The sequence below is a fragment of the Rhinatrema bivittatum genome, chromosome 1 (genome assembly GCF_901001135.1).
Source record: "Rhinatrema bivittatum chromosome 1, aRhiBiv1.1, whole genome shotgun sequence".
Classification (NCBI taxonomy): domain Eukaryota; kingdom Metazoa; phylum Chordata; class Amphibia; order Gymnophiona; family Rhinatrematidae; genus Rhinatrema; species Rhinatrema bivittatum.
In genome coordinates this window covers 509,292,569-509,364,657 of record NC_042615.1, presented here as the reverse complement: position 1 = coordinate 509,364,657, position 72,089 = coordinate 509,292,569, and the positions used below count along the sequence as shown (strand labels likewise).

At 44.8% G+C, this 72,089-nt stretch overlaps 1 protein-coding gene across 2 annotated transcripts; it reads left to right on the top strand.

Annotated features, from left to right (window-relative positions):
- Positions 1 to 22,703: 22,703 nt before the first annotated feature.
- Positions 22,704 to 71,498, top strand: LOC115096618 (myoD family inhibitor domain-containing protein-like). 2 transcript variants are annotated; one of them, XM_029611518.1, is made up of 4 exons: positions 22,704 to 23,161; positions 55,950 to 56,061; positions 66,166 to 66,423; positions 68,639 to 71,498. In XM_029611518.1, the coding sequence occupies exons 2-4, from the start codon at positions 55,950 to 55,952 to the stop codon at positions 68,893 to 68,895; spliced, it is 627 nt and encodes a 208-aa protein (XP_029467378.1). In that variant the 5' UTR covers positions 22,704 to 23,161; the 3' UTR covers positions 68,896 to 71,498. The 2 variants fall into 2 exon arrangements, with proteins under 2 accessions (XP_029467378.1, XP_029467367.1); XM_029611507.1 differs by lacking the exon at positions 68,639 to 71,498 and adding an exon at positions 67,973 to 68,620.
- The last annotated feature ends 591 nt before the right edge of the window (positions 71,499 to 72,089 follow it).

Genomic DNA, 72,089 nt, shown 5'->3' with positions numbered 1-72,089 from the left:
ATTTTACTCCACGCTTTATAGTAAGGATACAACGATTACTCAGGAGGCTATAGAGCGTTATCTTATGCCAATATCATTGCCCGCTTTAACTAACCTCCAACAACAATTCTTAGACACACCAATATCTGCGGTAGAAGTCCAGACCGCAATAAAAGACCTAAAAGCGGGTAAATCCCCTGGGCTTGACGGGTTTACGGGGGGTTATTATATACAATGTCAAGCACAGCTGGTAGAGCCACTGGTGGAGTTTTTTAATAGCTTAAAGGAGGACGCTCATTTACCTATTCACTCTAATGTTGCGGGAATAACTGTTCTGGCGAAACCAGGCAGGGATCCAACGCAGTGTGGATCATACCGTCCTATTTCTCTATTAAACATTGATCTCAAGCTTTTTGCTAAAGTTTTAGCAAATAGATTAAATACCATCCTCCCGCAATTGGTCCATAAAGATCAGGTTGGCTTCATTCCACAGCAAATGGCAGCAGACAATGTGAGAAACGTAACTGACATTCTTTGGTGGGCTAAAAGTGAGGAGGTACCCTTGGTTCTGCTAGCTGTGGATGCTGAAAAGGCCTTTGACCTTGTTCATTGGGATTTTTTATTCGCCACTCTAGCAAAGATGCAATTTGGGTCTAGATTTCTGGGTTGGATAAGGTGTCTCTACCATAATCCAGTAGCCAGAATTAAAGTTAATGGAGGTTATGGGGACTCTTTCCCGGTGCAAAGAGGAACGCGACAGGGATGTCCTTTACCCCCCCTCCTATTTGCTCTTTTTCACGAACCCTTTACTGCTAGAATTCGTACATCAGATCAAATAGAGGGTATCAACATTGGCTCTTCAAGCCTTAAATTGTCCTTATTTGCAGACAATATCCTACTGACCCTCACAAACCCCCTTCATTCTCTACAAGGGGTCACGGAAGAAATTAGAGCTTTTAGTAGCATCTCCAGTTTTAAAATTAACCTTGATAAAACTGAGTTGTTGAACGTATCCGCGGATCCGTCAATAATTCAGGCTGTTCAATGGCACTATCCATTTAAAATAGCATGCAAATCCCTCAAATACCTTGGTGTACATATTGGACCAGATGTTCGGCAGTTATTCCACCTTAATTATTTTCCTCTTGTAGCAGCGGTGAAACGCGATCTGCAAAAATGGAATCGGGAGAACTTCTCCTGGCTTGGCCGAGTGGCTATAGTGAAAATGAATGTTTTACCCCGTTTTTAATATTTATTTAATACATTGCCCATATATATTAGCAATGCCATATTGCGGTCCTGGCAAAAAACACTCTTTGACTTTATCTGGCGGAGAGGGCCACCTCGGGTCGCCAGAAGGGTCCTTTATCAGCCTAAGAATAGGGGAGGATTGGGGGGTGCCTAATTTGGAGCATTACTATGCAGCTGCTCAATTAACTGCTGTTACCGATATCCACCAGACTCTATGTAAAGCAATGGGTGCAATTTGAGGAATATCTATTGGGAGGGGTTCCTCTGACAGTGATCTTATGGCAATCACGGGATATCTGGCCTTCATTGGGAAACAGACGCTGGCCTTAGAAACCACTTTAAAAATATGGGCCAAATGGAAGGTACAGCTAGTGAGCGCTAAAACTTATTATCATTCCACAGCCCTGTATCATAATACTCATTTTCCAGCGGGTCAGAGTAATAGATATTTCTGCAATTGGCATCAGAAAGGTATCTGCCAGGTGGAACACTTACTTAAAAGGGGCTCTCTTATGTCCTGGCCAGATCTACAGCTCATGTATCAGTTACCCCATCAGGACATTTTAGCCGGTTGCCAGGTCATCCACTTTTTGAGGATTCCTTCCATCTCTGCTTCCCTAGCGTTGGGTAAAACACTTATAGAACATCTCTGTGAGGATGCTGATAGAAAGAAAGGGATGATTTCTAAACTGTATGACTTGTTACTAGGCAATGAAAATCAACCCTTTAATCATGTATTGAAATGGGAATGAGATTTGGACATGGTTATCAGTCCCGATGATTGGACACTAATTTATACTGCTGCCCGTAGCTGTTCTTTGTCGGCTACCCTGCAGAAGAACTGTTACAAGCTTATAACCAGGTGGTATCTCACACCACACACTCTACATCTCAGATACGCTCATGTGAGTGATACCTGCTTGAGAGCATGCTGACAATCAGGAACTTTTCTACATACGTGGTGGCTTTGTGCTAAAATTCAACCGCTTTGGAAGCAGGTGGTGCAGTGGACAGAACAAACCTTAGGATTACGCAGCTTGATGGACCCGGGCTTTATGCTGCTTCACCACCCCCACATTCCTCTGGAGAAACCACACAAAGCTTTTTGTCAACAAGTCTTTATTGCTACAAGGATCGTTATTGCCAGCTTTTGAAAGCTAAGAAACCTAAGCGCCTTTCTCTGCACTGCCTGTCATATTCGGGCATCTTAGCCAGGATTGCCCACTAACTTGTGCCAGCGCTGTTTGGTGGCTCAGGGAGAATTGCCTTCCTCTGTTTTTACTAAGCCTGGCTCTTCCCAGCCGGATATAGGCCTGGGTACAGACGACTCAGGTGGGGCGCCTGATTTTGGAACTCCCCTAACTGGTTCCAGGGGATGGTAGTTCAGTGAGTACCCCTCAAGTATCTCCTGGTTTGGATTTTTCTATCTTTTCATGGGTAGAGTTTTTCCAGGATTGCAATCCTTTCTCCAGGCGTAATCTTCAGCCCTCTCTAATACTCCCAGGGCGGAGTTGCAAGTAGGAGCCTTGCCAAGACCTTCTGTTAAATGCCGGAGTACTGCTATGGAGGTCCAGATGGCACAGATGATAATGCTGATCCTGACTCCCTTGAGGATGGTGAAATTCCTCCAGGATTAGAATTGTAAGGAACTATGCTACAGTTCTTTCATAAAGATGAACTACCAGCTCTGATTTCCCAGACCTTGAAAATGCTTAGAGTTCCTGGGGTAGATGCTGTGACTGAGCCAAAGAAAAATCCCATTTTGGTTTCCTTGTTTGCTTCTCTCCCAGGAAGTTGATGACTCAGGGGTGAACTCCAGGGCAGTTATGGAGCCAGCTGCTGCTTTTTGGCAGCTGTGGGCTGTGATTTGGACTGCTGTTCAGCCAGAGGAGTGGCTTCCATAGTAGCGGCCAGGTGTCAGTTATGGCTGAGACATTGGTCAGCCGATGCGACCTCCAAGGCTAACCTTGCCAAATTGCCCTTTAAAGGTTCACTATTATTTGGGATGAGTTGGAAAAACTGGCCAGTAAGTGGGGCAAATCTCCAGTTCCTCATTTGCCAGAGGTTAAGAAGCAGATACCACACTCTTTTACCATGAGAATTCATACTAGAGGATCCATGCATTTTCGTCCCTGTAGAGGAACAACCCTTCAGAGAATTCAACCTTTTGGTAGGTCTCAGTCCTTTTGTCCCACAGCCAAGAAGGGGTGCAGGTTCGGGTAGTGGAACCTCCCAATGAAGGTTTGCCGACCCACCCCCGGGAACAGGAGAAAGGGGGATGCCTCTCTCTCTTCTATCAGAGGTGGGTTGAGATTTCATAGGATCAATGGGTCCTAGAGGTGATTCGAGAAGGATATGTGCTGGAATTTTGTAGTGTTCCTCGGGGCATGTTCATGGTGTCTCACTGCCACTCACTACAGAAGAATTAGGCAGTGGAAACTACATCAGCAAGGCTCCTCAGTCTGAGGGCTGTGGTTCCAGTGCCCACATCTCAAGAAAATACGGGTCAATATTCCATTTATTTCATTGTGCCCAAGAAGGAGGGCTCCTTTCGTCCCATCCTGGATCTGAAAGGTGTCAACCGTCATTTGCAGGTGACACATTTTCACATGGAAACATTGTGCTCGGTAATAATGGCCATTCAGTCTGGGGAATTTCTGACCTTCTTTGATCTGTCCAAGGCATATCTTCATAGTCCCATCCGACTAGAACATCAGTGCTTTCTACGGTTTGCAGTTCTGGGATGCCATTATCAGTTTTAGGCCCTGCCTTTTGGTCTGTAAACCGCCCCATGGACCTTTTCTAAGGTAATGGCGGTAGTGGCGGTAGAATTGAGAAAAGCTGCAGAGTGACCCGCAAGGTGATCTCTCTGTTGCAAGAGCTCACTAGGTGGTGAACCTAGCCAAGAGCAGTCTTCATCCTGCTCAGTCGTTGGAATACCTTGGAGTTCAGTTCGACACGAGGCAAGGCAAGGTTTTCCTGCCAGAAGTGCGTATTCAGAAGTTGATGACACAGCTCTGTCTGTTATTGAACACTGCGCCTGACTGTATGGTTCTACCTTCAAGTACTTAGTTTAATGGCCGTGACCCTGGAAGTGGTCCCGAGGGCAAGAGCGCATATGCGTCATCTTCAGCACTCCCTGCTGTCTCAGTGGAATCTGCAGTCTCAGGCTATTCGACTTGGCTCCTCCTGCATTGGAAGTCTCCTCCCAACTGCAGTGGTGGCTGCAGGCGGATCATCTAAGGAAGGGAGTTTCCCTAGCATCACCAGACTGGCTAGTACTGACAGCCGATGCGAGCCTCCTTGGTTGAGGAGCTCACTGTCAGGAGCTGGCGGCACAAGGGCGCTGGAATACAGAAGAGTCTCTCTGGAGCATCAATTGACTGGAGGCCAGGGCGATCCAGTTGACATGTTTGCAGTTTAGGATAAGGCTGCAGGGTTGATAGGTCCGGATAATGTCAGACAATGCAACGTCTGAGGCTTACATCAATCGGCAGGGAGGAACCAAGAGCCAGCAAGTGTCACAGGAAATAGATCAGCTTATGGAATGGGCAGAAATGCATCTCCAAATGATCTCAGCCTCACACATAGCAGGAAAAGACAATGTAAAAGCAGACTTTGTCATCTGGGAGAGTCTGGACCCAAGAGAATGGGCTTTGTCAATTAAGACGTTTCAGCTGATTCTGGATCGCTGGGGTCCCCTGTTCCTAGACCTTCTGGTGACTTCTAGCAATGCGAAAGTTCCGCGATTCTACAGTCGAGGAGAGATCTGACGTCATTAGGGATCGATGCCTTAGTGCAGGAGTGGCCAGAAGACAGGTTGCTGAATGCCTTTCCTCCATGGCCCATGTTGGGCAGATTGATCCGAAGGATTGAGCACCACAGAGGGATGGTGCTCTTGGTTGTTCCAGATTGGCCCAGGAGGCTGTGGTATGCGGATTTGCGGTGGCTCCTCGGGAACTCACCTCTTTGACTTCCGGCATACAGGAACCTGCTAAGTCAGGGTCTGGTTCTTCGCAAAGATCCGACTCTGTTTTGTCTTGTGGTATGGCCCTTGAGAGGGCTCGATTGCTGAAACGTAGATAGTCGGTGGCAGTGATTTCCACTTTGCTTAGAGCTAGAAAGTTCTCCACTTTCTTGGCCTATGTGCAAGTTTGTGGAGGCAAAAATACGGGATTAGTAGCCAAATGTCCAATCTTGATTCTTTATTAAACAGAAACACAAATCTTTAGTCAAGCAAGTTTGGCAAGTGTTTGAAGCTTGGTATGAAGATCAAGGTACTCTTCCTCATTCGGACAAGATCCCACTCATTTTGGAATTTTTGCAGGATGCCTTGAATAAAGGTTTGGCCCTTAATTCCTTAAAGGTACAAGTAGTAGCTCTCGCCTGTTTCAGGGGCCAAGTGGTTCTTGTCGGCTTATCCTGATGTGGCTTGTTTCTTGAAAGGAGTGAAACATCTTCCTCCTCCATTGCGGTTTCCAGTACCCTAATAGAGTCTAAATTTGGTCTTGGATTTCTTAGGGGTTTCTCCATTTAAACCAATGTGTAACCTGTCCTTGTGGTTATTGACCTTGAAAATAGTTCTGCATGGAGAGTTTCCGAGCTGCAGGCCTTGTCTTGCCGGGAGCCCTTCCTCCAGGTGACTCCAGTGGCAATACAGCTGTGTACTCTTCCTTCTATTTACCGAAGGTGGTCACTGAATTTCACTTGAATCAGTCCATCTCCCTGCCGTCTCTGGACAGAGAGAGACGTAGAGGAGTATCGTCTGTTGCGACTTTGGATGTCAAGAGACATATCATCCGGTATCTGGAGGTTACTGAGTCTTTACGGAAGGCAGATCGCTTGTTTGTTCTTGATGGCGGTACTAAGCAAGGAGAGCAGGCCTCGCAAGGCTACAATAACCAGCTGGATTAAGGAGGCTATTGGATGCTGGGAATCCGTTACCTAGTCAGGTTAGGCGCTCATTCCACTAGGGCTCAGGTAGTGTTATGGGCAGAAGTTAGATTGTTGTCTCCCATCAATATTTGCCGAGCTGCAACATGGTCCTCCTTACACACCTTTTCCAAGTATTATCATCTGGATGTGTAGGCCCGGGAGTACGCAGCCTTTGCACGTGTGGTTTTGACAGGTACATCCCACTTGTTCTGGATTCATCTGACTGGACACTAAAAAATGAGAAATTACTACTTACCTGATAATTTCCTTTTGTTTAGGACAGTCAGATGAATCCAGCTTCCCTCCCTTGACTGCCAAATGATTGCATATTGATCCTCCTGTGTGCCTATGTATTACAGGGATTTCTGGTAACTGTTACTCCAGTCCCTAGACTAGTATTATTACATTCTTGTCTGAGTGCAGAGTTTCCTGTTGGCTGAGTATTGAAATGGTTATCTATTTTTAATCAAGTTTTTTGCTAGTCTGTCCACAGATGCTTTTGAAGAAAATACTGGCATGCTGATGTCACTGCAGGGGTATATATACTGTGATGTCAGTTTGCTCGTCTCCATCTACTGGTAGAGGTGCATAATTCACTTGTTCTGGATTCATCTGACTGTCCTAAAGAAAAGGAAATTATCAGGTAAGTACTAATTTCTCAATGGAGGTGGTCCAGAAGGGGTGAATAAACGTGGATAAAGGTGAACTGGTAGATGTAGTATATTTGGATTTTCAGAAGGCATTTGACAAAGTCCCTCATGAGAGGCTTTTGAGAAAACTAAAAAGTCGTGGGATAGGAGGCAATGCGCTTTTGTGGATTGCAAATTGTTTAAAAGACAGGAATCAGACAGTAGGATTAAATGGTCTGTTTTCACAGTGGAAAAAGGTAAAAGGTGAAATGCCTCACGGATCTGTACTTGGACTGGTGCTTAATCTGGAAAGAGGTACGACAAGTGAATTGATCAAATTTGCAGATGACACAAAATTATTCAGAATAGATCACTAGCAGATTGTGATAAATTGCAGGAGGACCTTGCAAGGCTGGAAGATTGGGTTTCCATATGGCAGATTAAATTTAACGTGGAGAAGCGCAAACTGATACATATAGGAAAAAATAACCAATCTTAGGTTCCATTTTAGAAGTTACCACCCAGGAAAAAAAACTGGGCGTCATAGTTGATATTACACTGAAATCACGAGCTCAGTGTGCTGCAGTGGACAAAAAAACAAACAGAATGTTAGGAATTGTTAGAAAGGGAATGGCAAATAAAACAGAGGATGGCACAATGCCTCTGTATCTCTCTATGGCAAGAACATAAGAACATGCCATACTGGGTCAGACCAAGGGTCCATCAAGCCCAGCATCCTGTTTCCAACAGTGGCCAATCCAGCCTATAAGAACCTGGCAAGTACCCAAAAACTGTCTATTCCATTTTACTGTTGCTAGTAATAGCAGTAGCTATTTTCCAAGTCAACTTAATTAATAGTAGGTAATGGATTTCTTCTCCAAGAACTTATCCAATTCTTTTTTAAACACAGCTACACTAACTGCACTAACTGTTGCATGTGCCAGCCGCGGCAGTCCCGCGGCTCAGCCCTCTTAGCCTCGGCTGCCCAATCCAGTGTCTGGTTTCACTTCCCTCGCAGCGGTAGGCTGCCGGCTCCGTCCTCAGGCCGTCCCTGGCGCTCCTGGTACTACAAAAAAGGTAGATGCCCAAGTCTTTTTACAGCTGTAAATTTTAAACACGTCTCTACTCCAATAAAGATTTGAAAAAGACTTGAGCATCTACCCTTTTTTGTTTTCCTAACGGCTTTTCTAGATCGCCTACCTTCATGTTTTTTGGCTCCTGGTACTATGACGGACTCCTGTGCTCTGCAGTGGGCCCCTCCGTGTGGTCCACGGAGAGACGCCGCCATCCAGCGCCGCGCCTCTCCCTAGGCGCATGCGTGTGCACCTCTGTGTCTTTTAAAGGGCCCGCGGCGGGAACTTGGCCGTGGCCCCAGATGATGACGTCACTGAAGCTCCGGTACTTAAGGCCAGGCTCGGCTCCTGTTAGTCGCCTTTGCATCAGGTCTTTATGCTGGTCGTATACTTCGTTGCCTCCTGGTGATTCTTCCATGTTCCTGGTTCCTGGTTCCTGATCCCTGCGAGTTCCTGTTCCTGATTACCTTCTTCGTTCCTGCGTTCCTGTTTCCCAGTTTTCCTTTCGACTGACCACTCGGACCCGACCAGTGCTTTGCCTACTACGCTATTGATCTTCTCCTGGACCCGACCTCTGCTTTGCCTGACCATGCCATTGATCTTCTCCTGGACCCGACCTCTGCTTTGCCTGACTACGCTACTGATCTTCTCCAGGACTCGATCTCTGCTTTGCCTGACTACGCCATTGATCTTCTCCTAGCCCAGACCTCTGCTTTGCCTTGCAACTGCTCCTGGATTGCTGCCTGCCCTGACTTCAGCTTGTTCCACAACTCTCCTCTAGTCTTGGTCCTGGATGTGGCCTGTTCTTGCTCGGGCACCCCCTGTCAGACTTTGGTTCCTTTGGCGCCCGGGTCTCCGGGACTCCACCTCGTCCAGCACAGACTCCTTAGTTCTACAATTGCTGTCTCTGGGCCGACCTCCTCGTCTTCTCCTCGACGACAGCATACGGAGGCCTACCTAACTCCAGCTGGCCCCGGTACCCAAAGGCTCAACCCGCGGTAACGAGGACTGGTATTGGCGAAGCTCCAGCCGGCCTCCGTCCGTCAACCCACTCCACCTGCTGACAATAGGGACCCATAGGATCCTTCCTACGGGTAGCGTCAACCCCACCTCAGCCCAAGGGTCCACCTCCCGTGCAACACTAACCTCATCCCTTGGCAACAAATTCCAGAGTTTAATTGTGCGTTGAGTGAAAAAGAACTTTCTCCGATTAGTTTTAAATGTGCCACATGCTAACTTCATGGAGTGCCCCCTAGTCTTTCTGTTATCCGAAAGAGTAAATAACCGATTCACATTTACCCGTTCTAGACCTCTCATGATTTTAAACCCCTCCATCATATCCCTCCTCAGCCATCTCTTCTCCAAGCTGAAAAGTCCTAACCTCTTTAGTCTTTCCTCATAGGGGAGCTGTTCCTTCCACGTCCCCCCACCTTACCCTCCCTTCCCCTATCTAACCCACCCCCCAGCCCTACCTAAATCCCCCCACCTTTGTTGTATAAGTTACGACTACTTGAGGCAGGCGTAACATGCGCACGCCGCCTCGCCATCCCCGGCATAAGCCGCAGTGCCGGGGGACTCAGGACCGCCCTCCCAACCCGACCCCGAACCATCGCCACGCCCCCAGACCCATCTCGGACCGCCCCTGACCCTGGACATGCCCCGGACACCCCCCCAGACTGCTGACACGCCCCCGGGCACGCCCCCTCCCGCACCTTTTACAAAGCCCCGGGACTTATGCGCGTCTATCCGAGTAAAAAACCGATTCACATCTACCCGTTCTAGACCTCACATGATTTTAACACCTCTATCATATGCCCCCCCCAACCCTCAGCCATCTCTTCTGCAAGCTGAAAAGTCCTAACCTCTTTAGTCTTTCCTCATAGGGGAGCTGTTCCATTCCCTTTTATCATTTTGGTTGCCCTTCTCTGTACCTTCTCCATTGCAATTATATCTTTTTTGAGATGCGGCAACCAGAATTGTACACAGTATTCAAGGTGTGGTCTCACCAAGGAGCGATACAGAGGCATTATGACATTTTCCGTTTTATTCACCATTCCCTTTCTAATAATTCCCAACATTCTGTTTGGTTTTTTGACTGCCGCAGCACACTGAACCGACGATTTCAATGTGTTATCCACTATGACGCCTAGATCTCTTTCTTGGGTAGTAGCACCTAATATGGAACCTAACATTGTGTAACTATAGCATGGGTAATTTTTCCCTATATGCATCACCTTGCATTTGTCCACATTAAATTTCATCTGCCATTTTGATGCCCAATTTTCCAGCCTCACAAGGTCTTCCTGCAATTTATCACAATCTGCTTGTGAATTAACTACTCTGAACAATTTTGTATCATCTACAAATTTGATTACCTCACTTGTCGTATTTCTTTCCAGATCATTTATAAATATATTGAAAAGTAAGGGTCCCAATGCAGATCCCTGAGGTACTCCACTGCCCACTCCCTTCCACTGAGAAAATTGTCCATTTAATCCTATTCTCTGTTTCCTGTCTTTTAGCCAGGTTGTAATCCACGAAAGGACATCGCCACCTATCCCATGACTATTTATTTTTCCTAGAAGCCTCTCATGAGGAACATCTCAGATTTATTAAGATTTGTTGCCGTCCCTCCAGATGCAGCCGAAAGGCAAAACACGGATACCGTGTCTGGGGATCTATTGAGATTTAAAAATTATGCCGTTTTGAAAACTGTGGAGTTGCCATAATAAATAACTAATTGTTTTATTCAAACAACTCTGTGGACTCTGAACTACTCTGCTCACTTCCCTTGGTTAACAAACTCCTCCCATCTGTGCATCAAATATTCTTTAAAGGCCTGGTCATAATATAGACAGACTGCTGGAAACCACCAAATGTACATTTCATCTGCCATTTGAATTTCCTCTAGGTCCATCCAAACTGGTACATGATCAAAAATTTCAAGAGGGTCTACAGCCACACTGCCTGGGCAGCACTAGCTAATGCAGGTGAATTTGAAAATTATGGACCCTAGATATTTATTTATTTATTTATGTATTTATTTGCTGAGTTTTATATACCGTCATTCGGTAAAGCCATCATAATGGTTTACAAAGTTCAGATTACAATGCTTTTAACAATTGAATAAAAGATATAACAGGAGGCATATTAAACAAACAGAGAGACATCCAATTGCAAAGATGATAATTGGCACATGCACTATGGGTTGCAAGGGGTGCACAAAGGGGAGAACCCCTTTGGCGCGCCCCTTTGGCGCAAGACGCATGGTGGTGAGGCGCTTTTCAACTGCCGACAGAGCTCTCAGTGACGTTGGGGGGGGCGTGGTCTGCCAATCGGGTTCCTCTCAGTCACTCTTCTCACTATTTCCCTCTCAATACTCTCTCTCAATAGGTTGAAGAACTCTCCAAAAGGTCCAATTGTTGACACATATAAGAGAGAGATCCCCTTACCTGCCATAGATGAGGATTTTGAGTTCACATTAGTGTAACCCTTTTTACCTCCGGGTCACCTTCTCAGCCCTGGGGAGCTATTGTCAGCTCATCCCAAGATGGGGAAATAAAACATCTCTTGGGCTGTGGACTAGGGGCAGGATAACCCACAGGGCCAAACCAGGCAGAGGACACACTCACAACCTGATAAATAAACTCACTGTCCACACCAGTGATTGTGCTCCAAAAAATAAAATGGTTTACTGAAATAACTCAGTAGAGGAAAATCACAATAATATTCAAAGCCACAGTTCTGAACTAGTTCCTCAGAGCCAAAAACAAGGAAAAATAACATCCAGATGCAGGCAAAAATAGTTTTACAGACCCCTTCAGTAAGGGAGAAAATCCTCTTCACTACTCCTCCATCACTCGATCTATCCAGACCTCAAAATACAGTCTCTTGGCCCAGCTGCTGATACAGATACTCACAGGTATCCAGAACAGCTCTAGGAAGATTCACATACCCCTGGTAGAATTTGTAAGATGTGCAGCATTTTAAGAAAACATGAGTGATCAAACAAAACACAAATTTTACTTTTATTATGTTTCAAATTAAACTATTATGCATCACAGAATTGTACAATCATTAAACAAACCATAGCAATAAGGGAAATAATAAAATGGTCTTGTTCAAAAGTTTGCATACCCTTAGTTTTTAATATTGTGTATTGCCCCCTTTTGCATCAGTGTCAATTTGCAGTTTTTTGTGATAGTTGTGAATGAGGCCCTTTATTTTCTCATGTGGCAAGGCTGCCCATTCCTCTTTGCAAAAAGCCTCCAGATCCTGTAAATTCTTTGGTTGTCTAGCAAGAACTGCATGTTTGAGTTCTCTCCAAAGTGGCTCAATGATGTTGAGATCAGAAGATTGTGATGGGCCACTCCAGAACCTTCACTTTCTTCTGCAGCCATTGAAGGGCAACTTGGCCTTATGTTTTGGATCATTGTCATGTTGGAAAGTCCAAGTGCAACCCATGCACAGCTTCCTGGCTGATGAATGAAAATTCCCCTCCAATATTTTCTGATAAGATGCTTCCTTCATCCTGCCATAAATTTTGACTAAATTACTTGTGCCACTGTAGCTTACACCCTCAAAACAGCAGAGATCCATTTCTATGTTTCACAGTAGGGATGGTGTGCTTCTCTCCATAGGCTTTGTTGATTCCTCTCCAAATATAGCGTTTAAAGTTGTGACCATAAAGTTCAATTTTGGTTTCATCATTCCAAATGATTTTGTTCCAGAAGTTTTGAGACTTCTCCTGGTGCTGTTTGGCATATTGTAAGCAGGCTGTTTTCTGGCATTGGAGCAGCAATGGCTTTTTTCTGGCAACTCTACCATGCAGCCCATTTTTGTTCAAGTATCTCCTTATTGTACCTGCTGAAACACCCACACTACTTTGTTTCAAAGAAGCCAGTATTTCAGTAGAAGTGCTTGTGGGTTTTTCTTTGCATCCTGACAGTTTTCCTGGCAGTTGTGTCTGAAATCTTTCTTGGTTTATCTGACCTTGGCTTGGTATTAACAGAACCCATAATTTTCCACTTCTTGATCAGAGTTTGAATAGTAATGAATGGTATTTTCAAATCTTTGGATATCTTTTTATATCCTTTTCCTGATTTATAAAGTTGAACTTCTTTTGCTCGCAAATCCTTTGACAGTTCTTTTGCTTTCCCCATGCTTCAGAAAACACCAAAGTCAGTGCAGCACTGGATGAAATGCACAAGGGTTTCTCAAGAGCTAAGAACCTCATTGATTGTTTGTACACAGACATAAAGTACAATGAAACAAGGTGTAGGTGTGGATACTTACCCTTCATTGCCATCTCAACCTGTTTGGATCAACTTGAGTGTATATTCAGCCCAAATATTCAAGGGTATGTAAACTTTTGAACAGGACCATTTTATTATTTTCTTTATTGCTGTGGTTTGTTTAATGATTGTGCTATTCTCTGATGCATAATAGTTTAATTTGAAGCACATTAAAAAAACACATGTGCTTTGTCTGATCACTCATGTTTTCTTAAAATGCTACACATCTTACAAATTCTGCCAGGGGTAGATAAACTTGTGAGCACAACAGTAAAATCAAAATATAGTACAAATACAGCCTATTTCAAAATCATGTGTAACATCTCATTCCTTAAGAGGACAAATAACGATTAAATGCCAGCTTGAAAAGATATATATTTTAAGGCCTTTTTAAAGGATTTACAGCATTCAATAATCTGAAGCTGCTCAGGGAGCGAGTTCCAAAGTAATAATCCTGCAATTGAGAAGGCTCTCTCTCTCTCTCTCTCATAATATCCAAATGCACCAACTTTATAGAAGGTACTTCGAGCCAGTTCTTCATAGCTGATCTTAACAACCAAGGAGGTTTATATTCCAAGGAGGTTTATTTACCCACAAAACTGGGTTGATCCAGCAGTCAGAGGCCCCCATATATTATTTCAAAACCCTAACTGTACTGTTCTGTCATTCTTTGGTCAAATCTAATATTAGTTCCATTGCTCTGTAACATATTATCATAGTAAATGCTGGCAGATAAAGACCAACTGGCCCATCCAATCTGTCCAGAATCAGACTCATTCTTTCTGGTGTTCTACCATTCTGAGTGGCACTACGGTACTTTACAGAGAAAGATTATACAACCAAAATGCTTCCAAATTGAATGTAGTCAAACTTTACTAATTCTAGGTCACTGAGAATGAAAATGATGCTTAAAATTGTTGATTGGCTTTCATTTTCAAGCTATGCTACTGGGTCAGTATATATGACCTTTGCCTTGGGAATTGTAGAGGATAAGTGAGTTAAGAAGGGAAAGGATCTCACATTAAACCAGAAATGATTAATATACATCTTTGACTGAATCTATGAATAGATCTATGACTGGGTTTGGACAGTACTTGCTTTTTGTATGTTGTGCAGTATAATACTTGACTGTTGCCTATAAGACCGGATCCCTCCTGCTGCAGTTTATAAAACACAGTCCATGTATCATTATACCGCCACCATTGCTCTACAAGCTATTAATTAAATAATTAACATATGAACTATCTGAAATTTGTGTGGACTTCAAAATTTATTGCCAAGTCTTATCTTTTTGCGCTATATTTGAATTCAGCATATCAACATGAGTAATAAATGGTACATTTTATCTCTGAAGCAGATCACTTCTAAAAATGTGTGTACCAGTGCAATTATTAGTATTTGTTCCAAACTGAAAAGACTTTAAGCAGCAGTACTAATAGTCTAGACTATTTCATTTTCTTTTGATTTTATTCCTAGGTCTCTTTTTTTTCCCTACATCTTTCCCTCTCTGGCTCTGATACCCAATCTCCCTAAGAGCTTGCAAATATTGACCAAGGCCCGCTGGGACAGGAGTAAAAGCTGTGAAGATGTCTCATGTGGGAGCAATTATTCAGTGGGATCCATTATAGCTGACGGCGCCGTGGTTGTAGTTCATAAATCTTACTGGCACCATCGTGCTGATGGGGCACAGCTCGTAAGTGCAGCATCCCCCAGGGGTCATCCCTCAGAAACCTCGCAGGCAACATGTGGTAACCCACTGTTTCCCAACCCAGTCCTGGAGGTACACCCTAACCAGCCTGGTTTTCAGGGCAACCACAATGAATTGCATGCGATACATTTTCATACATTGGAGAGCCAAGGTATGCAAATCTGTCTCATGCATATTCATTATGGATATCCTGAAAACCTGGCTAGTGAGGTGTGCCTCCAGGATAGGGTTGAGAACCAGTGAGGTAGGTGGCATGTCTAGTAAGTAAAGCGCACACAGCATTGTTTGTTGATGCTCATAACACATACACACATACAAAACACTGTGACATACGTTGAGCTCTAGCATAAATAGCACTGAGCAATACTCCCAGCATCTGTGACAGGTTTTCCAGGTCACTGATCTGACAAAAGGAGGATGTCTCTGGAAAACTAGTCACAAATGTAGTATGTTAGTCCAACAAAAGGGTATCACATACAGCTTGTTGATTGATCCTTATTTCTATGTGTGGAACTAGTAACCTGAGACGTATATGTGAGCTGCATGTCACAGTGCAGAGACATACACAGTCAGCACCCAAAAAGATCATTGTTACACAGAGATATTTTAATCACTAGAGACAGGCACTGGGCAGCAGCTGGAATTCCATCAGGATAAAGCTGCTCCACCCTGTCCATCCTTTCCTTATCAGTTCTTATCACTCACTGCCTTCCTGACACTGTTTGCATTGCAGGTCTGTACTGTGCTGGGTTATTTTTATGAAACTTCTTTCCTAATTCCTGGCAGGGTACAGAAATGCATTCATTTAGCTAGGATAAAGGAGGAATGGGAGAGAAGGGCATCTCGTTTGCAGGAGGCTGACATGTCCTCTCTTGGAGGTCTCTGGGTGCTGCATCCATCCCTGACACCCCACCCTAAGCTAGCTTGTTGTCCTTGTGCTGGAATGGACAGTCTCCAGGGTGGATGTAAGGGTATTAGGCACCCTAGGGGATCTTGTAGCCTTGTATCCCTGGCCCCACTTTACCCCTCATGGCCCTCTCCACACACAATTAAAAATAATATCTTTATAATAATTTTACATGAAAAGTGACATTCAAACTACAATCTTCTGAGGTCAAAGTATCATTTACAACAGCATGTATATTATATTTACATGCACTACTGTGGTGCCAACCAGAAAACACTGCAAAAAAGACAATTGGAACCCCTATGGTATTCGCCCTTTCGTGAAGCATATTGTTGGTGGACTTGGCCCTCAGAAATCCATGAGTAAACTGAATTACAATTAGAATGTGGTATATCTCCCGTACCAAAACAGCACTAACTGCCAGCACTCAAATAGTAACAACCCTTCCTTTGAAAAGGCAACATTGAAAATATTACACCAGGCCTTATAGCGCCAGTACCCCTCCTATAGAGGAAAACAGAACAAGCCAGGATGCTATAGATCCCTACTCAGAAACTACATGCCAGCAGAATACCTCACTTCAGTCACACAAGCTAAACACAAACAGGCCCTCACCAAATACAGATTAAAGAAGCAATAAATTATAAATGTGGATCTTCATTTTATTTTATTTTTCCAGAGAATGTATCAGTATTTATTAGGGCAAGAACAAAAATTGTATTTATCTGGAAAAAATATTTTTCCAGTGATTTCTCTCATCTTTGTTCTTGTATTACTGATAAAGTCCCAGGAACATTAAAATAAAAACTGAAAATGAAGGTACCCAAGTATAAATAGAAACATGCAGACAAAAACTGAACTGGAAACCATAACAGCCAGACTCTGTATACACTGCAACAGTACAAAAATAGAAACATTAACATTCCTCATAAACATCAAAAAATAAAATCAAGAAATATAAAACATCAATCATATTAGTAAAACCATACTAAAAAAAGAATAAATATTTCAAAACAGCTGATGAATAGAACAACATCCAATAATTAAAAACTCATATAAACATTATTTAATGTTTCCCAAACAGCAATACAAATTTCAAAACATCAGACACATGAAATATAACCCAATAATTAAAACTATTAAAATACAAAAATTCCCATACCTGGGAACTTTTGATTTCCAGTCAACCTGAGATTGTCATAGATTAGTGGAGGAAAGTGTGGCATACAAACTTCCTCCTCTCTCTCTCTCAGTCTAATATACACACATTCTCTAGCACACACATGCTCATTCTCTCACATACATACTCACACACATGCTATTTTTCTGTATCTCACACACAAATATGCACATATGCTTTCTCTCTCTCTCTCTCTCTCTCACACACACACACACACTCTCACTCTTTTCCTCTCCCTCACACACACAAGCTCTCTCTCACAAGCACATGCTTCCTCTCTCATAAATGCTCTCTTCTCTCATACACACACACACTTAAGCTTTCTTTCTTTCACTCCCTCTCATACACAATGGCTCCCTCTCTCTCTCACATAAACTCCCTCTCTCTCACACACATACAGGCTTCCTCTTTCTCTTATTCAAATACGCTCCCTCTCTCTGTCATTCTTCTCTGCTCACACTGGGCCTCTCCCTCTCTTTTTCAGCTGTCAGCAAGATGGACTTTGCCAGCAGCCCCAAGAACCACTTCCACTCTTCAACTGCTGGTGCAATGATACTAATAAAAAGAAAATTTCAAAAAAGCTGACAAATAGAATAACATCCAATAATTTAAAACTCATATAAATTTTCCAAAGACCAATAAAATATTTCAAACACCATCCAATATTTAAAGCTTAAAACGGATAAAAAATCCCTGGTTGTTCATACCTGGGATTTTTTGATTTGCAGATGCCCTGAGATTGTCATGGATTAGTAGGGGAGAAGTGAGAGGTTGATCCTCACAATCTCTCTCCCTCACATATGCACACATGCTCAATCATAGAACATGCTCTCACACACACAGATACAAACCTGCTCTCTCAGACACAGCAACACACACACACACACACACAGTCATGCTCTTTTACACACATAGACAAGCTCTTTCACACACAAGCAGGCCAATACTATAAGAATCGTGGAAGAGCGGGTGCTCCGTTCTGTATCGGCCTGATAGACATGATCTCACAGACACACAGACACACACAGAAATGCTCTTTCATGCAGATATGCTCGCAAACACAAACATGCTCTCGCAGATACACACAGACATGCTCACACACAAACACATGCTCTCACATACACACACATAGACATGCTCTTTCATGCAAGACATGCTCGCAAACACACACATGCTCTCACAGACGCACACACACATGCTGTCACTGACACAGACGTTCTCTCACCCACACAGACACATGCTCTCACAGATACACACAGACATGCTCACACACAAACACATGCTCTCACGTACACATGCTCTTTCATGCAGACATGCTCACAAACACACACATGCTCTCACAGACACACACACACATGCTGTCACTGACACAGATGCTCTCTCACCCACACAGACACATGCTCTCGCAGATACACACTGACATGCTCTCTCACACAGACATGCTTTCACTGTCACAGACACACACACGTGCTCTCACAGACAGACAGACGTGATCTCATTCACTTCCTCCCCCCTCCCCAGTAGAAGTACAAGTCCAGCAGCAGCCTCCTTTTTCAGCACCCTCTTTCTTGAGGTTGCGGGCGCTGATGTTGCTTTGTTTATTGAGGGGAGAAGGGGGCGCTGTTTCTTTTCCTCCTGTGCTCAAACACCCCATGAACCTGGGACCAATGCTGCCTCTTTCTGCGATGGCCCAGGAATGCGCCTGTGTGAAGGTGCGGGTGGTATTGCTGCTTCCCCTCTGCTTAAATGCCGCGCGAACCTGGGACCAGTGCTGCCTCTTCCTGCAACAGCCCGGGGGATGCGCTGTTCTTTTTCTTGCATGGCCTCTTGTTCTTCCCGCTCTTGCAGACCCATCACTTCCTCTTCCAGGCCACGTGGGCGGGAAGAAGGAGAAGTCATGCCGTCACTGTCCCCAGACCGGTGGCACCCTAGGCAGCCGCATAGTCTGCCTAGTTCTTCCACCGGCCCTGTGCCTCAGCTCCGGTGCCCGGCTCTGTCACCGACCCTGTGTGTGTAACATAGAAACAGAGAAATTACAGCAGAAAAGGACCGATGGTCCATCCAATCTGCCCAGCAAGCTTTCTATGGTAGTATTTGTCGTGCCATGCAGGTTACCCCCACGTATCAGTCAGTGCTGCTTGATATGCTTTGCTTATGGACTTGGCCTTAGAAGCAGTCTGGAATTTGTTTCTAGAGGATGTGGTTAGTGCAGTTAGTGTAGCTGGGTTCAAAAAAGGTTTGGATAAGTTCTTGGAGGAGAAGTCCATTAATGGCTATTAATCAAGTTTACTTAGGGAATAGCCACTGCTATTAATTGCATCAGTAGCATGGGATCTTCTTAGTGTTTGGGTAATTGCCAGGTTCTTGTGGCCTGGTTTTGGCCTCTGTTGGATACAGGATGCTGGGCTTGATGGACCCTTGGTCTGACCCAGCATGGCAATTTCTTGTGTTCTTATCTGCGCATTAGTGCCCCAGACTGTAAAAAAGTGATGGCTCGTGTTGGTTGTTTCTGAATCCAAATTCCTCTGCCTTCCACCCCCCTCCCCCCCACCCCCCACGAAGCAGAGAGCGATGTTGCAGTTGCATCAAAAGCATCAAGGCTTAATGGTTAAGGATAGTAATCCCGTGCTTCTATTAAGAGTAGTAACTGCTGCGCTGTGATGGTTACCCCCATGCTTATCAGTTTCCCAGACTGTAAAAATCAGGGCCCTCGTTGGTTGCTGTTTGAATCCAATTCCCCTTTTCCCCTGCCATTGAAGCAGAGAGCAATGTTGGAGTTGGATCAGAAGTATCAAGGCTTATTGGTTAAGGGTGGTAGCCGCCACACCAGCAAGCTACCTCCATGCATGCTTTCTTCGTTTCCTTTAGGACTTGCCTGTAGAAGGAGTCCTGTGCCTTTTACTCCATGTCTGTGCATCAGTATCCCGGACCATGGAAGCCGGGGCCCTCCGTTGTCGTTTGAATCCAGTTCATCCCTTCCCCCTGCCGTCCAAGCGGGGAGCAATGCTGCAGTTCACTAAAGCCTCAAAGTGTATTGGGAAAGTCACTTTATCTTCCTGTTCTTCAGTCCTAATTGCCAGCTCTGTCGCTGACTCTCTGTGTGACCTCAAGGTGAGTTACTTTGGGTTGGTTTAGTAAAGCTTTTTCCAATTTTATGTCTATGTGGGAAAAAAATAAATCAAGACTTCTGTTTTTGTGTGCCTCAGCTCTCAGTCCTGTCACTTAGTGTGACCTCAGTTGAATCCCTTCATCTCCCCACTATCAGCTCTAATCCTCGTCTCTGTCAGCGACCTCGAGGAAAGTCACTTTCTCTTCCTATTCTTCAGTTGTGTTTGTGTGATCTCAGGAGAGTCTCTTTATCTACCTATTCTTCAGATGTGTGTATGTGTGATCTCATGAGAGTCTCTTTACCTGTACTTCAGTTCTGTGTGTGTGTGTGATCTCATGAGAGTCTCTTTATCTACCTATTCTTCAGATGTGTGTATGTGTGATCTCATGAGAGTCTCTTTATCTACCTGTTCTTCAGCTGTGTGTGTGTGTGATCTCATGAGAGTCTCTTTACCTGTACTTCAGCTCCGTGTGTGTGTGTGATCTCAGGAGAGTCTCTTTATCTACCTATTCTTCAGATGTGTGTGTGTATGTGTGATCTCATGAGAGTCTCTTTATCTACCTATTCTTCAGATGTGTGTATGTGTGATCTCATGAGAGTCTCTTTACCTGTACTTCAGCTCTGTGTGTGTGTGTGTGATCTCATGAGAGTCTCTTTATCTACCTATTCTTCAGATGTGTGTATGTGTGATCTCATGAGAGTCTCTTTACCTGTACTTCAGTTCTGTGTGTGTGTGTGATCTCATGAGAGTCTCTTTATCTACCTGTTCTTCAGCTCTGTGTGTGTGTGATCTCATGAGAGTCTCTTTACCTGTACTTCAGCTCCGTGTGTGTGTGTGATCTCAGGAGAGTCTCTTTATCTACCTATTCTTCAGATGTGTGTATGTGTGATCTCATGAGAGTCTCTTTACCTGTACTTCAGCTCTGTGTGTGTGTGTGTGATCTCATGAGAGTCTCTTTATCTACCTGTTCTTCAGATGTGTGTGTATGAGTGATCTCATGAGAGTCTCTTTACCTGTACTTCAGCTCTGTCTGTGTGTGTTTGATCTCAGAAGAGTCTCTTTATCTACCTATTCTTCAGATGTGTGTGTGTGTGATCTCAGGAGAGGCTCTTTACCTGTACTTCAGCTCTGTGTGTGTGTGTGATCTCATGAGAGTCTCTTTATCTACCTGTTCTTCAGATGTGTGTGTGTATGTGTGATCTCATGAGAGTCTCTTTACCTGTACTTCAGCTCTGTGTGTGTGTGTGTGTGTGATCTCAGGAGAGTCTCTTTATCTACCTATTCTTCAGATGTGTGTATGTGTGATCTCATGAGAGTCTCTTTACCTGTACTTCAGCTCTGTGTGTGTGTGTGATCTCAGGAGAGTCTCTTTATCTACCTATTCTTCAGATGTGTGTATGTGTGATCTCATGAGAGTCTCTTTACCTGTACTTCAGCTCTGTGTGTGTGTGTGTGATCTCATGAGAGTCTCTTTATCTACCTGTTCTTCAGATGTGTGTGTATGTGTGATCTCATGAGAGTCTCTTTACCTGTACTTCAGCTCTGTCTGTGTGTGTTTGATCTCAGAAGAGTCTCTTTATCTACCTATTCTTCAGATGTGTGTGTGTGTGTGTGATCTCAGGAGAGGCTCTTTACCTGTACTTCAGCTCTGTGTGTGTGTGTGATCTCATGAGAGTCTCTTTATCTACCTGTTCTTCAGATGTGTGTGTGTATGTGTGATCTCATGAGAGTCTCTTTACCTGTACTTCAGCTCTGTGTGTGTGTGTGATCTCAGGAGAGTCTCTTTATCTACCTATTCTTCAGATGTGTGTATGTGTGATCTCATGAGAGTCTCTTTACCTGTACTTCAGCTCTGTGTGTGTGTGTGATCTCATGAGAGTCTCTTTATCTACCTGTTCTTCAGATGTGTGTATGTGTGATCTCATGAGAGTCTCTTTATCTACCTGTTCTTCAGCTGTGTGTGTGTGTGATCTCATGAGAGTCTCTTTATCTACCTGTTCTTCAGATGTGTGTGTATAACAGTGTGTGTGTGTGTGTGTGTGTGTGTGATCTCATGAGAGTCTCTTTATCTACCTGTTCTTCAAATGTGTGTGTGTGTGTGTGTTTGATCTCATGAGAGTCTCTTTATCTACCTGTGCTCGATTGTAATCCCCAGCTCTGCCACTGATTCCCTTACCACTCTGGAAGCTGTATGGTAACTGTGTTTCAGGCACCAAACTTGCTGTTTTAATATCTACCCCAGAAGTGACTGCACCTTTCTTCCTGTAGTATAAATGTATCACTTGCACTAGGATCCTGTTCAATTACAGAACCCTCTATAAATTCAAATTCTTATGTTTATTTTTAAATAAACTGACTCTGTCACTATAAACATACATCCACAGTAGCAAAGTTTAATGTTGGAAAAAAATGTTTTTACCTCCCTTCAACTTGTGTTTTAAACACATTTGCCAGAGGTGTCCAGGGATTTCCTGCTATAATGAGCAGTTTTGGCTTGGGGCCAAGGCATGATGGTAATATAATTAGTAGTAGCACCAGGGTTAAATCTTTCTCCCCCACCCTCTCACTCTGTTTTCTGAATATTTTTCTCATGTTTGCTCCTGTTTTCAGGATGCAGTGAGGACTATACAGTTCATTTCAGGCTTCAACGGATAGCGGGTGCAGGAAAACAGAGTTGGGACATACAGTGTGTGAGAGAGAGAAAGAGACAAAGGGAGGGAGGCAGGGGGAGAGAGAGAGTGAGGAAGATAGAAGGGAGGAAGAGAAAGAGAGATGGAGTTAGCCTGAGTGTGAGAGAGAGAGAGAGAAGGAAAGAAGGAGAAAAAAAACAGAAAGATTCAGGCAATGAGAAGGGAAGATGTGAGAGAGCGACATTGAGAGAGATGGAGAGAGGCAGTGGGAAGGTAAGTGTATAAAGAGAAAGGAAGAAGGAGAGACAGAGCCCGAGAGAAGGGCTGGATGTTATATGGAATAAAAGCCTGGAACTTCGGCGACTGCAGCATCCAAAGGAAGCAGACAGGGAGCCGGAAGAGAACGAGGGGGTGACCCCATCCCGAGGACACTTCCCCCTACAAGTGGATGCACCGACCCTACAGGTAGGAGCCAGCTCTCTTCTATCCTAGGCTGTACAGGGATTTATTAGGCTGCCAGCCCGTCCTGGGAGATTTCTAGTCCTGCCCCCCCCCCCCCCCCCTTCTCCACCACCACCTACCTGCATGACACCTTCAGGACGTGTTTTCACCTCTCTGTGTTTAGATTTCCACTATAAACTCTTCTGGGGAAGGGGAGACATTGCAGCAGTGTGAATTTTCTTGTGCTGGGCTGTGTACACTCTGAAGAAATTATCATCGCTGTTATGCTGCCTGGTGCCAGGAGGAAGGTTTTTTTGGTCCAATCCTGGTTCTGGAACTTGCATCCCAGTGCCTTCTGGGGATCTGTAGTTCCTGCTTCTTCCATGGGTAACGGATGCTATGGGGACTAGAAAGTAACTGGACGGGGGTATCAATCAGAAAAACCAAGACTGAACTGAAGTGAGCCTCCAGAATGTGGTGACTCGGGGACAGGAGGGATGGAGAAAGAAAAGGGGGAACAAATAAAGAGAAAGAGAGGGAAACAGAAGGAAAGGACACAGAGGCATGGAGAGAGAGAGAGAGAGAGAGAATTGGAGAGCCACAGGTGAGGACTGTTAAGAGAGAAGAGGTACAGTAGAAGAGGTACTGAGCTCTGGATAATTTTGCTGGTAATGAAAAGAAGCAATCACTCTTTTTCCTTTCTTTCAGGCCGATACAGTACAGTGCGCTCTGACGGAGCGCACTGTTAGCCTACTCTTGGACACACGTTTTCCCTTACCCCTTATTCAGTAAGGGGCAGAAAACGCGCGTCCAACCCGCCGAACCTAATAGCGCCCTCAACATGCAGATGCATGTTGATGGCCCTATTAGGTATTCCCCACTATACAGAAAGTAAAATGTGCAGCCAAGCTGCACATTTTACTTTAAGAAATTAGCGCCTTCCCGAAGGTAGGCACTAGTTTCTGCCAGCACTGGGAAAGTGCACAGAAAAGCAGTAAAAACTGCTTTTCTGTGCACCCTCCGACTTAATATCATGGCGATATTAAGTCGGAGGTCCCGAAGGGTAAAAAAAAGTAGAAAAAAAAAGAAAAAACATTTTTAAATGGGCCGGTGGTTGTCGGGCCAAAAACCGGACGCTCAATTTTGCTGGCATCCGGTTTCCGAGCCCGTGGCTGTCAGCGGGCTCGAGAACCGACGCCGGCAAAATTGAGCGTCGGCTGTCAAACCCGCTGACAGCCGCTGCTCCGGGCTAAAAGGAGGCGCTAGGGACGCGCTAGTGTCCCTAGCGCCTCCTTTTGCCCGTTTCTACCGCACCACCTCATTTGCATACTGAATCGCGCACACCGGCGAGTGGCCAGTGCGTGCGCCGGGAGAGCGGGCTTTCGCTGCTCTCCCGCATTTTTACTGAATCGGCCTGTTTGAAACTAACTTTCCACTACCCCTTCCCATAGTGTTCATCCTCTGCAGAGAGGTGCTTCTGAAATCTAGTGCTTCTCCACAGGTGCTCTCCAAAGGTAATCTGCTCTGAAGTGCTGAAAGGCAGAATACAAATCAAATAAATGAATAAAGCAGTGCTGCAGCATTCTTGTCAATGTTCTCAAAAAGAGAACATAATATTATTTATTGTTTTCTGTTTAGTTTTAATCACCTTCCGAAAACACACAAGGCCGATGTATAAATAAGTCCCAAAGTCAGAAACAAAATCAGTCAAAATTTCTTTATTGCAGTGCAATAGAGGCGACAGAAATGCCTGGGGATGCTCTTTATTCCCTGCCATGCGAATAACAGGATAATAAAATGGAGAGAAATGCCTGGGGTTGTCCTTTATGTAACTTTCATTGTCACTGCCCCACGAGTCAGCATTCCAGTCTGTAGATTAGAAAAGAAAACAAACTGGACTGCTATTGATTCCTTCACAGAAATCCCTCGTCTGGGTCACACATAGAGTCTACCTAGACCTTGACCAACTACAGAATAAGCAACCACAAATTACAAACAGAAAATAAATGGGCAGACAACAACTGAACTGGGAGCCTTAACAAGTAAGAATCTTCATGCAGTGCAACACCAGAGAAACAGAAATACTGCTCTCCTCTCTCCTGCACCGTGCAAAATACCAAGATATAAGAGATGCAGCTTTCCCAAAAGTGACAGATAAAATGAAAGACTTTTCACAAAAAGAACGAACAGGAAAGCCTTCTTATACTGCTGGGGAAAACAGGAAAAATAGTAGTGATAGCAGCGAAATCTGTAGCATTCTGCCACCAGAGCAGAACCATAACCTGACCAGATACAAGACAGACCAGCACAAGAATCCAGACATTGTCTTTGTCATTGTCCTTTGTGATTCTTTCCTTTTACCATTTTTAGAGGAATATAGTGACATAATAAAGGATCACAGAGAAAGCCCAAGAGGACCCATCCAATCTGTTCAGCTGAGATCCGCCCACATGAGGTAGATGCACATGCAAACTCCCCCCATCAGGGAGCCAACACCAGCACCCACTCCCATGCCTTTTACCTGACTTCTCGACCATTTTCATAATATACGGTCTATGTGCCATAAGCAAGTCCAAAATCTTGATACTGTGCTGGCCTCCACCATCTCCGCTGCTAGGCTATTTCAGGTCTGATTCTTACAAGACCAATCCGTGAGCCAGCACCCGGGCCCCCCTTCTATGTCTTATTGCCACATTTTATAATAATAATCACCACAGCCACCAAGGTTAGCGAGGCCATTGTAAAATACAGAAATCATTAATGTATTTAACTGAGTAAAAAGCCAGCTTTTCTATGTTCATTTCGGTTTGGGTTTTATCTGTGGACCCTACATGGAGGTGACCCTAGCCTTCTTGGAAGCTTGACTGCTGTTTAGGGTTGTAACCACCACTGCTTTCGTAGAGGCCTGGCACAATCAAAGCCAATCATGTGCAAACTGTCCTATTAACAATTTCTTTGAATCTGAAGAGAATGGGAGAGACACAGAGAAAAAGTAAGAAAGAGAGAGGCAGAGGGTGGGAGGAGATTAGTGCTAGGGCCTCCAGCACAGCAGGGAGCAGAGGAAATAACAAACCAGCAGCTAGCTGACCTCAGACCCAGAGTAAAGTACAATCAACACGCTTTCTTTTCATCTCTTCCACTGGCAGCTCCAGATCAGATTCAGATTCTGGCAGTCGTTCAGAGCCAGATGCTGAAAGGGCTGACACTGGAAATGTATCCTGCAATAGACATGAACTGTATGGATAAGGAAATGCTGAAAACCTTACATACGATTGGTTGGTACTGTTGGGTTTGGCAGCTTGTGGGGCGTCCCTGCAAGCCAATGGACTTACCCTGACACGGCCAGCACCTGGGCCCTTCCTGCACGGTGGACACCGCCGACCTTTCCTCACGCGGCAGGACACGGCCACCTTCAGCTCCCTGCACAGGTACGCATGCACTTGATGTCTCAATATTAAAAGGATCCGCGGTGGGGAAAAACGACATGGCACCCAGAAATGACATCATCATCTCCAGCCCTATAAAAGGACCCAGCAGATGCCCCTACCTTGCCTCAGCAACAGGTCCTCCTACCAGTGGTAGTTCGTGTTGCGTCCTTCTCCCTTCATCCAGCCTTGCCTTGCCTTTTCAGCCTATCCTGCCTCGTCTCTCCAGCCTGCCTTGTCTCGTCTAGCCTCGCCTCATCTCTCCAGCCTGCCTTGCCTCAAGCCTTGCTTCGTCTCGTCAACCTGCCATACCTTATCATATCCAACTTCCTTGCCTGCCTGCCAACCCTTCTGTGTCAGTCCCTCTTGTTTCCTTCTTGTCTCTTCTTCACACTGACGACCTGGATTTGACCCATTGCCTGGACACTGACCACTCTTCCCTGCTGCCAGCCACTGACTTCTTGTCTGGACATTGATCATCCTTGACGGCTGCCTGCCTCTGATCCTTGCCTGGCCCTGGGTTCAGTCTCCTCATTCTACAAGAGATCATTGCCTTAGGTCCTGCTGACCCCGGGAACCCAGGGGCTCAACCTACGGGGAAAGGAGCTGGTATAGGTGAAGCCCTAGACCAGTCTCTTGCCAACCAGCCTCCGCCAGCTGTCAGTGAGGGCCTATGGGGTTTGCCCCATAGGCTGCGCCAACCTCACCACAGCTACAAGGGTTCACATTGCTTACAAGTAACCAAAACTACCTGTACACTTTCAAAAAGCATCTTCAAAACAGAGTGACTATACATTATAACAGAGAGTGATGCTAAAACTGTAATTTATTATGCAAGATTTAATGAAATATAATAATGTAACACCCCTCCCCCCCCCTTTGGGGAGGGAGCCACACTTCCTAGCCTTGGAGAGCCATGGACTGCTCACCCAATTCGGGGCAAGAATTCTCCTGCAGGGCCACTGAGAGGTTTCACAGTCCACAAAGCAAAATAAATAACACAAGTCAAGTCAAAAAGTGTGTTCCAAACAAGAGAAAAGTTTCGACAGATCAAAAAAAACAAAAAATCCCAAAGATACAATAATCAGGGAAAAACACAGCTTACAGTTCTTTCAAAGTCTCCAAATAAATTGTACAATATAGATCTTATTCAGCTTAAGTCTTCTCATTCACTTAAGCACTATACTTTCTCCCACAGGATTTCTATTGTTGAGCCTATAGAAAAAGTATAGCATCCTTCCTGAAATTCCTCAAAGTACTCACAGACTAGCAGGCTGGCCTAAGGCAGATCTTCATACTTGCTTTGTGTGGTCAGAAGTTCCCAGGAAAACCTGTCTCATTTTTGTAGAAGAGTTCTTCGTTTTCCACAAACCCAAAACTAGAATGCCAGGCTAGGCCTGCGGCTTCCTGCTGTTCCTCCTGGCTCCCAGCACGCAACATACACAAACCAGGCTCCAACTCCATCGGCTCTCCTTCAAAAACTCCTTCAGCACCTTGTGGAAAGCACTTTTTATATCGTCCCTCTTTGTCCCATCTCCTTTGAAGGAAGAAACCTCTACATCACTGCCCTAATTCACACCCTTTGGACCTCATTCCTGGAAAATTCCTCAAAGCTCCAGTTAGTGACCCTAAAGGGGGAGGGGAGTCACACTCACTGCCACCCACAAAAAAAAATTGAAAAACCAACAAAAGACAAATTTTTTATACCACACAACCACTTAAACATTATGGGCAAATATACAGCAATATTAATAATGACAGCAAACCAACAGATGTTAATGCAATGTAAGGAGAATCCAAAACACAAGCACTGGAGCACACGCAGCACTCAGCAGTATAAGTGTAAACACAACAAGTGCAGATAAAGTTCTTGAAGGTCTAATAATTTCCAACAGACAGGTTTATTCATTCATTCAATATACGGCAACTCCACTGTATTACAAAAAGTTCTTTAAAGGGTCCCCCGACACGGACCCCGTGTTTCGCCAACAGGCTGCGTCGGGAGGGACAGTACTTTTTATGACACCAACCTGTAAGTACAAAACAAATTCTAAATAGACCAAACACAAATAGGGCAAGCCGAAGTATAACAGAAAGTAATGAAAGTAAAATTGACATACCGGTGTTCTAATCTGTTATCACCTCACAGGGAGCACACGTATCTTACAGCAAAGCAGGGATTTAAATGCGAACTCATTTTTGGAGCGAAAGGAAGCATCAATCACAAGTGCAGACAGATTAACCAATCAGATCTCAGCAAACAGAGTCAAGTGAAAAAACTCCATTCTAGCTCATTGTTCAGCCCCTTGGGTGCGACATTCGCGTTTAAATCCCTGCTTTGCTGTAAGATACGTGTGCTCCCTGTGAGGTGATAACAGTTTAGAACACCGGTATGTCAATTTTACTTTCATTACTTTCTGTTATACTTCGGCTTGCCCTATTTGTGTTTGGTCTATTTAGAATTTGATTTGTATTTACAGGTTGGTGTCATAAAAAGTACCGTCTCTCCCGACGCAGCCTGTTGGCGAAACACGGGGTCCGTGTCGGGGGACCCTTTAAAGAACTTTTTGTAATACAGTGGAGTTGCCGTATATTGAATGAATGAATAAACCTGTCTGTTGGAAATTATTACACCTTCAAGAACTTTATCTGCACTTGTTGTATTTACATATTTCGGAGTGCCTTCAGGAACCCTATCACCTGCGTAGGTGTCTACCTTGAAAAGACAAATGTTTGTAAAAGGTGCTACCACAGCTAACGGAAAACTGGTTAAGACACGACACACAAAATTTCAGCATCAAACAGGATTTTTCTTTAGCCAGGAAACATGACATACCGTAATGAAGATGTTTACGGTCTACAGTACTTCAGTATCTTAGATCCTGTGAGAAATCTTTAACCAAATACTTCATCAGAAGCATGTGTAGCTTCTATTCTGTGACCTGAAATCTATTTACGCTTCATGGACAGGAAAGTAACAACCTCATTTACAAAATTTCAGCTAAATTCAGCATCAAGACAAACCTCTACTGATCAATCAAGGGACCAGCATGCAACCATTTTTTCTTCACCCCCCATCTTCCACTAGTCACACAGGGGACTAGCCAGGAACCATTATACCTTTAGAGAATTCATACCCCAGCTATACCAGAAACTGGACACAACAATTTATATTCTCCCTTTCCAGTGATCTCCAGGTGGAAAAGATGCACTTGAAATTACTCTGTGTAGAGAAACTACCACCTTTTGTACAATCTCCATACACTGTGAGTCTCTGGGTTAGTGGTCCACCACACTTTTTTAAGGTCTCCAGGTTGGAGAAATTAAAACTCCATTGCTGTCTATCCTCCAAATCCTAGCCGGATACCAAAAGAAAACTAGAGACATTGATGTCGCTTTGATGGAAGATGCCCTACCCAGGCTAGATAGAGGAGAAAATGCACTTTTAATATTATTAGATTTTTTTTTAAGTGCATTTGATCTGGTAGATCATAATATTCTGTTACAAAGATATGGATTGTTGGGATTGAGAAATTTGGTGATTGCCTGGCTTGAAAGCTATTTTGCAAGGGAGAAAACAGATGTTGGCGTTTCAGGGTATAACCTGCAGCATGAAAGAGTTAACCTTGGGAGTCCCTCAGGGATCTTCTATTTCTCCACTGTTGTTTAACATCTTTATGTGGCAGATAGGTAGTATTGTGTGTGTGTGGAGCAGGTTTTACAGCATATATTTATGCTGATGATATCCAGATCTTGTCCACTTTTGGCTCAGATCTAGAGGAAACCACTTCAGGCATAAGTCAATGCCTGCAAAAAGTAGCAGAATGGGTAGGGGCTGGTAAATTAGTTTTGAATACTAATAAGATGGAGGTCTGCTGGTTGGGGGTAGGAAAAATAGTAAACGGTGTTAAACTGCAGGAGGTGGAATTGGAACCAAAAGAGAAGGTTAAATCACTGGGTGTGACATTTGAGATTAGATAGTCATATCTCCCAAAAGGCTTGTCACATCTATTTGAAAGTGAAACTGGTGCGACAACTTCGTCCTTATCTGGATCTGGCTATGCTGAAAATGGTGGCTTATGCCCTTGTTCTCTCCCATATCAACTAATGTAATGCATTGTTTATGGCTGCTCCATCAAAACTGACATGAAAGCTTCAGGTAATTCATAATACCGCAGCTCGTGTCTTTACAGGGAGTACAAGAAGAATTTATACCACTCCCATTATGGTCGGGCCTACTTTGGCTCCCAGTAAAGGAACATTGTAAGTTTAAGGTACTACTGATGGCATTTAAGATGTTGCACGGTTGGTGTCCACCACATTTAAGAAGTAAATTAGAATGACATGAATCAGGTGGAAACTTGAGGGCAGTGAATAAACATTTGTTACAACTCCCTAAGGTAAAAAGGTTTCGGCAACAGTGGATGGCAAATAGATCATTTTCATTTATGATTCCAGGCATGTGGAACAGTTAACCACAAGCTCTTAGGGCAGAGAAGGACATTATGAGTTTTAGAAAGAAATTAAAAGCATGGCTCAAGTCAATGGTTTGACAAGTCGCTAGCAAAAGCGAAAAAAATGGTCTATTAATAATGGTCTGTTCTGTGATTTATTTTATGGCATGTGGTTTTATTGTAATAATCATGCTGGGAATCGCTTTGAGAGATATAATCCGGAAGGCAATTAAGACATTTTTTTTTTTCAAACTTTATTAGTATTTTACAAAATTTAATGTACCGTATTAACGAGTGCTAAGAGTACAAATAGCAGAGTAAAAAAAAAACAACAATTATGCAGATAAGTAAAAACATTTATGTCCACTTGTTTATTTCTTCCCCTCCCCCACCACATGCCTCCTTACCCTCCCACCATTCACTCATTTTAATCACATTTCATCAAACCAAACTAAAGGTAGGCAAATGATCCAGATCTCTCTTACTCTGGTGCAACCTCTCCTCCACTTTATATCATAAGGAAGAGCAGTTAGTCAGAAGTAAAAGATTGAAATAGCAGTTCTCACAGCAAATCTTAAAGAGTAAGCATTAAATTTCTGGCCTGTGCAGAAAGTGACATCAAATATTCTTCCCAAATTGCAAGTGTATTTTCCCCTCTTTTTCCCAGATGCTTCTTCTTTACCATTTGATATTCAAAGCTAAGTAGTTTAAACATACGTTGTTCCCATTGTGTAACTTTTGGCGCTTCTTTCTTAATCCAGTAAACTAAAATTAGTTGCTTCGCCACTCTAGACATTCTGTCCAGGAAACCACGTCTCCCCACTTCCCGATTGGGCACTATATCCCCATAGCACCCAAACAACCTCACCTTGGCCCTTAACGGAACAGTCTCCCCGCCCCCCCCCCCCCCCCCACAACTTCTGAGTTCTCCTTTGCAGCCTTACCCAAAATTCTTGAATCATTGGACATCCCCAGAACCTATGCAAATAATCTCCTACCCCTGAAGAATATTCTATACATTTATTAGTGGGGGTCACACCCATCTGCCATGCTTTCGCTTGGGAAATATATATCAGCCACAAAAACTTAAACTGGGTCTCACATATCAAAGTATTAGTGGATACCGTGGTCCGTGGTCTGTGACCAGCCCATGGGGGGGCTATATAGTGCGCTTCGTGGCACAAGACCTGTCTTCATGTCTGCAGAGCAAGTCTCCGGAAGGCTCCTGTTTTTAATGCTGAGGTCTGTTCCTGAATCTGAGTTCTGAGTTTTGAATCCTGTTCCCGGTCTTCGGAGTACCTTGTACCTGCTTCCGTCCATGCCCAAGACTCAAGCCAGAACCTGCTCCACTTCACCGTGGTCCACAACCAGCCACAGGCAGCTGGGTAGTGTGCGTCTTGGTGCAGGCCTCTCCTGAATCTTCAACATGTTTCTGGTTCCAAGCTTTCACTCCCTCGCCTGGAGTCTGCTTCACTTCTGGCGTGGTCCATGACCAGCCATGGGCGGCTGTGTAGGGCACGCTGCAGTGCAGTTCTCAGCCTGTACTAGTGCCTGACCCCGAATCCTTGCCTAGTCTCCGAATATCCTGAAACCTTGTCTAAGTCTCCGAGTAGCCTGAAACCTTGTCCAAGTCTCCAAATGCCTACGTCTCATCCAAGTCTCCAAGTGCCTATGTTTCGTCCTTGTTCCAGTACCATCGCCTGTCCTCGACCTCTGTCCGTCCTGTCGCACCTGCCGTTCCCAGGCGGCAGGTCCAAAAGGGCTATCGAGTGGCCAGAGGGCTACCCCAGAGACCAGCATTGCTTTGTTGGGTCTCTTCTGGTGCATTCGGATTCGGCAGGTCAGAAGCCCCTAATCTTCAGCCTGTCCACCCGTGCTTGGATACGTCTCGCCTGCCTCGGCACTTCTCCGGAGTTCCCTCTGGAGTCGTGCCTTCAGATGTCTTACAATCTAAGGGGATTATTTACTAAAGGTTTTCTCTAATTTTGTGTCTATGGGAAACATGCTGAGTAAATGGGCCTCTACTTCTATATCTGAGACAATAGAGGGTAATGTGATTCGTCCAAGGTCAGAAGGAATATCAGTGGGATTTGGCTTCCCTGGTTCTTAGTTTGTTGCTCTATCCACTAGGCTACTCTTCCACTATCCATGACTTTTCCTTCTTCTAGGTGATCCTTCCTTTCTACCCTTAGGGCTTGTTGGTACGGCCTGAAATAGCTTCTTCCCTCTTCTCCTTGGGACGAGTACCAACACCGAGGGCTTCTCCTCATCTCATGGTGCCACTTCTTTGACCCAGGCTACTACAGGGATTTTTGGGGGATGAGTTCCAATATCCCTGGTACTCTCCCTGGTGCCTAGTGTCCCTCCAATGCTGCTGCTGTGGGTCCCCTTGGGCTGCTTGTTGGTTCCACCATGCCTACTCCTTCCTACGGACAAGGTAGAAGAGTTCAGGTCCTCTTCTGCTTCCATGGCAACTTCCTTCACTCCTTCTAGTGTATACCAGCTCCTTCGAGTAGTGCTACTTGCAACTCTGCCACCTCCCTGAATACCGCTGGAGGGGCCAGTGCAGATTGAGTCTCTAGTTTATACAATTCCAGGCAATATGGAGAAAGAAAATCTTTTGGACCTGGCCAAAGCAAGAGAATTAAATCTCCATAAAAAAAAGACATAAAAAGATGAGGAGGGTCGGATAAAATTTTTTCAGATCTTAGGACTGAATATGAGTTGGATCAAAAGCATTTCTATACCTATCTACAGACAAGGCATTATATTCAAATCCTTGGGAATCTTTGAATGGAAAGATGAATATTATATGTTTTTACGTAATGGGAATCTCTCTACCCCTTGAAGCCTTGGTAATTCTTTTTTATTATATGCAAGTCATTGATTGTGGCAGTAAGTTTATATGACAATGGATACGTAAGCCTCTGCTTCAGGCAAAGAAAACCATTTTGCATTGCTGGCTGAGTGAGGACACACGAACGATAATTCAGTGGAAGAATCGGTTGCATCAGATGAGTCTGCGAGCAGTATAAGGAAAAAATACATCTTTTCAAGAAGCATTTTCTACATATTTGGGACCTTTATCTACAATTTCTGTTGCACTGAGCAAGAAGTCTGGTTCTTAATAGTTTTACATAACTGAGGTAAATTTTGGGCTCAGCACACATGAATAGTGGATGCTTTCATCGTTTGCTTAACCCCAATTTACATTATGCCTTCAGGGAGAGGGGAGAAAGGTACTATGTTCTGTGGGTAGCGGATTCATTGTTTAACTAAGATGAGCGGGGCAATGGAAGAGTTCACCATTTGCCGAGCTTTGTTAATATATTTCTACAGTATTAATGTTGGAAAATAATAAAACAGATTTAAAAACAAAAAAGAAATAAAAAGAATAATAATGATCATCATCCTGCAGAATATGCAGGATGTTCATTATCTCTTTTTAAGTAAGCAACTTCACTTTCCTGACCAGCAACATGGAATAATATGGAGGAGGCACACAGAGTGTGCGTGTATTGTGACAGCAAGAAGCCAAAATGCTTTTCACACTTCAGTCAACGCTTGAATTCAAATGATGCTTGCAATTGTAGCCTTTGTCATTCTTTACTTTCACCATTGTTTCTTATGGAGATAGGCCACATAAGTGTTCTGAGTATAATTGAATACTTAGGCCATGTAAGTATTCAGATTTGCTCTGAAACACATGACTTATCTCCAATTGGAAACAATGGGGAAAGGGCAGAATGATGAAAGCTGCAATTACCGCAGAAGTATCAAACTATTGTAATGCATTTATCAACTCAATTATATCAGCAAAAATGCTAAAAGAAATAAAGAGAAAAAAACACATACAGAAATGTGTACAAATAGCAACTTGCTCTGCTAATTGCCAAACTACAGTGAGAAAGTAAGTTTTCTAATGCATAATGCTATAAATGTTATTAGGGCAGCAAGAGAGCTAAAATGCTGAAGTTAAACTCTGGTGCTCAATACAAAGTTCCTGACTATAGAACATGGATTGCATATGAGAATTTGATTTTGCTTATGCTAAACACAACACCTGAATTTGATATGATTAATGATCTAGTTATGATTGCGTGGTTGAGAGAATTGGGGTTGAACAGGTCTGTACTGAGTTTGTGTAGATCATTTTTAAGAGATAGATAGCAGAATGTCATGTCGGTTGAGTATTGTTCTGATCCTTTGGTTGCTGAAAAAAACCGTCCTGCAGGGATCAATTTTTTGCCCCTGCATTTTATCCTATATCTCAGATCACTTGCTGGAGGTGATTAATACAATTGATATCAGCTATTTTTTGTTATGCTAATGATTTGCAGTTACTGTATTCATCTCTTTTGATGTAGGGATACATCAATTAGTAAATACAGTTTCCCCCATGATTTGAGCCAGTCAGTTAAGGTAGATGACGTGGTAAAATTCAACTAAGTCAAAAAATCCAGAGCTTTGGATTTATGCTGGATTCTGATCTGAGCATGGAACCCTAGTTTGTGGCAGTAGTTAGATTAGCATTTTATTAGGGGTGATTGGTGAAGCTGCTTCATTATTTCAAGAGTCAGGATGATCTTGGCACTCTTATTTAGATATTAGTAATTTATTAATTTCAAGGTTAGATCACAGTAGTGTTTTATCCATGAACTTCTACAATTCAATACTTGAGCACTTCAATTTATTCAGAAAAGGGGTGTCCATTAGTTTTCAAACGACATAAAACATTCTGTATTATTACTTGATGCTTGAAAATGAAACAACAAGAAAAATACAACAAAGGTTTGTGGATATTTCATTCTGTAACCCCTGGGCTGAAGTCCTCCGTATGGAGTCCCAGGGTCACCTTTAATTATAAGGGCTTTTGATGGTTCAAATGTTCTATAGTAGCATTAAGCCCCTCTGAGTCCAGAATTCCCTGTCGGGGGAGGGGGGAGAGACTATCTCCAAAGCCCTGAGTGTTGTGCAAATCATATCTACACATCAGAGTCTTCGGTATACAGCAGTGATAATCATTATTTATTATTTATTTAACTCTTTTCTATACCGAAATTCATGACAAGTATCATATCACATCGGTTTACATGGAACAATGGGGTGATAACTGTAAACACACCATTTAACAATTTACTCTGGTGAATTTACTCTGGTGAAAGAATTTACTCTGGTGAAAAAAACATTTAAATGTTCTGAATGTGATTAAACGTTTCACTCTGAATTCCACTTTACTGCAACCTGAAATGATTCACACTAGATTGAGGCCATTTAAATATGCTCATTGTGATAAGTTTCAATCAAGAATAATATCTTTCAAGTCTTGAGCAAATCCGTATAGGTGAGATTGCATTTAAGTATTCTCAATGTGATAAAGGTTCCAATCTGACATCTGTTCGTACAATGCATGAAAGAAGTCATACTATTGAAAAACCATTTCAATGTTCTCATTGTGAAAAATGTTTCAATCAGAAATCTGATCTTACAACACATGAATCAAAGCATTTAAATGGTCTGAATGTGATAAAAGTTTCCATCCGAAAAGAAATGTATTATTTCAATCAGTGACACACGGGAAAGAGAAACTATTTACATTTTCTAAATATGTTAAAGGATCCAGTTTCAAATCTAATCTCAGTTACACTCAATTACACTTTACTTCCGCCTCTGAATGCTTTGCTTTATTCTTTAATTTTGCTGTTGCAACGGATAATTTTTGACTGGGTGTAAAATGGGCACTCAGCTTTAAATTAAAGGTACCCACCTTGAGGATACCAGAGTTTTAATGCATGTTTATAATGTGATTTAAGAAAACATTTTTTATGATATAACTATCTCATCCTAGTTGAGAAAACACAATGAAGCAAGTGAGGTTAGCTCCTCAAGGCTGGGATTTTCTGATGCAAAAATAGACAGCACTCAGGAGCACAATGCTCGGCATGGAAATCTTTACAATGTACCTTGAATCAAGACTATTTTTACCAGCCCTGCTTCCTCTGACGCACTACGTTGGTGCAGGCCGCTGTCCGCGGTTCTGCACAGCTCCTGCACTCTATCTAGGCATGCGGCCGCGTCTTCCTTTACAATTTAAAGGGCCAGACACAGGAAGTGTCTTGGCCCCACCTTGCTGACTGTTTCCTGTTTCAGCCCTATAAAGGGCTGCTCCGTCTGTTGTTCCTGGCCTTGCACCATCATGGAGTCTTTGCTCTGGAGGCTCTGGCCTGCCAGAGTCCATGTAAGGTCTTCTAGTCTTGTGGAGCTCCTCATCATGATGTCTTCTTGTTCTACCATGTCATGTCTACATGCCTGAGGTCCTCGTCCAGGTGTCTCGTGCTTCTACATCCTGGTGTTCCTGCCTTCCTAGATGTTCCTTCCTCCTTCTCGCCTTCAACTCTCTCGAGCCTTCTGGTCCGGTAGGCCGGGGGTCCCTCAGATGCAGTACTCCTGAGTGGACTAGCCTGCTGGTGGACGGTTGTCCTGTGCTCCTGAGCCGTCAAGTCCCGGTTGTGTGTTCCTGTGCTGTCCCGCTCCCGTCGTGGTCCATGACCAGCCTCTGGGGCTGTGTAGGGCACGTACTAGGACAGGGTGATCCGCGACTCAGTCCCGTGGGTGGCCTGAGTAGGGCGCCCTGAGAGACAGTGCCAATATCCATGCCTTGACTTGCCTTTGTGGATGTCAAGAGTCTTCGTGCCATGTGATGCCGTCGAATCAACCCAAGTCTTCGCCATGGATTCCGTCGCATCAACCCTGAGTCTTCGTGCCATGTGATGCCATTGCATCAACCCAAGTCTTCGCCATGGATGCCATTGCATCAACCCTGAGTCTTCGTGCCATGTGATGCCGTCGCATCAACCCCGAGTCTTCGTGCCATGTGATGCCGTTGCATCAATCCAAGTCTTCGTGTCAAGGTCCGTCTGCCCTCAACCTCAGGCCAAGCCTGCTGCTCCATGCTGCTTGCAGCAGGTCCGAAAGGGCCCGGAATGGTCGGAGGACCATTCACCTTCCAACATCCTTGGATGTTGGGCATGGGAGCTTGCCGGCCTAGCCGAGGGCACGATTGTTCAGCCATGCGGAGCCACCGTCAACCTTTGGCTCGGCCCTGAAGGTCTGGGTCGGACTGAGGCCTATGGGCACACGAAACACCGTACACAACAGAATGCAAGGCCAGGAACAACAGACGGAGCAGCCCTTTATAGGGCTGAAACAGGAAACAGTCAGCAAGGTGGGGCCAAGACACTTCCTGTGTCTGGCCCTTTAAATTGTAAAGGAAGACGCGGCCGCATGCCTAGAGAGAGTGCAGGAGCTGTGCAGAACCACGGACAGCGGCCTGCACCAACATAGTGTGTCAGAGGAAGCAGGGCTGGCCTGGGATGCAGGCCTGACTTCGGCAGCGGCTCCAGCCGCTGCAGGAGGCCCCGGGGGCGGCTCCAGCCTCTACTCCAGCCTGGGGCTGTGGCCTTAGCACCGCAACGAAGAAGTCAGCATCGGGGGCGGTCCCAGCCCCGAAGAAAGCCGCGGCTCCGGCCGCGGAAGACAGAGGAAGCACGGGCGGCCTCCGGGCCACGTGGGCAGGCCAACGACGGCGTCCTGCCGCGTCGGCGAAGTCAGCAGCGTGGGGTGAGTGGCCTGCTCGCGGGGGGACCCGCGGGCAGCGCGATTCATGACATATATGTGTACGTGAGTAGACATACACTGGATTTTTAAATCTTGTGTGCATATGATTTAAAATACATCCACCATTCGTTTGTGTGCTCCAAATTTTAAGTCGTTACACATCTTTCTTGGGACTTTGTCGGCTTTAATGCACGCATGCTTGCGAGAAGATCATTCCCAGTTTTACCAATTAGTCTACCAGTTTGCCCAGTCTTTCTCAACTTCATTCAGGCCCCTCTGGTTCTTCAGCCTGCACCCCCCCCCCCAGTTCTCCCACATCCCTTGCCCTGTCGTCTTTGGCCTCAAAAGAAATTTCTAGTCTTACACCTCATCAGGAGCAGTACTAAAAATACATAGCTAAGAAACTGCCACGTGCTGCAACCACTAGAATTCAAATATGGATTTACATACAGTGCTATTGTCACTATGCAGTAAGAAGCACCCTGGAAGTTGAATTGGTTTCCAAGAATACTTGTTACTGAATTGATGTGCAGTGATGAAATGGTCTTTACAGCTGTATTCTTCATGTCAAGATGTTACTGTTAAATTCCTTAATAAATTTGTGGTTTCTTCAGTCCTTTATTAATGGATGTAAAAGCCAACCATTCAAGTTTTTGAAGTTTATCTTTTCTCTCCTTTCCCATGGTAAAGGGCAATTGTAAGCTTCCCTCCCATTGAAATCGATGTTTTAAGGGTCCAGTCAGTCCTAAGTGTCTCCTACCGCTCCAGTAGTTTTCTTTCACCTCATAGAATCAGATAAATACTTGCCATGCTCCTCCCAAGGTCTTCAACAGATGTATGTGTGTGAGCCTTGGTAAGGATCTACTTAAACCCCTCTCTCCCCTCACTCCTTTTCTCTTCTGGAAGGCTGTAAGTCATCCTTCTTCAGGATCCTGATGATCCCAGGTTTCTTCTCAGTGAAGAGAACCTCTCCCTTTGTTGAATGTCCAAACAAAAGACTGCATCCTTAGTCAATGGGAATCCAGAAAAAAGTGAAATAAAAGTACTTTTGCAGAAAAAGAGGGGAAAATACATGAGTCGGGGGGGTGGGGGGGGGGGATCCCAGCTCAACAAAACAAGTATTCTTAAAATTGATTCTTCAAAATAATGAAAGGCTGTTTGACGCCACATTCTTCCCAGGTCTCACTTCTGAGAACCAACTGCAGCCTTATCCCTTGAAAGAATGAAAGCAAGGGACAGCTAGAAGCATGCCGCCCCTGCAAGGGAAACTAAAACCTTCCGCACTGTAAAATGGTGGTCAGAAGAACTCACCAATTACCTTCTCCCACCAGGGGGAGCTAATCACCCACACTATCACTATGTTTTCTCCACAAACAAGAATTGGTTCAATCCTGAACTAGTGGAGGACCAAGTTTGACTCTACATATATATACAATATAACAATGTTGTATTTCTGTCTCTCACTCTCTTTTGCCTTTTCCCCCTTTCTCAGGGCACACCCCAAGAACAGACGAAGGGGTCACCTTCAGGTTCTGCAGTGTAGGGGAAGAATTGGCTGTAGCCTGGATTAGAATTCTTCCAGTGGAGTAATATAGGCAGCCAGGACATCACTCGCTCACATCCGCCCTTTTATAATTTAAACAAGACGCAAACAACAAGTTGGATTTTAACAGGGCCGCAGCATTAATACAAACAACATGGGATGCCCGAGCCCAGTAGATAGCATTAGGCAACGTCCAATAACCATCCGTCACCACCCAGCAAGATGGTCAGCACCTGCTGCCCGGCTAGCAGTTCCAAAGCCTTAAACAGAGTTCCAACCCCCGCCACCTCCAAGCAAGGAGCCGAGCCAGTGGACACCTGCCACCACCCAGCAAGGAGCCCATGCTAGACAACTGCACCCAGTTGTCAGCAAATACAAGATGTAACATGAATGAAGCTTAAAAAATACAAAATATGAACTGTGGCGGCTCGGGCCTTCCGCCATAGACACAGATATGAAATATTCTGTGACCCCCAAAGATGTGGCCCTAGTTAGTGAGGAAACAGCTCCCCCAAAGCCTCCTGAATTGAATTAAGGAAGAGATCTAAGCCTTAAAGGAGAGATGGACCCCGTCCCTGCCAAATAGCCCCTGTTCCCCCCACCAAGACCATTCATACTGTATATGACGACCGCCCAAAAGCACTAAGAGCCAATTTTCTGGTTAGCTTTAGCCCTACTCAGTCGCCACATTAAATTATTCAATTCAGCAGGCCTTGCTATTGTGTCTGACCAACATAGGACAGCTGCAGGGAACAATATGGACACCAGCATAAGGTCCTTTCAGACCATGCTAATAAATTTGCGACCTGACATTTTCCCCCAATCGTTACCCCCTAGATGAATCACCAGCACCTGAGGCTGGCCAAACTGCTCCCATCCCCAACGCAAACATGGGATCAGCTCGTCCCATAACATTCCCCTACGTCCCAACCAATGGACCCATACTCTCCGATGATGCAAGTCCAAATGAGGCCCATAAGGGCAGCCGCACGTGTGCTTATGTGCCCAAAAGGTGTAAGAATGTCCAACAATCCAAACAGATTTCTCAGTCAGTCCGGCACCTGGAAAGAGAAAACAAATAGACACTGCATATAATTTACAGAAGCCCAGGACGGACATAGTCGTCATAAGCGTCGGACTTCCACCTGCCGATCCTCCAAATCACCCCCCCAAGACAACCTGGTGGAGGCCGCAGAGGTCGCTGTTCCAATCTGAAATGAGTGGGTCCCAAAACAACGAACATCCAGACCGATAGCCGCTAACGTAGAACGAAGAACCATTTCAAACTGATACTTCGTTAATGGCCGCTGGTCCACGTAGACCAAAAACTGGGCAGACCCAGCCATCCGAATCCAAGAGAACTGTAGCACATTATCCACCGGACAAGAATGCAAACCTGGAACTGTCTGTAAAACTTCGACTTAGGAATGCGCAAAATAACCGACATATTAGATAAGACAACATGTTTTGCCAGTAAACCTGGATATTCCAAACATTTGGCAGGCTTGGCCACCAATTCACTGACTCTGAATGCTCCAAAGAAGGCAAACACAAACGCCACCCAAAACAGAACCATTTCGTTCGGCAATGAACAGACACTCGGCAGTGTGTCCCACAATTTTAACAGAATATCGTGGGTAATAAGCAGCCGATTGTCAATGCTCCATCCAGATTCTATAGCCCAACCGGCCAACAGGCGCCAAACAATGAACCAGCCTATCGGAAAACCCCAACCGTGGGCTTGCATGAAAAAGGAAAAACCCGCGAGCTGCCGATACACCGCTGCCTTGGAGCAACCCTCAATTCTAGACTTCTCTAAGAAACGCAATAAGAACATGTAAGAAACGGAGCCCCACGCCCATCCCAATGAAAACAGAAAGGACACCACCTTACAGGTGCCGACTTCATAACTTTTCCATGTGGTAGGAGCTAATGATGCTCGCAGTAACTTCCAGGCTTCAGGAAACCAAATTTCCAAAGGAAAGGCGGTACTGAAGCTCCACATGGATCCGCATCCGGAGCGAGCTCCCAAAACAACTCCCACTTAAAACGAGAAAGAGAGTCAGCCACACCGCTAGCGATACCAGGGACAAGACGGGTCCAAACAGTCACATTTAATAACATACATTGAATAATAAGTTCCCACAACAGTTCGGAAATCATAAGGCACTTAGCTGCTCTTTTGTTAATAACTTCCACCACACCCAAATTGTCGCACCAGAACACTACTCTCTTACCTCTTAAGCGTGAGTGCCATATGTGGACTGCAACCATGATCAGGAACAATTCCAGAAAGGTGACATTTTATGTGGCATCTGACGACACCCAGGCCTCAGGCCAACTAGCCGCACACCAAGAACCCTGGAAGTATGCACCAAAACCCACCAAACCGGCAGGATCCGTAAACAAGTCAAAGTCCTGATTTGATAAGGCATTGGATTGCCAGAACGAAGCACCATTAAAATCAGATAAAAACCTATCCCAAATGTGCAAGTCTTCGTGCAACTTCGCAGTCACTCGGATGTGGTGATGACGCTTCGTGACACCAGACATGGCAAACAAAAGCCTACGCAAAAATACCTTGCCCATAGGAATCACCCTGCAAGCAAAATTAAGACTGCCCACCAATGACTGTAACTGCAGGAGGGACAACTTCAGCTGATCCAAAGCCATGTGTACCAAGGCCCTCATCCGCTCAACTTTGTCTGCTGGAAGACTCGAAAATAGCTACCAAATCCACTTCAACCACCAAAAATACTAGCTTAGTACACGGACCTTCCGTTTTACCAGATGCCAAGGGAATACCAAAATTGTCGGAAACCTCATGAAAACAGTGCAAAAGGCTAGCACAATCATCTGAGTCCACCTTCCCACAAACAAAAAATCATCCAGGTAATGAACAATATTGCTAGATCCCGAGATCTGCTCCACCACCCAGTGAATAAAAGTGCTGAAGGCCTCAAAATAAGCGCAAGCTATTGAGCAACCCATAGGCATACATTTGTCAAAATAAAACACCTTATTGAAACGAAAACCGAGTAAATGAAAGCTATCAGGGTGAATCGGCAACAATCAGAACGCGGATTCTATGTCGACCTTGGCCATCAAAGCTCCCTGTCCGCATCTCATAATTGTGCGAACTACCACATCAAATGAGGCATAACGGACAACACACAACTTTCTAGGTATAAAGTCGTTGACCGACTTGCCCTCTGGAAAGGAAAGATTATGAATTAACCTGTACTTTCCCGGATCCTTTTTTGGAACAACCATCAACGGCGAAAGCACCAAATTCGGAAATGGGGAAGAGTCGAAAGGACTGGCAATCCTGCCCAAATCAATCTCACTCTGCAACTTGTCCCCAACCACCTTGATCATCCTTTTGGCTGACGGGTAATTCCCCCCCCCCCCCCCCCCCAATCGGTCCCACACCCATACAAGGGATATGAAAACCAACTGTGAACCCTTGAGTTAACAACCTGGCAACCTCAACCAAAGGATAACTCTGCAACCAAGGTAACAAAGACACAATCCGAATGGGAGAAACCACCCTATCAACCACCTCACTTGGCCGAGCCTTTTGGGCTAGGAGTGGAACTAAGTCCGTCGCCCGGACGCTTGGTGCATCTAGAGACGGGGTGATCCTCACCACAGTTGGCGCACGCGTGTCTGAATTTGCAGTCTGGGAAGATGAACGTGGAGTGATTGAAGTGCCAACAGATGTCATTAACTACTTGTCCAGATTTAACTGCACTACCCGCAGTGAGTCCGTGACGAAAGGGCCGATTGAAACCAACATCTTGATTAACCAGTGACCCGAGCGTAACCAAAGATGCTTTGGAATTCATCTGCGTTAACCATAGGCCGACGTCCTGAGTGCCCCAGGACATGAACTTATTTTCCTCTATACGGTCCCTAAAACGCTCGTCATAATTCAATCACGACCAGCCCTCATACTCCTTACTCGTGGCTAAAATAGCGTCGGCATAAGACAATAACGGACCGTATTGAGAAGGGTCCCGATGGCCGATCACACTTGCCAAATGCAGGAAGGGTCGTATCCAATTGTGCATGTTTCATGATACTTTTTTCTGTGTCCCAGCAAAATGATCGACTCCCCCTTGCTTCTTCTTCTCTTTACTCTTGCCACGTCGACCTTCCAGGAGCTGAAATATATCAATGAATTTACGGTGCCGTATCTTCTTGCGTAGAGATCTTGGTACCTCCTCCCAGAGCTCTGAAAAGGTGACCAGAGCAGCGGTATCCTAAAAGCACATTCTTGACAAAAATGTGTTGATTCAAAACAAAGAACTTACTGAAAATTAAGAGATGCTGAGAAACTCAGTCCAGCTCAGAGTTTTGGATTCTCCCCAAAAGTTACAGTTCATGGTCCAAAAAGAAAATGCAAATATATATATAAGAAACAAAAAAATATATATATATAATATGTAAAGAAAGCAGTGAAAACAGAATCTAAGAGTGCCTTCAGGCTTTTCCCTATTTCCTCCAAGACCTTCCCATAAGCAGTGTTGGCTCTGCTGTTACTGTTTCGGTTTGTTGCAGGTACCTGTAAGTGCGGCTGTCCTTCAGCTATGGCTCCACTCTCCTCCCTTTGAGCTGAACGCTCTCCGAAGGTTGCACCCACAGAGTCATCACCAGTTTTTCTGCACATAAATAGGATACAGCTCACGGCTAACAGCTCACTAGAGATCCTTTGTCACAAAAGAATTGTACAGGACTGAGCTTTTCTTCCTTAGTGGAAAAAGCAAAGGGGAAATTATCCCAGTCCCATGAAGTCTAAGCAAATATAGGAATCAGGCCTGATCTGTCTCTCTGTGAAAAGACAAGAAACCTTCCCACTGGGAAAAGAAGTGAGAAGTGGGAGAAACTTCATCAGCACACTTACTGCTTCTTTCTACTGCTCCAAGGAATTTAACTTATAAAGACTCCCCTTGTGGAGACACCTTTATAAAAATATTCAGGAAAGGGATCCATTCTTGGAGGATGGACCATATCAATCGCTCACTATCACACCTCCCGGAGGAAAATTCCATACGTTACGTCTATACGGTAAAACTTTACACACACTACCAGAAATACCCATTCATAGAGGCAGGACCATCCTTGGGAGATGGGGGCAAGAGAGTATGAATCAGAATGATTGCCTCAGGCCTTTTGCTTTTGGATTTCCCCATTGCCGCTGCAGTAGCCCTGCCCCAGCTCTATAATTATTCCTGTCAGCACGTGGGTGCAGCTGCACGCCTCAGCCTGCTGGGGCCCTGTCCAGCTGATTCACCCCGAGTCCTAACCCCCCTAGGTCAGCCTTGATTACAGGTCCACCCAAAGAGTCCTCCTTTAGGCAAGAATGTAACATTTTTTGTTTGATTAAAGACTCTTGATCACAACATTAAGGGACACAGGAAATCCTCTGCCCAGCCAGGACGCAGAATCTTCTTTTTTTTTTTTGTTGTAATGCTATGAAAGCACTTTTACATCACGGTGAGCTTCAGAAAGAATGAATAATAATAAAAACTGGATTACTTCCCATTTCTCACCCCGCTTCCCAGGAGATGCTGCCCCAGGGGCAGCTATAACAGCCTCTCAACCAACCTCTCCCTAAGGGAGGGGGCAGGGCAAACCAGATTTTATTATTTATTATTCAGATTGTCTTTCCAAAGCTCACCACACATTTTTTTTTCTTATCTATTTAAAACGCTTATCGCCCACATCCCCAATACAAAGAATGCCCAACACGGTATACAGAATAAACATGCACGATCCATAGCAAAAAACATAATATAACAATAAAACAGACCATAAAATCAAAGGATTAAAAATATACATACTTCCAATACTAAACATTAAAACTGCTGGATTATACTAGAGAGACCCAGGTATACTACATCCCCTTCTAGTCTACACAGAACAATATATAATTTAACTCCAGTCCAATATTATCAGGGAGTGAATTCCCCAAAACGGGTGCCATCATTGAAAAAGCCCTCACACATATATGCAGATGTCTAATGTTCCTAGAGGAAGGGACCTCTAACAAAACTCTCTGACCTGACCCCAGGTGCCTTTCTGGAAGATACCATTCTAATTTTTCTCTCAAATATTCTGGCCCCTTGTCTCTCAGTTAAAACTAAAATCTTAAAATGAATTTGTGTTTTAATCGGCAACCAGTGAAGTGTGGACAAGATGGGAGAAGTAGAAGTTCTGCGAGACACCCCCTGTACTCAAACGAGCGGCCGTGTTTATCTGCCTTACTTATTACTGTGGCCACTAGGGTTGCCAGCTCACCCCAGCTTGACCGAACAAGCTGATCCAGCCCTGGTTTTGCCCCATTGCATGCATGGAGGTGTAGTTCCGATTATCTAAGTGACATCAGCGGGGCAATCAGAATTACAACCCCCATGCATGCAATGGGGTAAAACCAGGGCCGGATCACCCTGGTTCGATTGACCTGGGTGGGGTGGCAGGATTTGTTCGCCACACATAGAGATTGTCATGCCACCAATAAAGCTTTCTAAATCTGAGTGAGAAAGATGGATAGAGAGGGGGAGAAATGAAAGACTGTGGGAGGGCAGGATCGGAGCCCAGCTCTTGAGAGTTTTAGCCCTGTTGAATATGATTGCGCGGATCAGTCCAGCACTCTCCTAATTGCTTCTTGCAGAGCCTTAGTGCTCTCTGTCTGCAGCCCACAAGGCCCAGGAGGCCACTTTGGTTCACTAATGACTCTCAATATCAGAGGGGAAAGATGCGGCTCTCAGCCTTGCAATCCAGGCTGATCAGCTTTAAGATTATTCATGCCACCCACCTCAGAAACATCCCCCAATACACAGGTATCCCCTCAGATTCAAAAAGTTATCAGCAAGACGATTTTTGTATAATTTGCCAAAGTAATGCATAAAGTCATAAAGCAAAATAATTAGAAGGTATAAAAGAGAATTTAAAAAGACAGCTCCTAGGCCCTGACCGTGCTCAGTATTTGGTCATATCTGGGTACATTTTCACTAAAGCGTCTTAACATCAGAGTTATGCACGGACTTTTAAGCCTGCACAAAACATTAGGAGTGTGCATGGCAACAACTTTTGTTCAGTGTCATTTTTTTTTTTTTTTTTTTTTTTTACGGGTGTGGGAATTGTTTTTGTTTCATCTTGTTTTGGTTGTTGGTTTTAGTGCTCTGAAAAATAAAACAAAACTAATATTTTGGGAGGCGTGGGGTTTCCTGTCATTTCATTTGAAAATGAAATGTAGGTGTTTTCATGTCTTTCTCAAACAACAGCACATTGCACCCTTACAAAACAGCCTGATTTTAAACACAAGGGGCTCAGTATTCAGACAGTTTGTCAGGCTAAGTTCAGGATGTGGCCAGATAAACCGTGGGTTTTAAATTTCTTGTCGTTCTGACCACTTCCGATTTATCCAGCTATTTATCCAGAAACAAAAATGTTAGCCGGGTTAGCCATTTTTGTCCCTTCTGTCTCACTGAGATCTCAACCCTATGATTGATGCTTGTGTGGCACCAGCGAGGCCCCTGGATCCTGCAGAGGAGAGAGGTCAGTGCTGCAGAACCAGAGTGGTCTATCCCTGTGGTGAGTACTCATTTTGTGGCCTGTGGAGAAAATCAAAGGCTGAGTCGAGGCCTACCTCAGAGATTCACTAGTGCTGGAGAAACTTGTGGGTTGCAGCCTGCGGCCCATGCCAGAGCTTAAGGAGGAATCAAGGTCTGTGGTGATGGTGGGAGCAGAGGGAGAGGCAATCGTGTGGCTGCATGGGCATTGTCGGTGGTTATCCCGAGCCAGCCAATAGCAGGGAGGCACCGGTTGCCCCAACTCCTCGTTGGTCAGCCTGCAGTAGGTGATCAGGCACTGCTCTGCATTTCCATGGCCCTGGTGAGCAGCTTACCTGAAGCTAAGGCATTCTGTGGAACTTACGCTCACAAAGCATGGGATGTAGCATTGGGCAAGTTAAAGGAGTGACTTAAAACACATCAGTGAAGGATGATGAATCATGGGTATGCCATCACAGTGATTTGGCTCTGAACCTGGCCAACAATCAGTAGTACCTGCCACATCACCAAAGGCAAGCAGGAGGTCACCAGAAGTGCCATCTGGCTCCTGTTTTGGATTTTCTGTCTGACGTACCATACAGGAGCCCCCAGAGGTCCCTTGTTGCATGGACCACATTCTCCACTAGGAGGAAGGAATGCTGGAAACCCCCAGAAGAGGATTCCTACAGTGGTGATCATAGCAATGAAGGAGATGAGAACATGGGAGGAGTAGGCCGGGTCTGCCTCTGAAGGTGAACAGAAGCAGGAGGAGCCCTTCATTGCAGCCTGCATGTGAGCTACTGCCCACAAAAAGACTCAGGCTACAGGTGGGAGGAGAACTCAGAATGGGGGAGCGGGGAGACAGGAGGACGTTTTGAGGTTGAGAGGAGATAGAGGTGGAAAGGAGATAGTGGAACACCGCTGAACAATGGGTGGAAAGAAAGAGAGTTTCATGGGGAACACTGGTACTGGGCAGAGGGTGGGGAAAGAAAGTGGTTGGAAGGCAGGGGGGAAAGAGTGGGGTATTGTACTGAGGGAGCTAGAGAGTAAGCAGGTTTTCCAGTTAACCTAGCGCCAGCTCTCAGTAGTCAGGTTGGACCCATCAGGCTTCCACTTCCCAGAAACAAATAGGTGAATGCTGTTAGGCTGAAATGCTGTCAGAATGAAAATACAAACAAAAAACACACTTTGAAATGTTTGCATGCTAATGCCAGAAGTCTAAGAAGTAAGATGGGAGAATTAGAATGTATAGCAGTGAATGATGAAATAGACTTAATTGGCATCTCAGAGACATGGTGGAAGGAGGATAACCAATGGGACAGTGCTATACCGGGGTACAAATTATATCGCAATGACAGAGAGGAGCACCCGGGAGGCGGTGTGGCACTTTATGTCCGGGATGGCAGAGACAAACAGGATAAACATCCTGCATGAGACTAAATGCACAATCGAATCTTTATGGGTAGAAATCCCTTGTGTGTTGGGGAAGAGTATAATGATAGGAGTATACTACCGTCCACCTGGCCAAGATGGTGAGATGGACAGTGAAATACTAAGAGAAATTAGGGAAGCTAACCAAATTGGTAATGCAGTAATAATGGGAGATTTCAATTACCCCAATATTGACTGGGTAAATGTATCATCGGGACATGCTAGAGAGATAAAGTTCCTGGATGGAATAAATGACAGTTTTATGGAGCAATTGGTTCAGGAACCGACGAGAGAGGGAGCAAATTTAGATCTAATTCTCAGTGGAGCACAGGATTTGGTGAGAGAGGTAACGGTGGTGGAGCTGCTTGGTAATATGATCAAATTTGAATTAAGGACTGGAAGGGGAACAGCTCTAGTGTTAAACTGTTACGAGCACGCGCAGAGCGCGGTCGTCTCAAGCGGGTGGTGAGCCCTTGGGCCACGGCAGGACTCAAGGAGGAGCCCCAAGCCACACTGTGGGAGGTGAGCTGGGCAGGCATGGTGAGCCAGGCGGGTACAAAAGCAGGGAGTAAGAGGGGAGTCTGACCCTCAGCCGGACCTGCACGCCCATGGCAACCAACACTGGGAAGTTGATTGATGAACGGTCCTCCGACTGTTCCCGGCCCTTTCGGACCTGCCGCTGGGTACGGCAATGGGTGGCAGGCCGGACAGAGGCGAGGGCAGACAGAGTCCTTTACACTGAAGACATCATAGACAAGGCAGGTGCAGACATCAAAGACAAAGGCTAGTGCAGACATCGAAGATGAGGGCTGGAAGGAAGACATGGCACTGTCCATCAGGGCGCCCTACTCAGCCCACCCGTGGGACTGAGTCGCGGACCACCCCATCCCAGACGCACCCTACACAGCCCAGGAAGGCTGGTCGCGGACCACGCTGAGGACAGGAGAGCACCAGGAAGACAAGGCGGAAGAATACTGCACTCCAGGCAGTCAAGGCAGGATCGCTGCACTCCAGGCAGCACAGGGCAGGAACGCTGCACTCCAGGCAGCACAAGGCAGGACATCAAGGAAAAGCAGGAACTGGATCAGGCACAGGATCAGACATCAGGTAACACATCAAGGCAGACATCAGTAACATCAGGTAGCGGACATCAAGGTAAGACAGGACAAGGAGCCATCAAAACAAGGTAGACCATGGAGGACCTGGATCGAGGAAGAGGTACAGGCAACTGTAGCACTCAATCCAAAGGCAAGTTGCAAGTGACAAGAAAGTCCTTATATACTGGAGGTTGTAGGCAACTCCCTAGGAGGAGTTTGCCAGGACCGCCCCTCGCTGGCCCTATAAGTGGGGTAGAGAGCTGCGGGCCGGCCCCTAGGAGAAGGGTGTCGCCAAACAGGAAGTCCAAACGCATGCATGCAAGCCACAGGCAGGCCTCAGGAACAGCTAGGCCTCCCAGGCCCTGGAGCAAGTCCCGGATGGTGCACAGGAGAGGCCCTGGCTTCGAAGCGGCCTCCGGGAGGAAGGTAAGTTACCTCCTGTAGCACAGCAACAGGGGGGATCGCAACAGTAACTTTCATAAGGGAAACTTTGATAAAATGAGAAAAATAGTTAGAAAAAAACTGAAAGGAGCAGCTACAAAGGTAAAGTGTGTGCAAGAGGCGTGGACATTGTTAAAAAATACCATCCTAGAAGCACAGTCTAGATGTATTCCACACATTAAGAAAGGTGGAAGGAAGGCAAAATGATTACCGGCATGGTTAAAAGTGAAAGAGGCTATTTTAGCCAAAAGATCTTCATTCAAAAATTGGAAGAAGGATCCAACAGAAGAAAATAGGATAAAGCATAAGCGCTGGCAAGTTAAATGTAAAACATTGATAAGACAGGCTAAGAGAGAATTTGAAAAGAAGTTGGCCGTAGAGGCAAAAACTCACAGTAAAAACTTTTTAAAATATATCCGAAGCAGAAAGCCTGCAAGGGAGTCAGTTGGACCATTAGATGATTGAGGGGTTAAAGGGGCACATAGAGAAGATAAGGCCATCACGGAAAGATTAAACAATTTCTTTGCTTCAGTGTTTACTAAAGAGGATGTTGGGGAGGTACCCGTAATGGAGAAGGTTTTCATGAGTAATGATTCAGATGGACTGAACTAAATTATGGTGAACCTAGAAGATGTGGTATGCCTGATTGACAAACTGAAGAGTAGTAAATCACCTGGACCAGATGGTATACACTCCAGGGTTCTAAAGGAACTAAAAAATGAAATTTCAGATCTATTAGTAAAAATTTGTAACCTATCATTAAAATCATCCATTGTACTTGAAGACTGGAGGGTGGCTAATGTAACCCCAATATTTAAAAAGGGCTCCAGGGGCAATCCGGGAAACTACAGACCAGTTAGCCTGAATCCAGTGCCAGGAAAAATAGTGGAAAGTGTTCTAAATATCAAACTTACAGAGCATATAGAAAGACATGGTTTAATGGAACAAAGTCAGCATGGCTTTACTTAAGGCAAGTCTTGCCTCACAAATCTGCTTCACTTTTTTGAAGGAGTTAATAAACATGTGGATAAAGGTGAACCGGTAGATTTAGTATACTTGGATTTTCAGAAGGCATTTGACAAAGTTCCTCATGAGAGGCTTCTAGGAAAAGTAAAAAGCCATGGGATAGGTGGCGATGTCCTTTCGTGGATTACAAACTGGCTAAAAGACAGTTAATAGAGAGTAGGATTAAATGGACAATTTTCTCAATGAGCAGTGGAGTGCCTCAGGGATCTGTACTGGGACCCGTGCTTTTCAATATATTTATAAATGATCTGGGCTTGATGGACCCTTGGACTGAACCAGTATGGCATGTTCTTATGTTCTTATTGGTCACTGGGCATTGTCCAGCAAGACCCTGGGAACTAGGCATCCAGAAAGTAAAGCAACCAAAACCGACTTGAATAAGGATCGATATGCTACAAATTGGGATGGGCCATTATCGTGTGCATTAGGGCATTATCACACACGATAATGCCCTAATACACGCAATAACGACCGCATCGAGATGTTAAAATGTAAATGAGGGAAAGGAGGAGGAGTTTGAGCAGGGTTTAGTTAAATGAAGGGCCGGTAGCATTGCGGGCAATAATGTTTTGCACATTATCCCTGGCAGTAGTGCTGGAAATAGCTACACCTATTTCATTGGCGCTACAGGAGCAATAATGTGCAGCACTGCCACAATGGTGGCAAGCAAAAATGTACCGCCGCGATATGGTCACCTGCGAACTATTCCCCCACCACTTTTTTTCCCACAGGCGATCATTTTGCTAAAATTATAGGGAAATGATAAATCTACATTTGCTGCCACTTCCTATGCTACTATATTAGGTTAGAAATTAGGATTAAAGGTTAGGGTTAGGGTTAGGGGAATGGTTAGGGGTTAAGTTTGGAGTTATGGTCAGATCTCCTGGTTTGCAATGGCATATCTTTCCATATTCTGTGGCAATTTAGCAAATCGTGTGGCAGATTTTTCAAAATTTTGCAACAATTATGTGGTAAATATGCATAATTTTGCATAAAGATTCACAAGACTGGCTATGCAAAAAAAGTCAATTTTTTTTATTGAAAACCGTTCACTTTGTTTATAAACTATTTAAATTATATACAAATACAAAATTTAACAAGTTCAAAAATTAACAAGTTGCATATAAATTACAAATGTTTAACTAAGAATTGTCACTTTTGTTTTGAATTGAAATAATGCAACCATCCTTTTTATATTTTCATGAGAAAGTTCTTGCCATCTTTCTGAGTATATGAGCTTCTGTATGAAAATTTTCCTCAGTACCAGCAGTTTGTCATACTGTTAATTACACAGAACGGTATGACAAGAGGCGAGCGTCACCTTGTAGATAACCAGTTTATTGAGGCTTGAGCTTTTGAAGAGGCTTCTAGGAAAAGTAAAAAATCATGGGATAGGTGGCGATGTCCTTTCATGGATTGCAAACTGGCTAAAAGACAGGAAACAGAGCGTAGGATTAAATGGACAATTTTCTCAGTGGAAGGGAGTGGACAGTGGAGTGCCTCAAGGATCTGCATTGGGACCCTTACTTTTCAATATATTTATAAATGATCTGGAAAGAAATATGACGAGTGAGATAATCAAATTTGCAGATGACACAAAATTGTTCAGAGTAGTTAAATCACAAGCAGTTTGTGATAAATTGCAGGAAGACATTGTGAGTCTGGAAAATTGGGCATCCAAATGGCAGATGAAATTTAATGTGGATAAGTGCAAGGTGATGCATATAGGGAAAAATAACCCATCCTATAATTACACAATGTTGGGTTCCATATTAGGTGCTACAACCCAAGAAAGAGATCTAGGCATCATAGTGGATAACACATTGAAATCGCCGGTTCAGTGTGCTGCGGCAGTCAAAAAAGCAAACAGAATGTTGGGAATTATTAGAAAGGGAATGGTGAATAAAACGGAAAATATCATAATGCCTCTGTATCGCTCCATGGTGAGACCGCACCTTGAATACTGTGTACAATTCTGGTCGCCGCATCTCAAAAAAGATATAATTGCGATGGAGAAGGTACAGAGAAGGGCTACCAAAATGATAAGGGAAATGGAACAGCTCCCCTATGAGGAAAGACTAGAGGCTAGGACTTTTCAGCTTGGAGAAGAGACGGCTAAGGAGGGATATGATAGAGATGTTTAAAATCATGAGAGGTCTAGAACAGGTAGATGTGAATCAGTTATTTACTCTTTTGGATATTAGAAAGACTAGGGGGCACTCCATGAAGTTAGCATGGGGCACATTTAAAACTAATCGGAGAAAGTTCTTTTTTACTCAACGCACAATTAAACTCTGGAATTTGTTGCCAGAGGATGTGGTTAGTGCAGTTAGTATAGCTGTGTTTAAAAAAGGATTGGATAAGTTCTTGGAGGAGAAGTCCATTACCTGCTATTAAGTTCACTTAGAGAATAGCCACTGCCATTAGCAATGGTAACATGGAATAGACTTAGTTTTTGGGTATTTGCCAGGTTCTTATGGCCTGGATTGGTCACTGTTGGAAACAGGATGCTGGGCTTGATGGACCCTTGGTCTGACCCAGTATGGCATTTTCTTATATTCTTATGTTCTTAAGACAGTCCACTTCTTCAGATGTAGGACTCTGTCTTCGAAAGCTCATGCCTCAATAAATTAGTTAGTTTATAAGGTGACATCTATTTCTAGTCATTTTTGCTTCACCAACCTAACAGTGGTATGCGTCTGAAGATTTTCACTGAAAGATACGTATAAATATATTAGATACATAGTAAGAGATACACATAGGGGTTGAATTAGCATAAGCTGAAACTTGTCAGCAGTAGTGCCAGCTATCAAGGCTGCAATGAATTGAAATTATTGTCCCGTCTGCCAGATGTGAGATACTATAGGTTGCAGGTTTAGAAAAACACATCCAAATCTCTTGGTTGGCCACATGGGCAGATTCAAGACCCTTTGAATAAAGATGAAATTATTCTAAAGGGACCTCACTCCATTCAGGAATTATATCAAAAATCATCTTTAAGAGATCTGTGAGGGATCATTTTGACTGCTTTCTCTGTCCACTCCAACTTCACCCCTCGCTTTTTGGTCTCTTCAGCATAGGAGGAAGGGGTAAGGGAATGAGGGATCACCAGGAGGCGATAGGCTGGCTTAGGGAGCAGAGTGCCCTCTTTCCTTTGCTTTTTCTGCTCCAGCCTCAGCCTCATTTCCTCTTCCGTTCCCTGCAGGCTGCTTTTTTTTCAGATAATTGAATTAGGAGGTTGGGAAGCTTCAAGTATGTTGATTGTGTAGCAGGTTGTAAATTATGCAGCAATAGACTAATTAAGCAGTTTCAATCCCTCCACCCAACTGCCGAATAGCAGGAGCCTAGGGGCAATGGTTATGATTAGGGGCAATGGGTTGGGGTTAAAGTTGTAGTGGTAGAAGTCTAGGATTAAATTTAATTTTAGGGGTTAGTGTTGAATAGTTTGAGTAATTTCAATTATGATTTATGATTAGAATTAGAGTTCAGGGGATCAAGTTAGAGATAAATTGTCAGGGAATGGCTGGGAATGTAGGTGACCGACAGGTGGAAGAACATCCTTGTATCTGTTTAAGTGTGAAATATTCAGCCAGAATCAGGAAGCAACAACACAGTCCAGGATCCCCAAAGTCCAAAGCTCAGTTGGAGTCCAAGATGCACGGGGCAGGTTGGTAGTCTGGAAATAAGAATCAGGCAGGTGTTTGGTAACAGAGACCAGGAAAGAGTCAAGAAATGGGCCAGGAACAAGGCCAGATAAGCAGAGGTTACAGAGAAAAGTCTCCAAGAAGTCTGTTATACCTGCTAGGGTTAGTCTCCACTGCTGCGTTTATATTTTATTTATTCATTTAATACCTTGTCCTTCTGAGATTAGCCAGGATAACTCACAATGTAGATAAAATCCTTAATAAAACATATTCCCTGGCTTTATATTCTGTGGCCAATCAGAACATGCCCCTTACTGAATTAAAGGGACTTTATAAGGGTAGATCTACCATCTTACCAACCAGGGGATAAATATCCCCGGCTTCTCCTTGTTTCTGTTGCTCCACTACAGTTTCCAGCCTCTGTCTTCTAGGGTTTCCGGTTGAAACATCCCAGGCGATAACCCCTTGACTCTGATATCTGAGCCTCCTCCATACAGAGCTAGGGGAGGAGAATTTTGCTTCAAACATGCTCACAGTAATAGTCAGTAATCAATGATTCTCCCTTCTTCTCTCCCCAGATGTCAGAATCAAATCCCATTGTTTCTGAGGTGACTGGAGAAGCAACAGAAACCACAATGGAGCCTGAGGCACAGCAACTGGATTGTAATGGGTCCTCTTCCTCCTGCAGTGGTGAGAATATCTGAATTTAGGCATTCAAGTCAATCATTATCTTATGAGGTAAATTTTGTCATCTGTCCTGAGACTGACTGAGAAGTAGGTATATCTATAAAACAAATGTAAATTTGTTTTGTTTCAAATTTTCTTTCTTACATTAATTTTATGCTTTATAGGGGGCTCTGGTTCCCCTATATCTAAAGAAAACCCTTAAAGGTACATTTTAAGAGATATTCATGCAAAAAGGGTCTCATGTACATCCACATGTGTGTGCATAAAAAATTAGCAATCAAGGGATGGTCCTGGTGTTGGGCCAGAATTTACGCAATATAAGTTGCTATTTTAGCACGTGCCAAAGCGATGCCTGTAAATCTGTTACTTGCAGATATCTCCACCTGCTAATTATCTGATACAAGTGAAAATGAAAAAGTGTTTATTGCCAAATAGTAACTGGGTGAGAGGTTTGGTCAAACTGGAGAGAGTTCAGGCTGAAGAACCAATAGGGTACCAATGACCTAGAGATGGACTGGGCAAACTGGTGGCCAGATTGGTAAAATCGATCATTTCCTTCACGTGTGCATGTTTTAAAATTCACTGACTGGTGCATGTAAAAGCCAACAAGTGTTAAGGAAAATACGCGTGTGAAATCTCCATGAGCAAATGTTTAAAATTAGGAGCACAAATACGCAGGAATAGAAGATGCACAACACCTACCTGGATAAGTTTCGACTTATCTGCCTAAGTGGTGGCTTTCTGCCACATAGCAGAATAAGTCAAAACGCTACTTCCCTGTACGTACCGGATCAGTCCAGACTCCTGGGTTTTGCCTCCGCACCAGCAGGTGGAGACAGAGCAAGATTTGACAGGCTCTGTCATATATACCAGGGTGCCTCCCACAGCCTGCCAGTATTTCTCTGTCTGCAGCAGCTGGTCCTCCCGCATACAGTACAATACATTCTCACTCATCCATAAGGCATTACACAACCCTGACATGAACTGGTTTACTGACTCTCTACAATTCCACACATCCTACAGACCTACCAGAAACCAATACCTCGCCACCATATGGACACCCTCTCCCAAACTATCCAATTATGCATGCACCAAAGTACTGAGCCCTCTCGCTAGCTGGTCCTATGCTATGGAACTCAATGCCTACAGATCTACGTCTAGAATTGTGTCCTAAAAACTTCAAGCAAAAACTCAAAACATGGCTTTTCACACAAGCTTGCACCTAATATCTACTCTCTCACTTCATATCTTCACTCTTCACTACTCCTTCTCCATTGTCCTTCTGCTGTTCCTTCTACTCCCTTCTTCTCAGTTACTACTCCCCCCACCCTTGTCTTTCCCTTCACCCCTCCTTATCCATAGATATATTTCCTGCTGCTATTACCATTCAAGTTTATCTCTCCCTAGACTCATGATTCCAATACATACAATAACGTTCATAATATGATCCAATACATATGATTACGTTCATATGTTCATATACTATCACGTTTATATTATGTTCCTACATTTTCTCTTTTTTCTTTTTATCGTTGTTCCTTCATTTACGTTATACCTTGTTATATCATGCCACACCATACATTATCTTTACCCACTAAATATTATTTAAATTCTGTGTAATTCTACATTTGTTAAATACCTTGTTCTGCATATTATTTCGTTATCTTCATATGTTTTAAATCGTTTAATGTCAAACGCCCTGGCGTATGTTCTTGTTCTATGTACATCAATGCGATATCTTCGATGAGTGGCGGTATATAAAAATGAATGAATAAATAAATAAATAAATAAATAAATAACTACTCTGAATAATTTTGTATCATCCGCAAATTTGATAACCTCACTTGTCGTATTCCTTTCCAGATCGTTTATATATATATTGAAAAGCACTAGTCCAAGAACAGATCCCTGAGGCACTCCACTGTTTACCCTTTTCCACTGAGAAAATTGACCATTTAATCCTACTCTCTGTTTCCTGTCTTTTAACCAGTTTGTAATCCACGAAAGGACATCGCCTCCTATCCCATGACTTTTTAGTTTTCTTAGAAGCCTCTCATGAGAGACTTTGTCAAACGCCTTCTGAAAATCCAAATACACTACATCTACCGGTTCACCTTTATCCACATGTTTATTAACCCATTCAAAAAAATGAAGCAGATTTGTTAGGCAAGACTTCCCTTGGGTAAATCCATGTTGATTGTATTCCATTAAACCATGTCTTTCTATATGCTCTACGATTTTGATCTTGAGAATAGTTTCCACTATTTTTCCCAGCACTGAAGTCAGGCTCACTGGTCTATAGTTACCCGGATTGCCCCTGGAGCCTTTTTTAAATATTGGGGTTACATTGGCCACCCTCCAGTCTTCAGGTACAATGGATGATTTTAATGATATGTTACAAATTTTAACTAATAGATCAGAAATTTCATTTTTGAGTTCCTGCAGTACCCTAGGATGCATACCATCTGGTCCAGGTGAGTTGCTACTCTTTAGTTTATCAATCTGGCCTTCTACATCTTCCAGGTTCACAGTGATTTCGTTCAGTTAGTCTGACTCATCACCCCTGAAAACCATCTCCGGAACTGGTATCTCCCCAACATCCCCATTAGTAAACATTTAGTCTTTCTGCAATGGCCTTATCTTCCCTAAGAGCCCCTTTAACCCCTCTGTCATCTAATGGTCCAACTGACTCCCTCACAGGTTTCTTTCTTTGGATATATTTTAAAAAGTTTTTATTACGAGTTTTTGGCTCTATGGCCAACTTCATTTCAAATTCTCTCTTCACCTGTCTTATCAATGTTTTACACTTATCTTGACATTGCCTATGTTTTATCCTATTTTCTTCAGATGGATCCTTCCAATTTTTGAAGAATGTTTTTTTGGCAAAATAGCCTCTTTCACCTCACCTTTTAACCATGACAGTAATCGTTTTGCCTTCCTTCCACCTTTCTTAATGTGTGGAGTACATATGGACTGTGCCTCTAGAATTGTATTTTTAAACAGAGCTACTTAGCCAGATAAGCCACTTACTCGGCTTATTCAAAAACTTATTTGGCTTTGTTGAAAATATGTGTGCATATCTCATGTTGTAGGGTCGATTTACATGTATTTTACATTGTGCATGTGCATTTGAGCACACAATATAAAATACATATGCATGAGCTCTCGGGCCACGGCTGCGTTAAAAGAAATGGCGCCGGTGGCCCTTTGCCCTTACCATATGACAGGACAAAGGTAGCGCCGGCGCCATTTTGGTTCCTGTCACCCGACGTCACGAGTGCAGAACGTCACTTTTGCCCTCACTATGTCGACATAGTGAGGGCAAAAGTAGCGCCGGCGCCATTTTGAATATTGGCAATATGGCCTGCGTGCAGGAGGTCGCTCCCAGACCCCCGCTGGACTTTTGGCAAGTCTTGTGGGGGTCAGGAGGCCCCCCCAAGCTGGCCAAAAGTCCCTGGGGGTCCAGCAGGGGTCCGGGAGCGTTCTGCACTCGTGACGTCGGGTGACAGGAACCAAAATGGCGCCAGCGCTACCTTTGTCCTGTCATATGGTAAGGGCAAAGGGCCACCGGCGCCATTTCTTTTAACGCAGCCATGGCCCGAGAGCGGGAGATCGCGCTGGGACCCCTCCACTGGACCCCAGGTAATTTAAAACATTTTGGGGGGCTTCGGGAGGGTGGGGGATTTATTTTAAAGGGTTGGGTGGGTTTTAGGGTGCCGGTTTTCCCACCCTCCCCCGATTTACGATTTTTTATGATTTAAAAAAAACAAAAACCATGACGATCAGATTTCCCTTCCCCCCCAGCCAAAATCGATCGTTAAGACGATCGATCAGCCGATTCACATCCCTATCAAGCAAGTTACCCCGATGCTTGTTTACCCAGACTGCACAGATCCATGCCTTGTTGGATGTTGTCTGAATGTAAATCCTCTTTTCCACATTTCCCCCTGCCGTTGAAGCAGAGAGCAATGCTGTATATGCATTCAAAGTGAAGTATCAGGCTTAATTGGTTTAGGGTAGTAACCGTCGCAATAAGCAAGCTACCCCCATGCTTATTTGTTTATCCAGACTGTGTAGTTTAGTCCTTGTGGTTGTTGTCTGAATGCAAATCCTCTTTTCCACATTTCCCCTTGCCGTTGAAGTAGAGAGCAATGTTGGAGTTGCATTAATCGTGTGAAGGCTTATTGAGTAAGGGTAGTAATTACCAGGAAGTAGCCACCATTCCAGCAAGCCACCCCCATGGCTCTTCTCTTCATTCCTATCCTCTAGCCATTATGGATCCACAGTGTTTATCCCATGCCCCTTTGAAATCCTTTATAGTTTTAGTCTTCACCACTTCCTCCAGAAGGGCATTCCAGGCATCCACCACCCTCTCTGTGAAGAAAAACTTCCTGACATTGGTTCTGAGTCTTCCTCCCTGGAGTTTCAAATCGTGACCCCTAGTTCTACTGATTTTTTTCCAACAGAAAAGGTTTGTTGTTAACCATGGATCATTAAAACCTTTCAAGTATCTGAAAGTCTGAATCATATCACCCCTGCTCCTCCTCTCCTCCAGGGTGTACATATATAGGTTCTTCAATCTCTCCTCATAAGTCATTTTATGAAGACCATCTACCTTTTTGGTCGCGCTTGTCTGGACCACCTCCATCCTGTCTCTGTCCCTTCAGAGATACGGTCTCCAGAACTGAACACAGTACTCCAGGTGAGGCCTCACCAAGGCCTTGTACAAGGGGATAATTACTTCCTTTCTCTTACTAGATATTTCTCTCTCTGTGCAGCCCAGCATTCTTCTGGCTTTAGCTATCGCCTTGTCACATTGTTTCGCCGACTTCAGATCGTTAGACACTATCACCCCAAGGTCTCTCTCCTGCTCCGTGCACATCAGCCCTTCACCCCCCCCATCAAATACAGTTCTTTCAGATTTCCACTCCCCATCTTGAGGTCATTAGTCCCTCTGGTTCATTAGCTTGTACTCCCCGCCCTCAGTTGACCCAGACCCCTCACCCTGTCGTTTTAGGCCTAAACAGAGATTTATGCAAACTTACATCTCATCAAGAACAGAAGTAAACATGTATGGCCATCAGATTTAAAATGTGGATTTACGCACATTCATTTTGGGCCCACCCCACAACGCCCCTGACACATCCTAAATCCATCCCCTTTTTCTTTACTCTTGCACATATGCACATAATTTACGGCTTTTAAAATTAATTCTTAAATATACAATTCCAGACTTGCCAGAACTGTCTTTTTGGTGATATATCATCCCTTAGTCCTGGAAAAACACAACTGAAAAAAGCATGCCAGAGGCACGGCTTCAGGAATGCTTCCCAATATAGATTTATAGGAGGGGGGCTGGGGGTTTATGGTGGAGGTGTGTTTGGAGGGGAATGGAAAGAGTGGGTGTTTGAAGTGGATATAGATATGTATGTGTGATGTATGTATGTGTGTGGAGGGTTATAACAATGTGTAGGATGTGTGTGTGTGTGAGTGTGAGGGGCTATCTGTATTGGTGTGGTGGGTGGTTGTGAGATATATGTCTGGGGAATGTGTGTGTGTGTTAGCGGTGAGGGTATAGGAATGTATGGAGGCATATAATGGAGAGGGTGGGAGTGTGTGTCTATGGGGGCCTGGAGTGTGAGGTTGGGAGCGTGGATCTGTGTGCATGACTGAAGGAGATGTGCTTGTATGTATTGTGTGTGGAGAGTGCCTGTGTGTGTGTGTGTGGGAGTGTCTCTCTACAGGGGGACTGGTGTGTTGTGGGGATGTATGTGTGTGTGTAATGGGTGGTTGTGATGTGTGCATGTGAATGCCTTTATGTGGAGGAGATGTGGAGGTATAGGGATGTGTGTGTGTGTGTGGGGGGGGGGGGGTGTTTGTGTATGTGTTTATGGGGTTCCTGTGTGCGGGGGTGTAGGAATATGTGGGTGAGTGTGTCTTTGGTGGGATATGTGTGTGTGGTAAGTATGTGTGAGGGTGTTTGAGGAGCTTATAGGGGGTGTGTTTGGAACTGTGCAGTGTGTTTAGAGGAGTGGGGGGATAGTTTGGGTGTTGTTGGAAGGTATATCTGGTGTGGCTGAAAATACTGATCTGGTATTTCTGAGAAATTCATATTTTCTTCCTGCATGCCAGATTTACTGAACTTCTGTTTCTTTTTTGGAGAGTTATGGTGCCTATGGACAGACAGACAGACAGACAGACGGATTCCTTTGATATTTTTTCCAATGTTCCATATATTGGAAACCAAAGAAAATTTTTAATAGCAGAATATTTAATGCTGTCTCATTGGCTCCAGGCTGAATCTCTGACCATTTCACAATGGAAAACGAGATTTCATAATTTGATGGTCATGGAGCAGAGAACAACGAAAATCTAAACTCATATCATTTGACTAATTTTTGTCTGTTTATGAAGTCTATATCTAACCCCTTCTGCATAGAATGCGGAGTTTAATATTGAGTAGTTAATATGATCTGCTTATAAGAGATTTTATTAAAGTAGCAGTACTGTGATCCAGTCATACTAGACCACTGTACAATTCCATGCAGGATGCTTAATTATCTTGCTTGCTCAAAAGGTCATACTTCCTTGTTTCCCTAACTGACTGAATAGATGGGAGCAAGAGCAGATTGCAGGAAAATATCAGTCTAGGGGATTTTTTTCAAAACCAGCCCACGGGATATCTGACTCACTCATATGCTTACTTCCCCTCAGTCTGATACGAGCCCTCATTAAAAACAGAATAAAGACACCATAACGTATAAACAGAAATGTGCAGACAAAAACTGAACTGGAAATTGTAACAAATCAGATTCTGTATGCAGTGCAACAATGGATAAACAGTAACCATTCCACATATAACATCAAACAATAAAATCAAGAAATCTAAAATATATTAGTACAATATTTCAAACAGCTGATGAATGGAGCATCCAATAAATAAAACCTCATTGGGAAATATTTAAAATATTTAAAATATTTAAAATATTTAAAATATTTCCCAAACACTAATAAAATATTTCAAAACAGCAGACATTTCAAACAACTAATAAAAATAAAAAAAATTCACCACTCTCCATAGCTGAGAATTTTTTATTCTAGTCACCTAAAAAATATAAATAAATGTGCAGACATAAACTGAGCTGGAAACCGCAACAAGCCGTAGAGCAGCAATGTTCTTCAGGGGAGGGACCCCCACTATCGCGGCGACACCACCTCCCCGCGCCCCCCCCCCCCCCCCCCCCAGGATAGTGGAACCCCTCTCGCAATAAAACTTCACGGCTTAATGAACCTAGGCCTCTGCCATTTTGATTTAAAACAGAGATATCAAGCTGCATTTGCGGCCCTTGGAGTTTACAGCCCTGATACATTCATTGCTTGTATATATGACCCTAATATTCCTCCCCCCCCCATCCCTAAGAAAAGAAAACCAATGACATGGAAAGCAGCGGACTAGGAACAGGGCTACCTCCATGTCAGCACAGAAAACACTGAAAGGAACTGAAATAGAAAGTGTCTGTCATTGTGCGATGAAGTAGTGAACGGGCGGGCACACGGCGCTCCTATGATTCTTAGGAACTGGAGGCAAGGTGTGTGAACCCAGAGTGAGCTTTTTGCTTCCCCGAGCTCAGAGTAAGGTTAGCATGAAGAATCACGAGGAGCCAGGAAGTGTGCCACTGCCTGTGTCTGCTGCGCCGCACTGCTCTCTGCTTCTCACCGGGCAGTGCGGCTGGAAGCTGCGCCCTCCGGATTGGCTGTTCGTTCCTCTTGCAGTGATCCAGTATATGAGCGGGGCTGCTGAGAGCAATCCCAGTCACTGGCACGGTGGAGCCTTAGGATTTCTAATGGGGAGATTGTCTCTGGGTTGGTTTGTTGGTTTGTTTTCACTATTTGCTATGCACCTGCACTGTAACAGCTTGCTCTCTGTGAAAAGGTGTGAGTGTTATACACAAAAGTAAAACAGCAATAGACAAGAATCTGGGCTAATCAATATATAGTCAGCAGTGCGCGGCTGTTTCTGACTGTTTCTGACTGTCAGGCCCTTAGTTGTACATGATTTTGTGAGCTGAAATATTTTTCATCTCCCAACCCCCAAAATTGTTCCAATCCATGTAAAAGTACTCTCTGTAAAATTTCAGCTCAATCAGATAATACTAAAATGGCCCCCAAAGGCCCTGAAATTTCAGACTTTAACAAAATTAATATTTTTTTTATATTAAACTGTTTTTATCTTCTTTATCATACTTTTTTTTAGAAAGAAGTATAGAATATGATTGAAAGAGAATTTAATTTGCAATAAAAAGATCAATTTAAACTGACCAAAAAAGAGAGCGATTCAATCAGAAGAACATGCATTTTACTTATCAACTCTATTTATGAGTCTAGTTCCTAGTACCACTGGCTCTGAAAGATCCGTATCTAGATTACAATTTTTTACTGAAATTGAGTATAAGGATGTAGATCCAGAAATTAGTAGTGCTGCCGTGAAAAAATGTGCAAACCATTTATGGTATCTACCACCAGAAACTGCGGCATTCGCATTCTTTGCTGATGAAGTTCCCCTAGACTTTAAGCCAAAATGGCTACTATAATGATGACTATAGAAGACAGCGATGCAGAAAATCAAATAAAACGATACACTGTCAGTAGTGAAGACCTCAACCGTTTAAAAGAAAACAACTTCTATGATTTTATTTCCGCAGAATCGAAGATGTGCTTCTCAAGATTTTCAATAAACACAAATTTTCTAAAAAAAACCAAAACTGCCCATCTACTTGGAAAGATGATGTCAACTTCCAACGTGGGCTGGAAACATTGAAAAGCATTGTAGTGGTTAACGACGTGGCTGAGAGAGGAGTGAAGCTAATCCAAGAATATCAGAGCATTCTGACCAAGAACGAAAAAGAAAAGCAATTTTACCAGCGCTCATTTTTCTAACCCATGACTTGCCAGCGGGTTCGGAAACCGACGCCGGTAAAATTGAGCGTCGGTTGTCGGGACCCACTGACAGCCACATATAGGCTAATAAGAAGGCACTAGGGACGCGCTATTGTCCCTAGCGCCTCCTTATTAGCGCGACCCCTCATTTAAATACAGAATCAGGCACCCAGGAGAGGTGGCTGGGGGGGGGGGCGCGTTGGGAGAGCGGGCGCTGAACACGGAGCACCCGCTCTCCCGTGATTCTTACTGTTATCGGCCTGACAGCGTGTGCACGCGCAGGTGTTCACTAGTGTGCACAGTGTAACAAATATAAAACCCCATATGCCGGTGATCCCTTTTTCCACGATGTCAACGGCATTAAAAGGAAGATGTGGGATCTGGGAATGGTAGGGCCCGCTCGGAGGAAGGCGGTGGCTAATGAGAGCTGTGGCCAGCAGCAGCAGTGGTGTTGATAACCTGAGAAAATTCAATTTTCAAACAAGCCCTGGAGCAGATTAAAAAAAACGGCTAATTGCGTCCAGTTTATCATTAGGCAAATATTCAGCTGAACCCTGCCAAACTAGATTTACTGCAGCTGTTTTCCCGGGCTAAACTGAGCTGCTAATGCTGAAATATCAGCCACTAACTGCCTAAGCCCTCTAAAAGAAACACCACACACACTGACACCTTCCTCCTTCCATGGAGTAAAGGCCCCTCCCTTGTGCTCTCCTTTTCTACCTTTGTCCAATTCAAATATTTTTTTTAAATGGTCCCCGTGCCATCTACAACCCTGAAAAATTTGATGATGAGCTACGCCCGACCTAAGACTACCGTCATTTCTGGAAGCAACCTACCTCAGATGTGCCTGATCAGCCATCCAGTCTTCTCTAAAATGATACCAAACAATGCTGCCAATATGGACCTGACTGTCTGCTTTGCGATTCTCTTCTCGTTTTCCAGATAATGCAAAATATCTTTCTGGTACTAATTGATGGCCTACTGAGTTAACTGCTTTTAATACTATTGTCTTTAGTTTATCGATACTCAACTGTTTAACATCTTATCCACCACATTATTAACCCACTGTTCATTTAATATGTTGTAAAAGGTCTTTGGTGAGTTTTCCCCTCCAAAAAGGTGGATAATGAATTGTAATAATATCTCACCACGTGCCTCCCTCTCTTCCAGACTCTGCCCTTCCGCCCAGTGACAGCCCCACCATCCTTTGCGTTCCAGACCCCTGTGAAAATGGTCCAACGCCCCATCCCAATGGCCATGTCTTCCCCTACGGGACCCCACCTGTGTGCAAGCCGCCAGGGGCGCGGATCCTCCAGCAGAAGCCCCGCATCAGCTCCACATCCTCCGTCTGCACCCAGATCAGCAGAGACAGCCAAGGCGCCGTCTACAAACCCAGCGCCTCCCAGGCCCAGGATTCGGCCAGCGATGGTGAGGCAAAGCACTGAATACACAAGGACCCATGTTCCCGTGATTCTGCGGGAATGTAAATGCCCACCCCCCTTCCTATCTTTCTCCCCCCCCCCCCCCATTATATCGTGGTAACCCTTTCCTCCTGCTCCCCTTCAGGCCCTGCTAGAGATTCCTCCTGTCTCCTCCCTCCTGCTGCCTCTCTCTTTTTTCCTCTCCCCACAGCCACTGGCCCTGCCTCTACTGCCGGCGGTTGCTTCAGCTGCTCCTCCGCTGCGCAAACACTGTGGGGCTGGCTCTGTTGCATGTCGAGCCAGCAGTGACATTCTGGAGAACACAAGAGTCGGTGTTGGTGTTGCCTGACAGTCAACAGAAGTCCGATTGCGCCCCGGGCGGCAGAGGAGCAGCCGACGGCTGTGGGAAGAGGAAGCTGAGGCAAGAAAGAAAGTAGGCCAGTGCCTGGAGGTCAGAAAGAGGAGACTGGCAGTCGGGTTGGAGGGAAAGAGGAGAGCAGGAAATTGGGAGGGGGGGGGGGAAAGGAGGCGGAAGAGACCACTGTCTGGGTGGAGGGAGGAGAAGGTTAGCAGCTGATGCAGTGGTGAGAAGGTAGAGAGAGCGGGGAGGTGGGGGATGGTGTAGAAGGGAAGGCAGCAGCTGCTTGTGGTGGAAATGGGAGTGAGACTCTGAGGCAAAAGGGAGGGATGACAACAGATGAAAGGTTGAGGCAGGGAAGGAGGGTCTAAAGGAAGAAAGGAAGGGATGTTAAAGCTGGAGAGAAGTGAGGAAAGAGCAGCGTGCTGGAGTGGGGAGAAGCTGAGTATTTTTGACGGAGGAAACTGTGTGGAGTTGACCTGGGAGTTGCAGTGCAGACACACTCGCACACATAGGGACAGGCATTGGCAGAAGAGGGGCGTGGGCCTTGGTAACAGCACGAAGAGGTGCAGCGTACAAAGCACTGCGGCACACGCCTTTCATCCACTGAGACCTCGGGTTTCCATTTGTTCCCCATTAAAGATGCTCTCAACCCTGTAACTTTTAACTTTTGTCAAGAACGCTCATCACCCAGTAAAAAAAAATGTTGCTAGCAGAAATGTTTATGGAGCTTGGGGATAACTGCATGGGAGCGGCAGTTACTGCCCTTGAGAGAAACACGGGGGTGGCAGTTACCAGCTTAAGAAGCTTGCTGGGCAGACTGGATGGACCATTTGGTCCTTTTCTGCCCTCATTACTGTGTTACTATCTTCAGTGACTTGAACTATCTCATTGTGACACTGTCCGTTCTGTCTTTTTCTCTCCCTGTCCTCCTTCCTCTGCTCTTTCCGTTCTCCCTCTCTCCATTTCACTCCCTCCTCATGCCTGTCTTCCCTCCTTCCATTCTCTTCCCGCCATTTCCTTGACATTTTCTCTCTCCTACGGTATTTCCCCACCTTCCATCTCTCTTATTCTCTTTTCTTCCCTCTCACTCTCGCCCCGTCTCTTCCTTGGACCTTTCAATCCTTCCTCCTTCTCTCCCCTCCCTCTGTCTCTTATCTCCTCCCTCTCTCTCTCTCTCCTACTCCCTGCCCCTCAGACCTGTGTGCTACAGCCCTGTTGGCCTGCCTCTTCTGCCGGTTCTATGACTGCCTCCTCCTGACCCCCGGCGCGTGCTCCCTGTGCAGCCGTGCCCTCTGCTCCCACTGCTGCCGCCTCTGCCCCCTGCCCCCTGCTTGCTGCTCTGCCCTGCCAGACACCCTCCCTTCTCTGGGCGAGGCCAGCTGCGGAGGATGCTGCAGCGGCATGGATTACACTTTCCTGGAGGCCTGCTACCAGACCACAGAGTGCCTGGAGCTGGCGCTGGAGATCTCCGAGCTCTGCTACCGCTGAGTAACCTTCTGCGCCTTCGCTAACAACGCTTCTCCTCTTTTTTCTGCCGGCAAGAGGTGAACCACAGCCTGGGGAAGCAAAGAGGGCAGACTCCAGACCCCCTCCTCCAAACCTGAAACTCTGCAGCTGCCTTCCAAAGAGAAGGAAGAACAAAGTTGTTATTATTGTCTTTCTTATTAACAGTGATACATGTCTGCCTCAAGGCTGCACAGAGAAAGTCAGTGATAGAGCCTGGGATTAGAGCTGAAGCACAAGAGAGATAAAGTGATTTGTATAAGGGACAAAGCTGGGGATTAGCTGCTGTGGATGCTGTGAAGTGACTGTTTTGTTGGGGGTTTTTTTTCCTGACTCCCATTACCCCATTTTTCTACAGATCGTTGTGTTCACTGTATCCTGGCCTGCCTCTTCTGTGAATTCTGCCGTCTCTGTTCCCTCCTGGTGGACTGCTTGGCGTGTGGGGGAATCTGCAGGGAGCAGTGCTGCTGTGGATGCTGTGGCCCCCAGGGCCCCTGTGCTGATGAGAGCACGTTTCCCTGTGACCTAGAGTGCGGGGTGCTGCAGGACTGCTGCGGCTCGTCCGACTGCCTGGAGATCTGCTTGGAGTGCTGCTCCATCTGCTTTCCTGCCTGAGGAGCAGGGCGCAAAGAAAGAGAAGGGGAGGGGGGGAACGGCTGCCTCAATGAGAAGACCTGGAAAAGGACATCAAACTCTGGAGAATGAGGAGACTACTGGAGAACGGGGAGACTATCACCAGGGGTCGGAGTGCCAATCCACTGAGGGCACATGGCTGCATCCTCTCAGGAATTACTTAACACCCCTCCTACTTGGGGGACCTTTGAGTTCTGATCGCTCTTGAGATCCAGTGTGGATTAGCAGAGGGGATGGGGGCATGTGCACACGTGAGCTTTCTCTCTTCCTCTCTCACACACATTCTTTCTCCATCATCTCCCCCTCCAGGGATGACCACGTTGGTCTCTCCCTTCCCCTACGACCCAATCTCACACAGTCCTCTGTTTCCTGCTGCAGCCCCTCCCTTTCCGGGCATTGTGTGGGAGCAGGAGAGGAGGGGGGTTAGGCTGAGGCTGCAGAAGGCAGAGCTAAAATAGATGAGCCACTCCGCTTCCCAGTCCAGTGGGAAACAGGAGGGGAGGTGGGTGAGGTTCGAGTGGACAGAGCAGAACAGAAGAAAGAACTACTCCGCTCCCTAATCCAGCTCCTCCCATCTTGCTGGCTCTCCCCTCCCTCTCCCCAGACAACCTGAAGGGAACAGGGGAAAGGCCAATAGTGGGAGATTTTCCAGGTGTCTCTGCTGATTTCATTAAAGTCCATGAGTCTCCAAGTCAAAAGCAGAAACTTCCTAGATATGGCACTTCTCTTTTTTTAAATGGAGTCCTCCATTTCCTCCATTCCCATCTCTCTGTCTCTCTCTCCATCTCTCTCCCCCACTCTTGTTGTCTGTCTCTCTCTAACTCTCCCTCCCTTTCTGCATTGGCCTCTGTCTCTTGTACCACTTTTTCTCTTTCTTCCTCTGTCTCTCCATTCTGTAATCCAGAGGTAGGGAACTTCCAGTCCTCAGGCTGCAAACCAATCAAGTTTCCAGGATACCCTTAATGAATATGAATGAGATAGATTTCCATACAGTTAAGGTAACATGCATGCAAATCTATCACATGCATATTCATTAGAACAGGGGCATTCAAACTAGTCCTCGCACCTCTCCCCAGTCGGGTTTTTAGGATATCCCGAATGATGATGCATGAGAAATATTTGCATACATTGGAGGCCCTTGAGGCAAATAAATCTCATGCATATTCATTAGAGATATCCTGAAAGCCCAACTGGCTGAGTACGGGGACAAGGACCCATTTGAGTACCCCTGTATTAGAGATATCCTAAAAAACCCAACTGCTTTGTGGCCCTTGAGGACCATATACTCACAACGCCTGCTATAAGAAAACCAGATTCATCCCTTATTTTGCCACTAGCTTGTAATATCCCAAGCCAAGAAAACCTTATGCAGTCTCAAAATATTGCATATACAGTATACTGCGGCCATTTTTTAAAAAGCTGTTAAAATGAGCTCCCCATGCTGCTTTTCTAGGCTGATATTTTAGTGTAGGATCTCTAAATGTGAAATGTTTTGTAATGTGAAAAAGCCCTTCTCCTGGTGTGACCAGACACTGTATATGGCCAGTTCCAAACACCTGTAGCATTGCATCAAACATCCTAGCCAAGCACTTCCTTTTAACATCCGTTCTTTCACAGACAACAGCACAATTCTTTACCCTGAGGCACCAGAAACACTGCAGGTAACCCTTGCTTGGGGTTTTAGATCCCAAGGACACAGAAACTTATTTTTACACGTCGGGGCATGCACTCCTCCCATACTTGACTCTCTGTCTCAAGGGGGATCCTTTTTGTGGGGAGAAGCTCTCTCTTATGGCCCAGTCAGTGGTGTGTTCCTTTCTGTGTGCTGTGATCACATGCTGCATCCCAAGGGGTGAGGTGCTGGGACAAACCATGCAGGACAAGGCACTGGGTGTTAAATTAAATGCTTATTGATTCATTAACCATTAAATTAATGTCCATTTGTTACAATAAAGGTGAAATTACAGCTGATGGTACAGATGTGATTGCTCCTCTGGGTAGGTGTCCTTAACTTCAGGTATCTGGGTAAAGCTTCCCGTGGTGATTTTAAAGTGCACAAAGCTTTCCCAGCAGCCAAATGGGAAGCCTAGTGGAGGGGTCTCCTCAAACAGGAAAAATCCTACCCGAGTCCAGGTTTCCACGGACACCCAGCCTGTCCTGGTCCCATGGGTTGGAGATCCAGTGGGGAACTCCATAGATCTTGCTCCTTATTTCTCGGTCTTGCTGCTTGGGACTTCACTTACAGGAAAAGTCTCTAAAATGCGGGGGAAAAAGCAATACAGGCCCTGGATCCCCACAGGGAGATGTGAGTCAAAAATATTTTCTTAATGAGGAAAACTGGATACATCTTCAGCCATCAAACTTCACTCATGAAGTGCTGTCATCGGTCTACCGTCTTGCGCACCTAGGAAGTAGAGTGGAGTTCACGGGTCTTCAGACCTCTGCATGAGAATCCCAGAAGGGCATATGGCCCAAAAATCTATCTCACTGTTAGTGGCAGAACCCTCTGGCAAGGAGTGCACAATGAGAGTTCTCTTCAAAAACAAGAAACATGCTAAGGCTGGGAGGCCTTGTTGCGTCGGCTGGCCGCGCTCTCCGCAACCGGCCTTCCTCACCCGATGCTCCGCCACCTCGCCGGGGGCAGGAACCGGCTGTCCGATGTGGCGGGGGGGGGGGGGGGGGGTCCCAGCGCTGCCTTCCTCTTCGCGGCTTGCCTGCCGCTGGTGGGCCGAGAGTGCAGCGGAGACGCCGTCGTTGGCTCCTCTCTTCCGCCCCCCTAGGCACGCGCGCACTCCTCTTCCGGTTATTTAAAGGGCCCGCGGCAGGCTAATGCTGCTGGCCCCTTCAGTGATGTCATCAGCCTGGGACTATTTTAGGAGAGCTCTGACAGTCAGTCTCGAGTCAACAGGATGCAGCTGTCCAGTCGTCTGGTGGCCTACCATTCTAATCTTTCCCCAAATGCCATAAAGGGGGATGGGGAGTGGGTAGGGGCTGGAGACAGAGATCTCTTCAGCCCTTCTGCCCTGGAGATGATCAGCGGGGGGGGGGGGGGGGGGGGGCAGAACACTAGCCACACTGAGCCATTAGGCCTCCTTTAATATACAGTAACACACAATTATTCTAAGCAGAGAAAAAAGGCAGCTCTCCTTTAAAACCGCACACACCAGTTCCAGGTT

Bases quoted from the DNA above. Each gene is read 5' to 3' on its own strand.
- LOC115096618 (XM_029611507.1), top strand. From the start codon at position 55,950: ATGTCAGAATCAAATCCCATTGTTTCTGAGGTGACTGGAGAAGCAACA. The intron at 56,062-66,165 runs GTGAGAATATCT...CCTCTCTTCCAG, and splicing joins GTCCTCTTCCTCCTGCAGTG to ACTCTGCCCTTCCGCCCAGT. The intron at 66,424-67,972 runs GTGAGGCAAAGC...CCTGCCCCTCAG, and splicing joins CCAGGATTCGGCCAGCGATG to ACCTGTGTGCTACAGCCCTG.